At 38.2% G+C, this 72,089-nt stretch overlaps 2 protein-coding genes and 1 pseudogene across 2 annotated transcripts; 2 read left to right on the top strand and 1 right to left on the bottom strand.

Moving 5' to 3' along the window:
- Nucleotides 1-18,839: 18,839 nt before the first annotated feature.
- LOC145104137 (GDSL esterase/lipase At1g31550-like) lies at nucleotides 18,840-22,011 on the top strand. The gene is made up of 5 exons (XM_079041418.1): nucleotides 18,840-19,164; nucleotides 19,274-19,495; nucleotides 19,635-19,783; nucleotides 21,441-21,714; nucleotides 21,816-22,011. The coding sequence occupies exons 1-5, from the start codon at nucleotides 18,894-18,896 to the stop codon at nucleotides 21,869-21,871; spliced, it is 972 nt and encodes a 323-aa protein (XP_078897544.1). The 5' UTR covers nucleotides 18,840-18,893; the 3' UTR covers nucleotides 21,872-22,011.
- Nucleotides 22,012-55,981: 33,970 nt separating this feature from the next.
- Nucleotides 55,982-56,099, top strand: LOC145110627 (5S ribosomal RNA; annotated as a pseudogene).
- A 5,761-nt stretch (nucleotides 56,100-61,860) lies between these two features.
- Nucleotides 61,861-62,600, bottom strand: LOC145168782 (uncharacterized). Its single transcript, XM_079087481.1, has 2 exons — nucleotides 62,479-62,600; nucleotides 61,861-62,395 (listed from the first exon to the last, which is right to left on the bottom strand). The coding sequence occupies exons 1-2, from the start codon at nucleotides 62,585-62,587 to the stop codon at nucleotides 61,929-61,931; spliced, it is 576 nt and encodes a 191-aa protein (XP_078943607.1). The 5' UTR covers nucleotides 62,588-62,600; the 3' UTR covers nucleotides 61,861-61,928.
- Nucleotides 62,601-72,089: the final 9,489 nt, after the last annotated feature.

The following is a 72,089-nucleotide window of genomic DNA, read 5'->3' as shown; positions in this document are numbered from 1 at the left end:
ATGGGTTAAGTAAGAAACACTTAACCCTAATTGTCATTTTAGGTGAAACCCTAGATTCACTTGGGCTTTGTGTTGGGCTTTCTATTGGGCTTTGGCGTTTGGACTATTAATGGGCTTTCCAAGAATAAGTAAATGGACTAAATAATTATATGGGTTTTAGGATAAGGCCCATGTGAGAGTCTTGGGCCCAATTCGCAAAAATTGGGCCATAGATGGGCCATAATTGGGCCTTTATGATTATGTGGTATTGGGCGATGGAAATACAAAGAGTTTGGACTAGAATAATTGGACGGGCCTTAAGGAAAGACCATATAGAGGTCTGGGCCCAATTTGGAAAATTAGGCCATATGTTGGGATTTAGCCCATTGGTTGACTATTGGGCCTTTGGAGTGTGAGTGGACCTTGGGCTTGGAACCTAATTATTAATTAGGTGTTGTTTGTTGTTGATAGCTCGGGAATCTGTCAACCAGCAGCTAGAGTTTTGTCTGTGGGACTTCAGCAGTGCCAGGTGAGTTATCCTCACTATATCAACAGGGTCTAAGGCACCAAGACCGGCCCTTTCTCGGATTATATATTGGTATTTGTGTGATATGCTTATGCTTAGTGACCTGGTTATAGGATGTTGCTATGCCATTGGATCTGCTAGATCGGTTTGACTGTTATGATGCTAGCGTATGATATGTATGTGATATGCTTATGCTTAGTAACCTGGTTAGGTCGGTGTCCTGGTTATAGGATGCTGTTATGCTATTGGATCTATTAGATCGGTTTGACTGTTATGATGCTAGCGTGTACGTGATATGCTTATGCCTAGTGACCTGGTTAGGTCGGTGTCATGGTTATAGGATGTTGCTATGCTATATGATCTGTTAGATCGGTTGGATTGTTATATGTTTTATGCTAGCGTATGATAGTTATGTGCACATGTTTGTTTGATTGGGGGTGGGTTGAGGCGGTCCTGCTATGTGCTGAAGGCCAACATACCCAGGGCGGTCCGGATAGACTACAAACCCAGGAGGGTATGATAGTCAGACCGAAGGCCCGACGAGCGGTCCGGATAGGCTGAAGGACCTGCGAGGCGGTCCAGACGTGCCGAAGGCTCGGAGAGCGGTCCAGATAGACTGAAGGCCTGCGAGGCGGTCCAGTCAGGCTGAAGGCTCATTATGCATGTTCTGTATTTGTTATATGATACAGTTATATTTGTATGGCGTTGGTATTTTGGGGGTAACTCACTAATCCTTCGAGCTTACAGTTTCAGTTTATTGTTTCAGGTTCAACGGATGACCGCGGGAAGGAAAAGGCGTGACCATACACTTCCTCGATTGATGATTTTGGATTTCTGGGAACTCTGATGTTTAAACTATTTTGAAAACAAATCGTAATAACTGAATGGTTTTAAATGATTTAAAAAGTTTAAATTGGCTTGAATTTTTGGATGTTACAAGTTGGTATCAGAGCCTTGGTTTGAGTGAATTGGAGGAACACTCGTGTGAATCCAGTCTCAAATCAAGGAAAGATTTTCAAAATAAATTTAGAGTAAATTACACGAATGGTCCCTATGGTTTAGGGTAATTTGCGCGTTTGGTCCCTAACTTATTTTTTTAACTCGGAAGGTCCCTACTGTTTGTGTTTGTTACGCGTTTGGTCCCTGTCTTCCCTAAAAAGACTATTTTGCCCTAAATTTTTTAATCTATTTAAATAAACACACCTTCAATCCCACATTCCTCACGTTTTCTTACCTTACCCACAATTTTTTGCTATTTAAATAATAGTTTTTTTAGGTAAGATAGAGACCAAACATGTAACTAAAACAAACAGTAGGGACCAAGCATGTAACAAAAACAAACAATAGGGACCTTCCGAGTTAAAAAAATAAGTTAGGGACCAAACACGCAAATTATCCCAAACCATAGGGACCATTCATGTAATTTACTCATAAATTTAAATGGTTTTCAAAATAAGTAAAAGAGGATGCGAAGTGTACGATCAACCGGAGCCAGTAAGTAGACCTCAAAATATCATGTAGTTATTTGATTATGCGATATGTTAGAACAGCATGCTAGTACTAGGCTAGGGATCTTCAGGCATTGTATGATAGAATTGCCTGATTACATGATGCCTGCTAGCCTAGGGGTTTCCTTATATGAGATTGACATCATTATTGTAGTTGCTTGTGTATGCATCATGGCTGTATACAATTAAGATCTTATAGCCTGAGAATGTTTGACTTGGCCTTATGTTCTGTTCTTATTGATTAGGGCTTAGGGTAGGATTGGATATTCGAAAGTCTATAGGTTCGAGCGTTATGTATGGCTAGCATACATTAGTGCTACGGGGTTGGTGGAAATTTCATGGATGGGTGGGTTGTGAGAGGCCGGGAGGCCAATTATAAGATATTTATTCCTCTAGGGTGAGGATTGAGCGCTCGATATGATTATGTATATGGTTAGGGTGTTGTGGTGATACTTGAGACAAATATGGGTAGGTGTGGAAGGTAGTATGGGCCCGTACTACTGAAATCACAGGACCCATACGCGTAGCAAGGAAGTCACAACACCTAGGGTTTGGTTGGGAATTGGTTCTATGTCATTATATGGGTTATCAGAGATCCTTCTGGTGTATTATCAGAATGGTGGTTACGAGACGTCTTGAGACCCGATCCGGGTCAGGATCGGGAGCTGGCAGCCAGGATAGGCTAGTATTGTCAGAGGATCGTGTTAGGGAGATCATCCGGGAGGAGGTGATCGAGATCGCTCTGGGACAGATTCCGGAGATGATTGGGTCTTTCAAGACCGTCATGGTTGAGTATTTGTCGAGCGCCATGCAACCATTGCTGAGACGGCTGCCGCAGCAGCTTCAACAGCTGTAACGACAGCAGGGAGAGGAGCTGGTCGAGCTTTCCAGTACCGGGACTTATTATTGGTACATATTCTGATGAGCAGAGGGCTGCAGTTATCTGGGATCAGGAAGATGATCTGTAGTTGTTACATTCCGCTGGTAAGCGGGAGAGTTTATCACATGCGTTTCTAGATTTGAGGCTTCGGGGGGTTTTGCTCGAGGCCGAAATGTGAGTAGCGGGGACTCCAGAAAGGAGTGATGATTATGTTCAGCTGGGGTTTTGCAGCTGGAAGTAGAATGGTTAATTAGTGGATTGGAATGTCGTTTTATAGGGCAAGGATTGTGTCCTTTCAATTTTCGAGCTCGAAGGAGTGAGCAGACTTGGGACACCAGGATCAGGTTGTGTTACAGCTCGGGTCAGTTGTGTCGCAGGGATTGGCGACAATATTTCAGCGCCGGTGAGCGTAGGTTAGCGCAGGTGGGTCGACGTGGCATGAGTAATTATGAGGTCCGGTTTGCCTTGGATCTCTTGTATCAGGCGGTAAGGATTGATGGTGCGATCTATTTCACTTTTGGGATTGTAGACTATGTCTTGGGAGTAGTTTGTAGCCCGGTTTAGGGTAGAGGTTGCTTCAACTACTGCAGTTCAGTTGTGGACGTTTGAGCGGGTGAGTGAGTCAGGGTGCGAACCCTGAATGGAATGATTTCTAGAGCCCGAGAGCGGGAGACTTGTTTGGAGCACCTTTGGAAAAAGGGTATTATGAGGGAGCTCTGCGGACAGGGTCCCACAGGATGGTTATTCAGCATTGTCAGGATTCAGTGGTTTTAGTAACTGTTATTGATTGGCGGAGGAAAGCGCCAAGGGAAGTAGCTCGTTGTTGAGACACTAGTTGGAGCATCTATCTTTGGACTTCGAGATTTGGGTGTGGGATCATTCGAGCATAAGGGACTGTTGGTTTCCCTGGGATTTAGGAAGTGTTCATCTAGTTATTAGAAGCATGTGATCATTTGGGGTTGGCTAGTAAAGGAGTACTAGTTGGAAAGGTCTGGTTGTCATCAGATCGATCGTTGGAAAGTGAGAAGGATTGGGAATTCTCAAATTTTCATTTATTGTGAAGACTTAGTTGAATCTAAGTAGGGGAGAATCGTCCCGGAATGCAGAAGCAGGATCGGCTTTGAAACTGGGATATGTTTCGCATCGTTTTCAGGAAGGAAGACAACCCTAGTGGCTGTTTGGTTAGAGTGTTGTGTGAGTTGGGAGTTCGGTAAGACTCCCCAACATGGGAATCGCGTCTTCTCGGTGCTTGATAGCAGAATTTGGGGATCAGGTTGGGATTCTAGCCATGAATTAAGTTCAGTTGTGTGTTAGGTCGAGTGCGTGTTCGACCGGTATGGAAAGTGTTGTAAGACTGCGGGGGTAGCCGTAGCATTCACTAACGATCAGGTAGTATGGAAAGTGTTGTAAGACTACGGGGGTAGCCGTAGCATTCACTAGCGATCAGGTAGTATGGGAAGTGTTGTAAGTCTGCGGGTGTAGCCGTAGCATTCACCAGGTTGGCAGATAGTGTGATAAGTGGTGTAAGACTGCGGGTGTCGCCGTAGCATTCACCAGGTTAGCAGATAGTGGTAGAGTGATACAAGTCTGTGGGTGTAGCCGCAACATTCACTGGGTTTGTAGGTAGCATGAACGCGTTGTTAGGACGTGGAAGGGACAGTAGTAACCACTAGTTCGGGTGTAGTAGTGAGGATATGAAAATCCACGGATGGGTTTATGGGTTTTCCCAGAGGGATTAGACCTGATTAAGCCAGTGGTAAGACTGTAGGAACGTCACTACAATTATGAGATCAAGGAAGCAATGGATTGCTTAAGGTTGCTTGTGATGTAAGGCTACCATTGGTCATGTAGCAATTGCTTTTAGCTGTGGCATTTTAACTAGTGGCAACTAGTTCCATGGAAGGCTGAAGGCCCTGCGAGGCGGTCCAGACGTGCCGAAGGCTCGGAGAGCGGTCCAGATAGACTGAAGGCCTGCGAGGCGGTCCAGTCAGGCTGAAGGCTCATTGTGCATGTTATGTATTTGTTATATGATATGGTTATATTTGTATGACGTTGGTATTTTGGGGGTAACTCACTAAGCCTTCGAGCTTACAGTTTCAGTTTATTGTTTCAGGTTCAACGGATGACCGCGGGAAGGCGAAGGCGTGACCGTACACTTCCTCGATTGATGATTTTGGATTTCTGGGAACTCTGATGTTTAAACTATTTTGAAAACAAATCGTAATAATTGAATGGTTTTAAATGATTTAAAAAGTTTAAATTGGCTTGAATTTTTGGATGTTACACTATAATTAAGGGAGAGGAATTCATACTTCATTTCAAATCTAAAAGCTTAGATTGAGATTTTAATCAGTTTTAGTCAAATATATATATATATATATATATATATATATATATATATATATATATATATATATATATATATATATATATATATATATATATATATATATATATTTATATATGAATGTTATGTTGGAATGGTTCAACATAAGGAAATTCTATATATGGATGTATTAATTGCGTTCTCAAAATTCGACTATGATTACGGCATCCCTTTTCATAATTCGAATTATGAGAACATGGCAAATAGAAATAGAAATATTATAGCAAAAGACTGATCTAGTATCATGTCTTTATGTGAGACATCATGAATCGTGTCCCATATGCTTTGGATATAGGTTCGATTACATGTGCTATAATATTCATCCGTTCTATATTTTCCAAATGCCTAGGGCATTAAGAGGGAAATGGAATTGAACTGGATATGACTAAAATGATCAAGCAATTGTCGAGGACAATCTGAGGTTTACCAAAGATTGGTTGCTCATGCACAGTTGGAAGTATAGTGTTAAATTTTGGAAGAACCATATTGACATATTCTGAAAAGAGGCAACTCTTGTTCAGAAGTGATAGTCAAAATGGGAATATGGAAATGTTTCCGTAGGTGGAATTTGTTCTTCAAATCTGTGTAAGATTAGAAAACTTAATGCGGGAAGGATGTTCAAAGGAATGTACTTTGAATATGAGACTTCGTTTCCATGGAATTGCTCTCCATTGGAATACTTTGTAATGTCTGTTGCCGAGTCTTTGTGACTTTTGTGCATATTCATTGCAAGAGGATCAATGCATATAAGTTTAGAATCTAACAGATTTCAGTAAATAGCAAAGAATCTTGTATTCTTACATTTGCGATGAGGATTTGGAATTGTGAAATGAGTATCATTTGAAATGTTGTCAATTGATCAATTCCACAAACAAAGGACCATAGGTAAACATAGTGTGCATGCTTGGAGCATGGGACAACTATTGTTTTGATTCAAGTATAAAGTTGATTATTCGAAACATTATACAATGAATAATGAGTAATCAATATGGTGATTAAATAAAAGGTGTTTTATTTACTCTCAAAAGTTTTGGGGCCATATAGGATTAGTATTATTCTTGTGTTTCACTTTGCATGTTTTGACTTCCCGAATAACTAGGTTATTCAAAACCATCCACAGTCGATCATACTTTGGAAGTAGGTATTGAAGCAAGACTGTCATGAATGGGTCTGTAGTTTGTCTAGGTGGCCTAGACATAGCTGTAGTATTCATGAGTGCTCCTGGAATAAGATTCGAGTATTGGATTAAACCCACGCTCATTTGAATCACTTCATGGATTTTATCACGAGTGATCATGAGACGATAATATCTTATATTCTTCAAACCTAGAGATATGAGTTGTTGACTATGAGTTGGTTGTACATTGATTGTACGAAAACGCATCAGTAACTTGATGTTATAAAATGTGTCTTTGTGTATGATTCAACAAGTAGTTAGTACAAGCATATGAGTCGAAGTTTATCCATTCCTTTTACCCTTGGAGGGATAAAAGCGATATCTGTGGGCCCTCGATGATTTAGTGATGACAAACGTAAGTGCTCGGCCGGGCCTGGACTGATTTGATTTGTTCAATTAGTCGGTCGTCATAAATTGGAAATCGAGAAATAACAGATGGACAGAGAGTATGATTATAATCCATGTCTCAGTCCATATGGTATCTAGAATGGAGGAATATATGATCCCTTATCTAATGGACACGTCATTGACTAGGTCAGAGTTCGACAGCGGCTTTTAAGAGCTACGATTGCTAGTCGGGTTTTAGAGTCATACTTGCAATAATAGTTTTATACTTATCTAAGTGGGAGACTGTTGGATTAGATGTCTAAGCCCATAACTATTATTTGTATGTACTTGACCCGAGAGTAGCATGGTCCATTTGGGTTGCATATCAACAGGACAATTTGTTAGGATGGATTCTTGAGAGAAAGGTTATATATGATTTATTAATATATTATAAGTTCTAATATATTAATATGAAATCATATGGTTTAATTAGTATTGATCAAGAATTAATTTGGAATTAATTTAGTGATCAAAAGAGACTAATTAAATCTATTGGTACTAATTATGGTAATTAGTTATATTTATATGTGTTGGGCTTATGATCCATGTTGGACCAAGTTTATGTATGGATACATAATGGGTTGGGCCACATGAACCATGGATCATAACACCCATGGGTATGGATTTGGGTTATACCCATGACCCTTGGAATCCTACATATAAATAGGTGAGTACATAGCCAAAAACGTCACTCATGCATGTTCTTGGAGTTCATGGGTGTTTTTGGGTGCATGGAATTCTCTCTCAAGTTCCAATTTTGTCCATGATGTGTTGTGACTTCATTTGAGGCTTCCACACTATTGGGGCTAAGCTCTTAAGGCCAAATACATCAAGACTTCAAGCTACATAAAAGGTATGTTACCCTAACTAGTATCTTATATGGTTTATGTCAAATGCATGCTAGTTATAGATTTAATGCCTTGGAAACCATTTGCATGTATAGTTAGTGAAAACATAGATTCAATGTATTTCGGGTTGTATGTGCACCATAGGATGTTGTAGTATACAAAACCCATCAATGATATCAGAGCCAGATTGTTTTCATTTATACTTGATGCTACTTACTTTTCTCTTAATGGGTTAAGTCAAAATGTCCAACACCTAGATCTGGTCCCTAACCAAGGTCTTAACCAGTAAAGTTTCCAACTTTACTCACAAACACAACCTAATGGGACTCAACACTTAAAGAAGGGACTAAATAAGAGCTTAATACATGCATGGACCAAACCTTTCATAAAGTTTCCATTTTTATGAACAAGGGACCTTGGTGGAACTTAGATCTAACCTTTACTACTTCTGGAGTAGATCAAAAGCTCACCTTTTCATCAAAGGACTTAACAATGCCAAAGAACACCAAGAAATAGATCCAAACACAAATATCATCAAGGTTAAAGCTTTTTACCTTTAGAGGCTTGAAAATGGAAAGATACCCCTTGATCTAGAAGCTTAAACCATAACTCTACATGATTCTCTTCTTCTTCTCCTTCTCAAGGCACCCAACAAGCACATACCAAGCTCAAGAATCACTCAAATGAGGCTAAGGGTCGATTTATAGGGTTTAGAGGGATGTAGGCTGAAGATATTAGGGTTAGGTTATGATATAAGGAGCTTAAATAGGGCCCAAAGCCCTAAAATAGCGTTTGCATGATTTTGGAGTACGCCCCGCGTACTCCTAGTACGCTTAGCGTACTCTTCCCAACTTCCCGATCCTTCGCCTTCGTACGCCCAACGTACTCCGAGGAACGCCCAACGTACATAGCTTCGCACCAGTACGCCCCGCGTACTTCCCATGTACGCCCTACGTACAAAGGTTTTTGCCTTAAACATTGCAATCTTCCGAAGGCCATAACTCCTTCGTTATAAACCTGATTCTGACGATCCTTATATCCACGAAGAGGTATCGAGAAGACCTATACTATTATCAACTCATACTTGACTTAAAGCTCCCCGAAAAAAAAATCCAAATTCCATAAAGGCCCACTGCCAATTTACCAAAATACCATTGACTCCAACACTAACACCGAATGCCCGAATCATCCGCATCCCATTACCTACACTCAAATGGGTAACGATTCGGAAAAAGGGCGTTACAACTATAGGTGGTTTGCACCTGATCCCACATCGGCTTGGAAGGAGAACGAAGCACTTTCTTAAAAAGGGGTGTGGATACCTTCCTTGTCACAACACGTTTTAAATCCATAAGGGAAGAAGATCCCATAAGAACTCTGCAGTTAAGCGTGCCCGAGCGAGAACAATTTAGGGATGGGTGACCTACGGGGAAGTTTTCGCGCCGGGAGCCCAAAGTGGACAATATTATGATACGTTCTAGAGTGGGATGTTACAAATGGTATCAGAGTTGGGGCACGGGTCGATGTGTTCGACGAGGACGTCGAACCCTATAATGGGGGGGTGAAGGTGGGTTGCACCTTATCCCACATCGGCTTCGAAGGAGAATGAAGCACTTTATTATAAAAGGGTGTGGATACCTTCCTTGTCACAACGCGTTTTAAAGCCGTGAGGGCAGCAGATCCCAAAAGAACCCTGCAGTCAAGCATGCCCGGGCGAGAGCAATTCAGGGATGGGTGACCCCCATGGAAGTTTTCGCGTCGGGATCCCAAAGTTGACAATATTGTGATACGTGCTAGAGGGGGATGTTACACACCACCATTAAGGCCGCAGACCGTCCATACCGATGCATATCATCCCAGATTCTCAAGGTGCATAATACGGAAAAAATAGCCCTTCAAACAGCTAACCTTGTCCTAAAACCTTAGTTGAACATGAACAAACTAAAGGGCTAAGTCAACATTCCAAGCCCCTAAAACCCAATTCCATTCACCGCTACTTGATGATTCAAAAAAACCTTCTGGTTATTCAAATAATAACTTTACGATCCAAACATAACGTTAATACCCTATGCTAACAATCAAATGATCGATCCACACTTCTTGTCAATGAGTTCACACCAAACAGTTCATCATAAGCATTAAGAGAATACGAGAATATCATAATATAATCAAGAACATACCAGAAATAATAGTGTGATCGTTGGATTAAATATAACCCATCCTGTTCAACTTGGATAAACAATCTTGACATGAACCAACTGGTTACAAGGAAAACATGCCCTCTTCTTCTCCTGCTTACAATCCCGACTGAAGTGACCCTTTTGCCCACAACTAAAACACCCAGCTAAAACCGCTCGACAGGTACCCCAATACGCTCTTCCATACTTGTCGCAAAAAATATGACTCCCTTGATCACCTGAAAAAAATTCTTGAACCTCTTAGCTACCGGGTGGCGTCGGAACCTGCCCTTGATCGCTGTCCTCTCCTAGGCCTCCATACTGAACGTTGGAAACATACGCTTTCCCATAAATAGATACACCTAATCCTCCCTAAATTGAGTTATAAATTCCCCCATGACATGGTCTCTGCCTTGGCCACCATAATAGACTTGGCGATCAAATCCCATACATTCCTTGCTGCATGACGCAACAACTCTAAAGCGAACCAGACGTTTTACTCCTCGGGGAAAAAAATGGTGCGGAAGGCACCCTCCAACTCCTCTATCCATCGCATACTAAGAACCCAACACTTACTCCCCTCGGAGATGGAAGGTTGATGCACCACCATATCATATCCATTGATATTATTGATTCCTATCCGTACAGTTCTTACATTGGTTGCAATCCTCTCATCGATCACGATTATCTCATCCTTGAGATTTGTATCGATGGTCGGTACCACCTCGAACAAGGCCCTCAAGACCTCATACTCCACCATAACACGTAGGTTTACATCAACCAAACCTGATCCATACAGGCCATGTGGGCCGAAACGAGAACCATAACCACTCTCTCCCTGACTTGCCATCACTATATTGCATGTATAACCAAAAACAAATCAAAATGATTTCATAGCGCTACCACATACTATTTTCCCAACTATCAGCTCCTCAGAATCCTTGTTACTTTCCTTGATTCAAGTACAAATCATGTACTTCGGGTAGTATGGGACCATACTACCTTCCACACCTATCCACACCTGCACCAAGAATCATCCCAAAGCTCTTATGTGGCTTCCCTACAGCCACTAACAGGAGTCGTATCATACCAATATACCCGTACACTAAGATACTTCCTAGGCATTCCTATAATTTCCCTTCCCTACTTGCATGCCAGAAAAAGTTCTCTACTAACTTTGACAAATCACCTCATGAATGCAAGTGGTACATAACCAAAGATAAGATAGACATTCGAATAGAAGTCTCTACCCTAAGGCCTTCATTAAACAAGAACATGCAATAAGGTCGAATAAAAAATTCTAAGGCTGTCTAGTCCAAATCGTGTACAACTCTACGACATTCACTTGGAAATTCATCAATACTAGCATGAACCTTAAAAAACACATTACAGACACATAACAGGAACATAACAGGAATAAAAGGCATCTCTCTAAAGCAAGCATTCTAGCATGCAATCCTGAGAAAATCCCTAGTTTAACTTCTAGCATGCATATCATACTATTGCATAACAACATATCAAACATGTATGGGTATTCTGGGAATTACTTACTTGAGTTTCGGCTGATTGCACACATCACATCCTTTTCTTTCTTAAAAAATGTTTTTAGAAAAAAATTTTGTAAAAAGAATTACCCAGTCATGAGTTTTAGTTCAGACACACCCAGTGCTAGTCTGAATCCCTCAAACCAAGGCTCTGATACCAACTACGAACATCCCAAAATTTATGTCAAAATTTTCATTTTTAATATAAAGGAAACCATCCCAATTTCATTCCAAAGATAGATAAAGACAATGGTATAAGTTTGACATTTCAAAAACCAATATCAGAGTATCAAAATAAAGAATCATATAGTGCAGAAATCTCTTATGGATGCAATGCAATCAAGTTGCGCCCTTATCCTTGCTGCTAGAACAACCGAAAACATTTTAAACTTCAACTGTAAGCACAAAGGTTAGTGAGATTCCTACAATACTGTTGTATTAGGTGTCTAAGCCCATAACTATAATTGGTATGTACTTGACCTGAGAGTAGCATGGTCCATTTGGGTTGCATATCACCAGGACAATTTGATAGGATGGACTTTTGAGAAGAGGTTATATATGATTTATTAATATATTATAAGTTCTAATATATTAATATGAAATCATATTATTTAATTAGTATTGATCAAGAATTAATTTGGAATTAATTTTGTGATCAAAAGAGACTAATTAAATATATGGGGATTGATTGTGTAAATCATTCATTCTTATAAAGTGGGCTTATGATCCATAGTTCTTTATGTTGGTTTAAACCCATGTGGTGACCCATGGATACTCCATGGAGGTTAAAACCCATGGAGCCCAAGGAATGTGGAAAGTCATGCACATTAGTGTTTGCATGGTGTAACCCTAATTAAGCCACACTATATAAGAAGCCCCTTAACCTCCAAAATGGTGCACTAGTTCTTGAAAGATTATTGCGCCGATTTTGGTGTGAGGATACTCTCTCAAAAGTCATCCTTTGTCCAAAGGTGTGTTGTGATTCCATTCGAGGCATTCACATTATTGGTGCTAAGTTCTTAAAGGTCCAAGGTTTCCAGCTACAACAAAAGGTATGTCATCTAACTAGAATTTTGTAGTAAAGATACTCTATTGTATGCTAGTTAGGATGATGCTTTGGAAAATCAAAGTTTGCATGTATATTAGAGAAAACATATATCCAAAGCATCTAGGGTTGCATGTACACCATAGGAGTTTTAGAATGCTCAAAACCCATCAAATACCACATACATCACAAAAATAACGGGCCCAACCCAACGATATGTTTCAACCAAGTGGGCCTAGCCCAAAGGTCTATTCCAACCAAGCGGGCCCATCCTAACAAGCATATAAGCATACACACAGTAGTCATAAAAACAACACACATACCATGACACTTCGTGTCCTATGTAGTATAGTGACAAGACTCACCTAAATCTTAGAGCTGAAACCGACTTCCCAAAGTTCCAAAGAATCGGCTACATGAACTGTCTAAACCAATCACAAGCTAAACCTTAGTCTATAGCTCAAAACCTTCAAGTTTGACTCAAAAGTTAAACTGGTTAATAAGCCAAAAAGTCAACGGTCAAGGTTAAAGTCAACGGTCAACGTCAAAGACAATGGTCAACAACCTACACCTCGTGACCCTTGACCACTCGTGTCGCGAAAGACAAACCAAAAAAATTGTCGGGAAAATTCTAGAAATCATGTCGTGACCTCAGTCCCTCACGCCGTGAACCCTGGCCAGAAATATATTTTCTATTAAGCACTTAATCCCTTCAAATTAAATCTCACAACTTCCAAACTACTTCAAAATATGGACTTAATGGATAACATTTCCAATTTTATCCATTTGTATGCCTCTAACACATATTACTCTAATATAGGTCTAAAATGGAACCCAATAAGCTACTAATAGCATGCATGGACTGTGACATCCCTAATTTCATGGTTATTTTAAAACTTTTTATTTATGCTTATTTAATATAAAGGTTATTCATTAATGTGGAATTTGGTCCCGTAAAAGTAGTTCCGAATAAATGTTTCCATTGATTTATTAAGGCTAGGGATGCCATAACCGATACAAGAAACATAAGCATAAATGGAGACTTACAAAGTCTCTACATAGTGATGATAAGTATCTAATCGAATCTCTCAGCAGATACATAAATCATTACCCACGTATCTTTATTTAATTACCTGCGATTCAAGTAAACTGAGTGCGTCAGGTTGGGAAACCTGGTGAGTACATAGGGTTTTCAACCCCAATATTATAATTAATTTGTTATAATTCACACCAAACAAATAACCCAATTACCCATTTCCGTTATTCTCACTTCCTGGTCCTATCTGATAATCTCAAAGGATTTATCCTAAAGGATCTCTAAGTGAACGATATTGCCTCGATGATTCCTTAGCGACATGTGCTAATAAGAAGATCACGTGGCGAACAAAGTACCCACATGAATAATTCAATCATACCTACAATTTGTAGTTTGTATGGGGTTCCTTAACAACTACAGTTCGAGGAATTGCCCATGTATAGTTCAGTAACACCTACAGGTCATAGACTTGTCCGTGTACAACTCCCCAATTCCTATAGGTCGTAGACATATCCGCAAAACGATTTATTAACACCTACAAGTTGTAAGTCTGCCCGTGTATGATTTACAAACATCTATAGGTTGTGTACCTGCCCATGTTTGACCTGACTTGACTTAGAATAGTTTGTGGTCGTTATCAATACCCTACTAGGTAACTGCATTACTAATCCGGTAGTACTATAAAAGTCTCGGCCTCTCTTCATTATTTTCATTTTTCTTTACCCTTCGCTACTCCATACATTAAAAGTGTATATATATATATATATATATATATATATATATATATATATATATATATGTATATGGTTAAATAAATTTGGCTCATATAATTTCATCTAACACGGAAGATTCCAATCACAGATAATAGGCACACATAGTACTTAATTATCTAAATACGTTTTATCTATGTGTAAGATGAAAGTAAATATGCACTCACCTGAGTTAGGAGGGTGATTGGAGAATTAGGAAGCGCTCCGCCAAACTCCTAGACTTTTCTTCTGATGTTACCTAGATACGAATATCACTATGTCTTAGGTGTTGTTTGTTTTGGAAGTGGGTAAATGTCTTTTGTCTTTTTCCAAGTTTGCGGAAGAAGACGTGTACTTGCGAAACGTCTATCCGCCAGAAGGGAAAAGTGCTCAAAAAGTACTTTTGTAGAAAAACAAACGAGGCCTTAGTCTTATATTCCTGGAGACTAATGATAGTCTAGATTCCTTACTAATCCCAATGTCTACATCAAGATCTATAAAGTAAGGAACAACCAGGTAGGATCATATCGGAGGTAGGGTCCGTTTGCTATACAGAGTATACTATTTGGAAATCCCACTTTAAACACCTCACTAAATCCAGCCTAGATATCATCCCCGTAAGTAGATTAATCAGTATAATGACTTGTAATTACTGGTAAATCTTACTTATAGGTTCATAATAACGACTATGACTATAATTAAAAGTTACACTTGAATAAAATAAGTGTAGCTTAACTTACAGAGTAGATCGATGAAAATTGGGAATTAAGCGGGCAGAACTCTGACTTGAGAACTCCTAATTGTCGGCTATCTGATACCACAGGGCTTCGCTATAGGGTCGGGAACTCGAGAGTATCTGGACTAATGGGTGGAAAGAGCTCCAGAGGATTCAGGTGGAGTTGGGATGAGAAATGAGCTGAAACTCGAGGGTTTATATAGTCTTGAAAATGGTGTGTGTCACGCACCATGTCCCCTGTGCGCCGCACCTCTAGTCGAATTATGAGGGGAGTGACAGTGCGAGTCGTGCAAACTGTCTGTGCGTGTGGGTGCAAGCGGAAAAATCTAAATTCTTAGAAAATTCATAACTAATTCATACGAGCTCTGTTTTCAATGCGTTTTATATCCATGCGTAGCTATCGACAAGATCTATAACTTTCATTTAGACTCGTCAGCTAATTTTGACTTTATTTTTAAAGTTATATATTTAACAAGCTTAGACTATTAAAGTCCGTTAAAAATTCATAACTCTCTCATATGGTATTCGTTCTCGATTGTCTTCATATCAACGAATATGTAATGACGAGATCTTCAACTATCGTTCAGATTGTTTTTCCTAACAATCGACCGATTTTAATTTGGGTTTCTGAGCCGTATACTACTACGCTGAAATATTAGAAAAATCATAACTTTCTCTCACGAAGTCGGATTTGGGCATTCTTTGTATGTATGGAATCCTTGTCACATATATTATAACTTTGGTTAAGATTGTTTATCCTAAATAATCCTTCTATCACAAAGTCCTTTTTAAAGCTTATTATACCCTTAATTGACTAGCCCGAATATGCGGGTGTTACATAGACCAAATGGCAAGATAGAAACTTTTCCTTTTTACCAATAAGGGCTCAGAAGTTAACGAGATGCAACCTTTAATTTGGAGTATTTCCAAACTCTAACTCAATATCAACCAAGGGACCAAAAAAATCATAAAAGTCTAGATCTACAAAGAAGAACACATAAATCTTGGAACTTGAGGACTAACCAACATCCAAGAATATGTTGAGGATGATGGATCTAAGCTGAAACAAAGCTTCCTTGCACCAAGAGAGACTTCCTTCGCCTTCAAGCTTCACCAAAAGGGGTTCAAACAATCAAAACTCAAACATGGAGGCTAGGGTTAGGGTAAGGGGTGCTTGGAGAAGATGGAGGTTGACAAATGACCTAATTCTCAGAGATAATGCCTTTAAATATAGAATAAACCCTAAAAACATAGGCTTTGGCTAAATAGAAGTCACGTCGTGAGGCCTCTTCAGGTCGTGCTATGAATGGCCTGTTCCAGCAAGGCCCAAAACCAACTTAAGCCCAAACGGCCTTACAACCCAAAACTCAACCTCTTAACCAAAGTCATTTACTCTTAGCCCAAAATCCTTATTCCTTTAAGGTCTATACTTCGTCCCTTAAGACCTGAGACCTTCTCTTGATTAAATTAAAGTCCGATTGTTCAAATAAGGAAACATCCCCAAACCGGATGTTACATCGAAAAATAGGTAGTACTAGGGATGGAAACGGGTCGGGGATGAGGCAGTGTTTCACATCCCCATTCCTCGTCCCTGAGTCTCCTATCTCATCCCCGCCCCCATCCCCATCCCTAGCGGGTGTGGGGAATCGAATCCCGTCCCCTTTTAAAATTGTGCATATCCTCGGTCCATCCCCGACCCATCCCCGATCATATATGTTGACATTTTTCATATTACAAAAGCTATTTTTTCATACATTAAATCACAAACAATGTAGTAAATTCTTTATTAACGCAACTAGTGTATCGATGAAAAAACAAGAATTGATTAGTTTGTATATAGTTTAATAACTAAGAATTAGAATAACAATATTAATTTCTTACATTAACTTCTTAAATTGCATAATATATTAATATTAACTAGATAAAATGTAAGTATACCATTAATTGTTACATTGTTTAATAACCAGAAATTAGAATAAATAGAGAATAAATATCTTGATTACGTCGTTTAATAGCAAAAACTAGAAAACGATCGTCTTCCCAAGCATACGACCAATGCTAATCACTCAAAGTTGAGCTTAGGAAAACATTACTATTAACTAACTTTTCATTGTTTCCATACCATACCAAATTATAATACAGATTATAATAGATCATGGATGCAAAAAACTATAATTTAATCCTAAAAAATGGAAGTATATATTATCAGTGTCCTTTTTAAAAGATGCAAGAATATCTTCTTATTATTAAATACGAACATATTATCCATTTGTAATATGTGACAGGTGTATAATATGTAATGCATAACATACAACAAAAATAAAGCGGGGATGGAATGGGTTGGGGAATACAATACCCGGCCCCGACCCCTCCTCGATTTCTAGCTATACTGGGATCCCCGACTCCATATCCGAGGTCCGGTTTCATGGGGAATCCTCGGCCCCGATCGGGACGGGTCAACCGGGTTCCCCAACAGGCCGAGTCAAATTTTCATGCCTAAGTAGTACTAGAAGTCACTTAGGACTAAACCCGCTCTTTCGAGTTGGTAACCAACTGTGATTCCAAAAATGTTAGGAGAGTCTCGTTATTCATGTAACTATGTAAGATAATATATCGTATTATCGTTCTTTTTGATTTGCTTACTTTTATAACATTTATCTACTTATCCTACTATTAACGGATTTTGTTTATATATATAAAAAAATTTGTATTTAAGAGCCCATTTTTATTTTTCACACCGGACCCTCAAAATCAACGAGACGCCCCTATTTAGCCACATGGTAACACATAGCTTTCTCATGTAATTCATGTATATGTTTAAATAACCATCCCGGCCGAAACTAGGATACATGAAATATAATTCGATGGTATCATTTACATTTTCAACCATAAATTACCATAATAATCCGACCAAAATAACCCAGAACTCGGAAACATATACCCGATCAACAAGCTTAAAACTAACAATGGGGGATACCGTTGGTCATGGTGATTTTTTTTGTAAACTAGCTAGAAGGCAAAAATGGTAGAATAAGGGGGCTTTCATGTTGAATTGATTGTAAACTTATTGTTTAGTGTTTATAACATTTACTAGTATCGACATTAAGGAATTTATGTTTTTTGAATAAAGAAATGATTATTCTTGATTATAATTTTTTGTAAGTTTAAAATAACTAAATTATAGACAATCCGATATTTAAGTTTTAGTACTCATTGTATCATATGCTACCAATTCAAATTTAACTTACATTTAATTTAATGTGATAAGAAGAAATTTTAATAGTTCGAATAAATTCGATGAGTATCGATCCATTGATTTTCTTTGCCCTATGCGTGATTATAAAATAATGTTCATATATTTTTATCGTATAACAGACCAAACATATGTAAAAATAAAATAAACAAAAGTGCAATAAATTTTGTAGTTCAACAAAAATCCATATCACTACAAACAAAAAGTACACAAATCACCTAAAACAATACCTTTGTTCACGAAGAAAATCTGTTATTTAATAATTGTCAATACTAGGTTGAAATCGAAGCAAATACATATATTATTCAAGTAAAGAAGGATAAAACCTAAATTAAATATGCAGCAAAATCTGTGATTTGAAGAAAATACATATATTTATAAGTTTTTAAAATGTTATGGGTGGAATTGTTTGTTTAAACAAATATTTCTACAGGCATTAGCATTATATTGAGAAACATATGTTAAAATGGCCAAGAGATTTTACATGTTTTACAAATAAAATGAATAACATGTTATTTTCCTTTTTTATGCCGGCTATATAGTGATTTGAAGTTCTGAACGTACAAAGGGAACTCGAAATGGATATATAAGCCATGCCAAAACTTTGAAAAGAAAATTCGGAGCTTCTTCTTTCTTTTTGAACAACTCCGGAGCTTATTCTAATGGCGTTTTCTTCCATTTCTTGGTCCTTTACAATATTTTTCATAATTTTGCAGATGTTAATCATGTTATGGAGTGGTAGTTGGCATGCTAATGGATGCTATACCTCCATCTTCAGCTTCGGTGACTCCCTAGCAGACACCGGTAACTTAAAACAAGTGGCCTCCATAACCGACCAGTTCTTTCCTTTTCTTCAGCCGCCTTACGGTGAAACCTTCTTTCATAAACCCACTGGTCGTTGCTCAGATGGCCGACTCATCATTGATTTTCTAGGTAACTCCTCTATGTGTGTGTAAATAATATCTACTAAACGTTTCTAGGAAGAAAATAGTGCATGCACTTGTTGAATGACTATAGTTTTTTTTTTGGTTTAATTATGAAGCTGAGAGTCTCGGGTTGCCATTGGTACGACCATTTCTGCATGACAGTGACAGTGTCGTGGGGCCGGGACAAGGAGTTAACTATGCTATGGTGGGCGCGACAGCATTGAATTCATCGTTTCTTGAAGCAAGAGGAATTGTTAATGATTTGACAAATGCCTCTTTAGGAGTTCAGTTGGCATGGTTTAAACAATCATTAGCTTCTATTTGCAGCAACGTTTCAGGTAACCAATTAAGCAGTTGTAGTCTATACAAGGTTCTACAATATACCATATTGCAACCATATGGGTGCAAATATATCACTTGATATTAAATTAAGATTATGATGTTCAAACATCGTTCAGTGTTTTTAATTGTTGGCAGATTGTAGAAACTTAATTGGACGTTCTTTGATCTTAGTTGGAGAGATTGGTGGAAACGATTACAACTATCCGATAATTGATGGAAAACCCATTGATGAGGTCGAACCATTCGTTCCTCTAGTAACTGATACCATCGTCTCAGCTGTCGATGTAATTAGAAGCCACTCAACTCATACAAAACACATTTTAAAGACAAAACTGCAAATTTGGTCCTTATGGTTTGCAAAAATTTTTGAATGGGTCCAAAAAGTTTCCAGCTTGCACAAAATGTTCAAAATCAAGGTTTTTCTGGATTTTTGGTCCAAAAAATTTGAAATTACGGGTCCAAAAAATTTGAAATTACGGGTCCAAAAAATTTGAAATTACGGATCACCCTTTTAATTTCAGTTTTGTATTTTCTTTTCTTATTTATTTTAATACTTTATGAAATAAAAATAAAAAACAAAAAAGATAGACCCCCACTCCACTCCTACCAGTACTCTCTCTCTCTCTCTCTCTCTCTCTCTCTCTCTCTCTCTCTCTCATCCCAAGACCAAAAAACACAACTACTCCATCATCTTCTTCCTGTAGGTCCATCATCTTCTCACCATCTTCTCTCCATGGACACACCACCTGCAGCCTCATATTTGTTACAGTTCACCGATAAGCAAACACCCTTCACATCATAATCCCACGCTCGACCACCGCAATCAAAAACACGACCTACAAATCACAAAGAAAACACACACAAGTTCATTTTTCTTCAACCGGGTTTACACCATTTTTGTCTTTCTCGAGTGTGTGTGTGTGTGTGTTTTTTCAGTTCTTCAATGTATGTATTGAACACAGATGTCAAAACTTCGATTATTTATGGAAATATGCTTCGATTTATGTTGTTCATCAACCCTTCTTCTTAAGAGCCCTAATTTCTTTGATGGTGGTTGTCCTATGATAAACAACATATATGGAATCCCTTACGCAAGCCTGTGTTGAACCAAAGGTTAGGGTTCTTATTCAAATAAGTAGCAATGATGATGGCGAAACCGATGGAGCAAAAGAAAACTCTGACAACTGGAACTCAAAAAACGGTGCGTGCAGGTGAGAAAGAAGAAGAAGAGAAGGAATGGGGGAATTAGTGTGCATTCCTCATATTCTAGTTCATCATCTCATCATCGACGCCTGTGTTACCAGTTCATCATCTCATCATCGACTCATCAGTCGGGGTAATTTGGTGTTGTTGATGATTGTGTTTAGTTGGACTTTTTCACAACCTCAAAACAAAACCCAGATGGAACACAACTCTCTATTTTCTCACATATCTGGGTTTTTTGATATGAGCTTTTGGACAGAGACGATGGGTAATCTGGAATGTATGTGTACGTGTTTGGTTTATGTGGATTTGTTTTTATTTTCAGGCAAGAAAGAAGCACACAAGTCCAGCCATGGAGTTTTATTTTGAGAGAGAGAGAGAGAGAGAGAAGGGGGAGGGCTCCGGTGGGGTGGGTAGAGAGAGAGAGAGAGAGATATGGGGTGAGCCAACTTAATTCCTTTTTTTGCATTAATATTTATAAAATAAAAATACAAAAAAGAAATTTAAAGGGAAAAAAAGTGAATTCAAGTGCTCCATGGACCAAAACTACAAAAATTTCTTAAGTTTAGGACCAAAAACCCAGAAAAACCTTAACTTTGGATCTTTCGTGCAAGCTGAAAACTTTTTGGATCCCATCCAAAGATTTTTGCAAACCACAAGGACCAAATTTGCAATTTTGTCCATTTTAAATCATCAACATCAACACCACGCCCAAGTTAAAATGTCTTTCAAATATAGGAATTGATTCAGATTGGGGCACAAACACTGGTCGTTCCAGGAGAATTTCCACTTGGATGTTCTTCTCAATATTTAACAATACGTGGTTCTGAAAGTGAAGAGTATGATAACACAACAGGCTGCCTCATCAAGTTCAATAAATTTGCCGAATACCACAGTGAACTACTGCAAACGAAACTAAATCAGCTTCGAGAGCTTCATCCCAATGCCATCATCATCTACGCTGACTACTACAATGCTGCCATGCAATTTATCCGTTCTCCAGATAAATTTGGTGCATAATATATTTGTGTTCATAAACTAACTTGAATCATTTTATGCATCTCAAATATTAATGTGATTTCATGTCTATATTGTCCATTAATGGCATTGTAGGATTTACAAATGGTGCTCTGAAGACATGTTGTGGAGTTGGAGATCTGTATAACTAAAACAGATCATCTCAATGTGGATTGTCATATGTGCCTGTGTGTGATGATCCGAATACGTATGCTATGTGGGATGGAATACACTATACAGAAGCAGCATACAAAATAATTTCTGACAGTTTATTTCAAGGGCCATACACTTGGCCCCAGTTTAATTTGTTGTGCCCATTTCATTCGGTGGTGAGCTCATAGGAATACGTATGCTAATATGTAATCTAGATATTTGCTCAAATTCAGTATTAAAACATCAGTTAAAATATGATTGATAACAATACATAATAAGGTCTTAACATTTCGAATAACAGATCGATGAGTTTTGATATGATGTTTACATTAGTTAAAGATGATTGATATGCCTAAGTTTCATATATATATATATATATATATATATACGGTGATCAGGCGGATAAACTAACAAGCTTACTAGTGTTCGGTTCGAGTAAAATTAGACTTATAATAGATTGATCAAATTGGTTAATTGATTCAATTCAATATATGATAGGTCATCATATATTAGCTCCCACAATTATTTACCCACTTGTCTATTTAATCCTAGGTTTTAGTCAACACACTAGTCCTACAACTTTTGCAATCCACAAAGATCATAAGATTCAAGCTCAATTAAGAAAGATAGTCATACAAACTTAATCAAACTCGGCAATAAATAGATAAAATAGTTATCATAATCACAAGAGGTTATTTAATAAGCTAATTAAACAAATAACCAATAAGAACTTAATCCAACCATAAATGAAACCACATATAGTCAAGTAAATCTATGCCAAACGAAAGTCATGGGGTTTTAGCCCATGATTTCAGCAGCTAAAGTCAGAAAAACGAATTCTATATGCAAAGTCATGATTATACTAGAATATAAAATCGTAATTAAGAAGTATTTGCCTTATTACCCTTAATTCCAAAGCTTCAATCGATTTCTTCACTCCCAAGCTTCAATTCAGATTCTTGGCCTTCAAAAATCGTCCAAAGATCCCAGCAAAAGTTCCCAATTCGGAGAATAATGGCTTCTATTTATAATATCCTGAAAAACAGACCACCATGACATGGTAAGGCCACAACGTCGTGGTCTTCGTGATTATCCCGTATTCAACAAGTCTTCGAAGTCAATCGGGAAAGGTCAAAATACCACGTCGTGGTGATGTCACCACGACGTGTTTGGTATATTTTTCTTCATTTAATAATCTTTAATCAATTTCCTTAGCTTCCAGCTTCCAGCTTCCTTTCTGCTCCAAGCATATCTTTTACCCCTACAACACAATATATACAAATTAAGTACCTTTTGTTCTATAAAAGGTATAAAAGTAATTAAAAATATTAAGATATGATGTAGAATTATGTGTACAAATATGCACATATCAAAATACCCCACACTTATTCTTTGCTTGACCTCTAGCAAATTGATTTCTATTATCTCACCAATATCTCATAGAACAATCCATTTCAAGCCCAACCATTATCCCAAGACCGCAATGCATGTATTTGTGTCTGTGATTCCTAAAAACCTCCCATTCCTAAATACTCACAACCCATATGAACCTTCACCCCTTAACTTATATGACACTCATTTTTGCAACCCTCCGAATCCATCCCCAGAAATCTTTCTTAACCTCAAGGTATTTTGGGTTAAACTTCCGAGCATACATCATCTAGAAATCTGTCTCAAGGTCTCGAAAGCCAACTGTTGGTCCGGCCCCCAACGAAATGTCACATTCTTCTTAGTCAAACGAGTCAAAGGTATGACGATCTTGGAGAAATCCTGGATGAATCTCCGATAGTACCCCGCTAGACCCAAGAAGCTATGGATCTCAGATGCATTCTTCGGTACTTCCCACCATATCACTGCCTCAATCTTGGCTGGATCAACCAAAATACCCTCTTGGTTGATGATGTGCCCCAAAAACTGCACCTCTCGCAACCAGAAATCACACTTTGAGAACTTGGCATAAAGCCTTTCCGTCCTCAGTGTCTCCAACACCTCCCTCAGATGCTGCTCATGTTGCTCCTTGGTCTTAGAATAAACCAGAATATCATCGATAAAAACGATCACAGACCGATCCAACATCGGCCTACACACCTTGTTCATGAGATCTATGAACGCTGCTGGAGCATTGGTGAGCCCGAATGGCATCACCACAAACTCATAGTGACCGTACCGAGTCCTGAAAGTTGTCTTCGGTATATCCTCATCCCTAATCCTCATCTGATGGTACCCCGACCGAAGATCAATCTTGGAAAATCAAGATGCACCCTGCAGCTGATCGAACAAATCATCGATCCTTGGGAGCGGATAACGGTTTTTCACTGTTATCTTGTTCAGCTCTCGATAATCAATACACATCCTGTGTGACCCGTCCTTCTTCTTCACGAACAGGATCAGTGTTCCCCATGAGGAACTGCTCGGACGAATAAAACCTCGGTCTAGCAGCTCCTGAAGCTGCGTAGACAGCTCCTGCATCTCGAGCGGAGCTAGCCAGTATGGTGCCTTAGCTATCGGAGCGGTACCCGTCACCAAATCAATGTGAAACTCTACTTGCCTCTCCGGAGGCACTCCAGGCAACTCTTCGGGAAAGACATCCCGAAAATCTCGTACAACCGCTACACTATCCAAATCTGTCGGGGTCTCAACCCTCGTATCCGAGATATATGCCAAAAATCCCGAACAACCCTGATGGAGAAGTCTCCTCGCTCTCGCAGCCGAACAGGGGGTTGGCCACTGCGAGGCCCACTTTCCATGAATAACCAGTTCTCCCCCACTTGGGGTTCGAACTCTCACCAGCTGGCGCTCGCAATCTATCATGGCCCCATTGGCCCCCAACCTGTCCATCCCAATGATCACCTTCAGTCCTTGCAACGGTATCGGTACCAGATCAACCTGAAACCTCCCCCCAAACACATTCAGGACACAATCCTGATATAACCTCGTAGCACTCACAGTGCGGTCGTCCGCAATCTCAACCTCAAGTGGGGAATCCAAAGTTCCCGGAGCATCCCAGAACTTCTTGCTAAGCGCAAGAGATACAAACTATCGGGTAGCTCCCGAATCGAAAAGAACATGAGCCGACATACCATTGACCAAAAAGGTCCCTATACACATAAGCAACACAAATCAATATCAAGCATGAAAAATAAAATACGTACCAGCCACGACGTTTGGCGCTGCCCGAGCCTCCTCGGTAGTCAACTGAAAGACGCAACTCTTCACCGCAGGAACATCCGCCTTGGCAGGGCGGCCATCAGTGATCCTCATTGTGGCGGGCTCAGGCGCCGCCACTGCTCCTCCTCCTCCCCTCAACCTCGGACAATCGGCATTTTTATGGCCAATCTGGTTGCAGTGGAAACAAATCAAGCCCTTCTTGGGGAAATCCCTGCTCATGTGGCCCGACTGGCCACACGCGTAACATCCCAAGCCCGCTGCTCGACAAGCCATACTGTGCGGCTTACCGCACTTGGCACACCAGCCACGGCCCTGTTGGCCTCTACTGGAGGAATCAGAGGTCTTAGGCTTTTTAGCCTGACCTACAGTTGTCTAAACCTACTCTGGATTCCGCTTGGTGCGAAGCTCTAACTCCATTTCCCGCTCTCAGGCCTTCTCCACCATCTCATTCAGGGTTTTGCACCATGTAAATCTCACGAACTCACGGATATCATCCCTCAGCATGGAATGATACCTCGTCCTCCTCATATCCTCATCCGCAGCATACTGCGGGATCAACAGTGCTCGTTCCCGAAACTTAGCGATCTCCGCCATAGTCTCGGTGGTCTGTTGGAGCTCCTGAAACTCCTTCACTAACCGTTGCACCTCAATAGATGGTGCAAACTCCAGATCAAATCATCTGACAAACTCCGCCCATGTCATCTCAGCCACACCGGCTGCTCTCACCTGGCTAGTCACCTCCTCCCACCCAATCCCTGGCTCGGTCCATCAACATATACGAGGCAAACCCCACCTTTGCTGCATCGGGGCAAAAGCTCGTGCACTGGTCATTCTCCATGTCTGCCACCCAGCTTCGACTAGCTATGGGGTCCCTGACCCCGAAGAACTCAGGCGCTCCGCACGCCTTGAACTCCCTGAACGAGGGAGTTTGGGCCCTGACCTAGCCCGCAGCAATCTCGACTCTGAAAGACCTGAGCCGCTCCTCCATGATCTCCATCATCCCTTCCTTGACAATCCCAAAAATCACTGGGGTAGCATCAAGGATGCCCCTCGTAACCTCAGCTGCAATAAGCTCGCGCAGCCTCTCGTCAATGGGCTCGGTTTCGTCGCCCGACCCAGATCCGGATCCTGATCCTGATCCTAATCCCCCTGCTCCATGTCGTGTCACCACCATTCTGATCTGAAATACCATAATATAGAATGATCAAATATCCAAAAAGGAGATCCCTCCACACCGGTTCTCCTTAGAGCTTCCAGATCTAACATTAGTTCGGGTACAGGTCCTGTGCTTTCAATAGTACGGGCCCAATACTACCTTCCACACCTACCTGTACCATCCCCAAGGCTTTATCTGATAACTCTAACTCGTCCCAGAAACAAACATATCTCACAGGCTACTGCATAACTCAAATCCTAGGCTTTCCTAAGATTTGCTCAAACCATAATCACAACAGACATAACAAGCTGCCCTATGCATGCAAATTATACACAGAACAGGATCAAATAGACTTTCGAATAATAGACTCTACGCTAGGACCACAACCAGACAAGGAACAGGAAATAAGGCCAAATCAATCATTCTAATGCTATAAGATCCTAACCGTATACAATTTTTAAAGCATACACATAGCAAAATCCATCCGACTATCATAATCCAAATATCAGTATAACATGGCTAACATATTAGGGAACTACTTACTTGATCTTGGCCGATTACGTGCATTGCACTCTCCCCTCTTTCCATTTTAAGAAGTTTTTAACTTTTGATTTTTGAAAACAATTTTACCATTTCCTTAGTTTGAGTCCTGACACACCCAAGAGTGTGCCCGAATCCCTCAAACCAAGGCTATGATACCAACTTGTAACAACCCAATTTTTCCAATAAAAATTTTCATTTTTAAATAACAAAATCATTTCCAATGAACATGAATTACCGACCACAATTGTTTTCAAAATCCATAACATCGAACGTTTTATTTATAATATCAGAGTGTCCCCAAATAAAACACTGGAGAGTGCATGTTGTGCCATCAAGCCGTGCCCTTACCCTTAGCCTCTGAAGTACCTGAAACAACCAACAAACTGTAAGCTAACGCTTAGTGAGTTCCCCAGAGCATACCCCACACAATCCACATAATCTATATTAGCTATATAAGCTACATAAACCACATAAGCCATGCATACAAACATATACGGATGTCGTGGACTCCTTCCAGGGTCTTATTCCAGGATGTCGTGGGCTCCCCCCAGGGTCTTATACCTACATTCCATGGGCTCCCCCCATGGTCTTTACATGGGATGCCATTGGCTCCCCTACATGGTCTGATGTCCGACTGCCACGGGCTCCCCCCGGGGTCTTCCATGCAAATAACACAAAGTCAACTAGCATACCATATATCACACAAATAACTATCATACTACATAACACATATATAAACATATAGGGATGTTGAGGACTCCCTCCAGGGTCTTACTCCAGGATGTCGTGGGCTCCCCCCCCCCCCATGGTCTTAGACCTATGTGCCATTGGCTCCCCCACATGGTCTTAAATACTTGCCATGGGCTCCCCCACATGGTCTTAACTACTTGCCATGGGCTCCCCCACATGTTCTTTACCTGCAATGTCATGGGCTCCCCCACATGATCTTGTATCCAACTGTCACGGGCTCCCCCCAGGGTCTTCACATATCTACTCAATAGAGTACTAGCACATTCACATATACATGCATACCAGACATATCAGTAGTGAACCCACAATAACACTACAACTAACTAAATGGGCCGACCTTGGTGCCTTAGACCCATTGGTATGGTGAGGAGACTCACCTCTCAAGAAGTGTTGAACTGGTAAAAGTCAAACCCAATCCACAGCTCCAACTCAACTGCCTACAAACACCATGTGACTAACTTTGTCAGAATCCCGAAATACCAAAGATACCCTTAAGGTCACTCTTGGTCAACCATGGTAAAATTCAAGGTCAAATGTCCATGTTGACCCAACTCGTCGAGTGCATCTAGCAACTCGTCGAGTTCCTTCAGTGTTCAGCAAACCAGGAAAACCCTCGCCAACTCGCTGAGTTATCTTATCAACTCGTCGAGTTCGCTCTGTATCCTGAAGTCGGGGAAAACCTTATCCAACTCGTCGAGTTTTTCATGTCTTAACGTATTCAGCCCCTTCCAGTCGAATCTAAAGCCCCAAACTACATATCCATTCCCCTAAGGTTAAGATACCACGTAAAGTTGCTAACTTTACATCCATGCAAGGCATCAAAGGGCTAAAACACTCAAACAAAGCTTATCAAGGGACTTAGAGCATGAAGGAGGGCCAAGACTTGATAAAGTTGGCAACTTTAAGTCTATAAAGGCCCTGAGATGTCCATATCTGAAGCCATATCTTCATAACATGCTCAAATCCAAGAATGGTCCCAAACTAGGCTAATAATGGCCATAAACTTTCATAGAAGAAGATTTAAGCAATAAAAGGCCAAGGTATCAACTTTATACCTTAAAATGGTTGCCTCGTCAGAGTAAACCCCGGATCCCAAGCTTCTCCCTTCAACCAAGCAACACCAAGCTTCAAGCTCCTTCAAGAAAGCACCAAAGAAGACACTCTTTACAGTCACTGTAACATCCCGAATTTCCGGTATAAGTTTAAATTTTTTAGTCACATCTTAAGGGCAACTTAACGAGTGGAAGGCCCAACTCGTCGAGTAGAGACCAAATCAGTCGCGTGTGTTTTAGACCCTACTTGACGATTTGGATGACCCAACTCGACGAGTAGGAGCTGGAAAGTGAAAACCCTAATTTTTAGGGTTTGCACCCTCTTTAAAGGTCCTTAACTTTCCTCCTCAGCCTCCTTTGTCACTTTCACATCCATAGGCACCCTAATAGTGAACTAGCCTCCATTCTTGAGAGTGTGAGACTAAAAGAGAGTGTATTGGAGCATTTCTTGAGGAGTTAAGAGCTTGGAACAAGGAAAAACTTATAGATCCAGCCTTTCCAGTGTTGTGGCAACAAGATTGAGGTATTAAGCTACCACCTTTACATTGCATTGCTTAGATCTCCCTTTTTGCAAAAATAAATGGTCATTTCTAGGGCAAGATGGGGTCACATTCGGGTTTGAGCTTGTCACAAGGGCATAGTTTCAGATCTTGACTTCCTAAGGCCTCATGGACATAAAGCCTCAAGCTTTATGAAGCTTTAGCCCTCCTTCATGTCCAAAACCTTCTCCTAATGCTAGTTATGAGTGTTTTAGCTTCATAGAATCTTGCATACACGTAAAGTTAGCAACTTTACGTGATAACAACGCCCTAGGAGTCTAGATCTAATGTTTGGAGCTTTGGAACAGCTTATAATCGTCTGAAGGAGACATGGATCGAATGAACTTGACGAGTTGGATGGCCAACTCGACAAGTTGAAGAGGGTTTTCCCGTTTTCTGAGTTCTGCATGAACTCGACGAGTCAATGGGGTGACTCGACGAGTGGTTAGGGTTTTCCCCGATATTTTGGACATTTCATAAACTCGACGAGTTGCCTTGCAACTCGGCGAGTTGACTCAGGGTTTTCGTGGTTTCTGAGTTTTTGGAGGAACTCGACGAGCCAGTAGTTGGACTCGACGAGTTGGGTGAACATGGACTGTTGACCTTGACCATTGACTTGGACTTTACTAGGGTTGGCCATGTTTGGCTTCTGAGGATATTCTGGTAATTTGGGAATATATAGACTTGGTTCCATGATGGTTATAGGTGGTGGAGTTCGTGGCTGTGATTCGGGGATTTGATCTTATCACTGCGGTTCGGCATTGCAAGGTGAGTTATCCTCACTATATCCAAGGGTTTAAGGCACCAAGTCCGGCCCTTTGAATTATTACTCGGATTGTTGCTGTTATGATTGATTAGATCGATATCCTGGTAGATAGGATGGTTATGCTTAGTGACCTGTAGTTTGGTCTGTCTGTTTGTATGCTGTTAGGTGATTACATGTTATATGTGCACATGTTTGTTATGGTAGTTGAGGGTATTCCATCCCGAGGATGAGTGGACCCTAGTATGTTGTCTTTATAGACCGTTATATGATTATCTGATATAGGTGCACATATTTGATTGGTTGTCAGCATTCCAACCCGATGGTTGTGGGCCGAGAGTATTCCATCCCGATGGATGATTGGACTCGTAGTATGTGGGCATTCCAACCCAATGGTTGTGGGTCGAGAGTATTCCATCCCGATAGATGATTGGACTCGTAGTATGTGGGTATTCCAACCCGATGGTTGTGGGCCGAGAGTATTCCATCCCGATGGATGATTGGACTCGTAGTATGTGGGCATTCCAGCCCGATGGTTATGGGCCGAGAGTATTCCATCCCGATGGATGATTGGACTCGTAGTATGTGGGCATTCCAACCCGATGGTTGTGGGCCGAGAGTATTCCATCTCGATGGATGATTGGACTCGTAGTATGTGGGCATTCCAACTCGATGGATGATTGGACTCGTAGTATGTGGGCATTCCAACCCGATGGTTGTGGGCCGAGAGTATTCCATCCTGATGGATGATTGGACTCGTAGTATGTGGGCATTCCAACCCGATGGTTGTGCGCCTGGGGTATTCCATCCCGAGGATGATTGGACCCATGGTATCTTGGCATTCCAACCCGATGGTTGAGGGCCTGGGGTATTCCAACCCGATGGTTGATTGGACCCATAGTATGTTGTTTGTTATTATATGTGTATTGTTGTGTGTATGGGTATTTTGGGGGTAACTCACTAAGCCTTCGAGCTTACATTTATCGATTATTGTTTCAGGTACAGCGGATGACCGCGGGAAGGCGAATGCGTGACCGTAAACTTCCTCGATTTATGATTGTGATTTCTGGGAACTCTGATATGAAACTATTTTGAAAACAAATTGTAATAACTTATTGGTTTTGAATGTTTTAAAAAGTTTTAAATTGGCTTGAATTTTTATGGGTGTTACAATCACACACACTCTAAATGATAGAAAGCACGAATTAGGGTTTCTCTGGACAAAGGGGGAGGTAAGGGAGGCTAACAATGAGGCTTAAGGCCTTTAAATAGGGTGCAAACCCTAAAAATTAGGGTTTTCCTTTCCAGCATCAACTCGTCGAGTTGGTGCCTTCCAACTCGTCGAGTAGGCCGTTAATCCCGCGTCCAAAATAATCCCTACACGACGAGTTGGAGCTCCCCAACTCATCGAGTTCCAGTCAAAAACCCTAAAATGCTTAAAATTGAATAATACCTGAACCAAGTGTTACAAGAATTTTTTATCTTTGAATTATACTTTGACAACTCCACAATTCTTCAACTTTTCGGTAATTTCTCTTTTTTTTACATGTCTCACTTTTTTTTCACTCAAAGTCCTACATGGTTAAGTAAGGAGGTTAACTTCTACCTTTATTGGGTAGAGGCATTAGTCTAGGTGCAATGACTACTTAAGTTCTCCTGGATGGATTTCAGGTACATGCTACAGAACTTGTTACATCATATAAGCTACCAGATTACCTTTCATACGTTATGATTGTCACAACTAGTATTTAAGGCTAGGAAATTATGTCCATGTGTAATTACTTTTGGTGGATTCTTGTAACCCTAAGTACTATGTTATACATGTTATTCATTCAACAACAACAATTCGAATCAAAACTCACACGTGAAGCCCTAAACCTAATTCAATACACTACATTCACTCAACTTTGGGTTTGAAACCCTAACTTCCCGGTTCAAACTTTAATTGGACCAGGATCCTCTTATTGGGCCTAATGGACCAATAAACCCTCAACTTGATTCTTTTGGGCTAAGAAACCTCATTTGGGCCCTAGTTGGACCCACATTCAATAAGCAATAGCATTTTGGGCCATAAGACTCATCATGGGCCTTATTGGGCCGAAAACCAATCAATCAACCATATTGGACCGAAAACCCATTTATTTAACCATTTTGGGCCGTAAACACATATGTAGGCCCAATAGGCCAAAAACCTCTATTGAGCCAATGTGTTTTTGGTTGCATCTTAAGCCCAAGCCCAATACTTCTTTTTCTTTCCATTCCCTCTCCTATTCTCGAATATATATATATATATATATATATATATATATATATATATATATATATATATATATATATATATATATATATAAACTTAATTTGGGTAATATTGGTGACACCTCACCATTAACCTACATATAACTATGTAATTTATCCATCAAGTATCTAGGCTTAAGTAGTTAACCACTAAGTAATGACCTCTCTCTCTTCTCCCTTTTTTTAAGATCGGCCAAAGCCACCTCCCCACCACCATCTTCACTTCAAACTCCTTCAAACACTCTCCCTCTCAAACACAAGAAGATTTCCTTCATCCATACTTTCAAATTTCGAAGATTTGTGGGTGTGTTCAAGAGTTTTTCATTAAAGATCACAACTAGGTAAGAAATTAACACTCTCCAAAATAATTTGTCTCCATTTTAAGCTAAGATTTCCACTCATAAACAATTCATTTTGTGTTCAAGCTTCCTAGAACTCCATAGATCCGAAAACTCTCTTCAAGAAGCAAACTAGGACCGAAATCACCTTCATTCTCTTTCATTTCTTCATCAAAACCGATCCATCACCAAAGGTGAGCTTCATACCCCCTTGTTTACGGTTTTACTATGTTTTGGGGGAGAATACAAGTTGGTTTTGTGTTAGATCTAAGTATTTATGCATGTATGTGTGTATTTTCATGTTATATGGTGTGAATATGTCATGAAAGCTTGCTAAACACTCACAAAATTCGAAATATCTTCCAAATATTGGTGATATTTGTATACAAACTCTTAGAAGTAACTTTGTATTATGTTGAAAAGATTAAACATGTAAAGGTTACTAGAAATCCAAGGAATGTACATAAAGGGACCATTTTTGACACTAAAGATAAACAAAATGGAGTTTTCGAGTCATTTTCGGTTTTATTGGGCCTTAATTGTCAATATACGGTTTTATGGGCCTTATTTGAAAATATACAGTTTTATGGGCCCAAAAGTGTTATTTTTCATAAAAGAGGGCTTTAAATGAAAAATACGGTTAAAATGGGCCTAAAGTGTAAATTCTCGGCTAAATGGGCCAAAGATGTCATTTTTCAAAAAAATGGGCCTTATTTGGAAATTCACGGTTTCAAGGGCTTAAAATGTAAATTTTTGGCCTTAATGGACTTAAGATGTCATTTTTATCAAAAATGGGCCTTACTTACAAACTATCGGTTTTATGGGGCCTAAAATGTCATGTGAAATGAAAATGGGCATTTATTGTAAATTTTTGGCTTTAGTGGGCCAATTTATTAAATTTTGACAAAAGTGGGCCTTTATTGAAAATTTTTGATTTCTTGGGCCAAAAAGGTCATTTCTAAGAAAAGTGGGCCGTTTATGTCATTTTTAGCACAAATCGGACTAAAACGATCATTTTCATAATAAATGGGCTCTTTACGACATTTTTACTCGAATTGGGCTTGTCACACCCATAACATACTTATTGGGCTTGTTATACTCATTACATGCTTATTTGGCCTCTTATACTCAAATACATGTTTATTAGGCTTCGTTTACTCATTTCATGTTTATTGGGCCTTATAGGCCCATTGATTTTCTTATTGGGTCTCACGACACATTTTATGTTAATCGGGCTAATAACAAACAATACTTGACACTTTGATAAAAACAAATGGTATTTTCATCACCAATGTTTTGTAATCAAATGCATACTCGAAACATTATTTAAAAGCGGTAAATAATGTGATACACTGTTCGCGTAAACTTAGTTAAGGTTCTTGTGAGACACGCCTTCATTCGTACCTACCTAGTGTACAACCTTAAGTCCTGTAGTTATAACCAGAGTCTCCTGGAGGGAGAGCGAGAGTTTGTGTATAGATCTATACGGGGTTGACAACCCCACACCTGAGCTGTTCGCTACAGCTAGACTAGGACAGTCTAGGGTGACAAATGTCTTACCTTAAACAAGTGACGCCTGAAAAACGTCACGACAGGCATATCAGTCACATCAAGCATGGTTATAACGACTCACATAGATATTAACAAACATAATAAGTTTATGGAATACATATACTATACTTTTGATACATGTACGAACTATTCATTTCTACAACACTCGGGCCTTATGGTTTTAAGACTGCAACTCTTTTACAAGCATAAGATATCGGATTTTCTGGGAAATACATTATACACAACCATTTACTTAGCACATAAAATATAGGATTTTCTGGAACTCACTCTTTATACATTTTCAAAAACATGAACACACATGCTTTAATACAAGATTTGAAACAAAACTCTCAAACCAATTTTACAGAAAATATCGGATTTTCTGGTGTTTACAAATGATACAAACTTTTCATACTAACATGCTTATGAACTCACCAACATTATATATGTTGACGTTTTTTTTTCAAAATAACTTGTATTCTCAGGGAATCGTTAAGCAGGTTGGTCATCAAGAACACGTGGATTTTTGTGTATTTTTGTTATCATCATACATTTGACATTTGGAATGTAATTTGTAAACCAACACACTGATGTAAACTATGATGGTTGTTATATTTCATGTGTGATGATGATGTTGTCTTTGATTCAATTATATACACTGTGATGATATCACAAGATGAAGTCACCCACCCCCGGACGTTTCCGCCGTCCGGTTCGGGGGTGTGACAATGACTTTTCACTAGGAAACGGGAAACCACAAATACACTATAACATGTGTTGGCTCGGGTAAACATTTAGGTTCTCTTCGGATCATCCCATCCAATACTAGCAAAGATTTTAATTAGCTAGGTTTTCTTAACTTAAACTATTGCTTCAAGTTTATATATATGCAAATTTGAAAACTAGCAATGCAAATTTTGAAAAATCAAATGTTTTTTTTCTAATGCAATATACCCCCTACCCCACACTTAATTCATGTAATTTCTGATGGGTTTTGAGCACTACAACATTCCTATGGTGTACATGCACACCCTAAAGCTTTGGATCTAGTTTGTCTAATGAACATGCAATAATCATCCAAAGCCATAAACCCTAGATCTAGCATGTGATAATTGATATTAACACAAGAATAGGGTTTAGATCTTACCTTGATTGTTATATAGCAATAACAATCTATTCCTTGTAGTAATTGGCTTCTGAAAAGCTTAGAGTCACAAATGTCACTCCTCTAATGGCTCACAAACACCAAGAGCAAGAGGATGAAGAAGGAGAAGAGGAGAGGCACTCAAAAAAACGTCTAGAAACCCTAAGGAAACTCTTAGCCGCGTTTTTGGTGCCCTAGGGGTGCTTAAATAGTGAGGCTATTAGGGTTATCTAACAAGGAAACCCTAATTTGACTGCTTAGGCCCTAAGCAACCCATGGACTTCTCCTTTAGAAGCCTTGGACGATTTCTAATGGGTTTCCCCATAGAATTCGTCCACTCCTCTAATATGGAGTCCATTAGCCCAATATTCAACTATCACACAATTGACAGTTCTAGTCCCCTTTATTTAATTAATGTCTTTTAGCCACAAAATTAATTCTGATTAATTCTTGACTAATATTAACTAAACAATATGATTTCTCCTTTAATATATTATTCTCATAATATATTAATAAATCATAATTAATCCTATCAAGTTGCTTTGGTGAAGGCAACCCAAAACGACCATGCACCATTGGGTCAAGTACATACCAAAATAGTTATGGACTTAGACACTAATCCAACAGTCTCCCACTTGGATAAGTCTAATAACTATTATGCGTATGACTTCAGATCCAGATCTGCAATCGTAGCTTTCAAAAGCCGCTGTTAACTCTGATCTTATCAGATACGCGTCCTTTAGATAAGGAATCATATATTCCTCCATTCTAGATATCGTATAGACGTGAGACATGGATTGAAATCATTCTCTCCGTCTATGTGTCGTTTCCCGATTTCCGATTTATGACAACTGACTAATTGAACAAATCAAATCAGTCCTGGCCCGGCCGAACACTTTCCTTTGTCATCACTAAATCATCGAGGGGCCCACAGATATCGCTTTTATCCTACATTGGGTAAAAGGAACGGATAAACTTCGACTCAATGCTCGCTTGTACTTACTCACCGAATCACACACAACAATATGTTTTATAACACCAAGTTACTGGTGCGTTTACATATTATCAATGTGCAACCGATTTGCAAGATACAACTCACACATCTTGGTTTCAAGAATATAAGATATTATCGTCTCACCAATCACTCGTGATAAAATCCATGAAGCGATCCAAGTGAGCATGGGTTTAATCTAATGCTCAAATGATATTCATAAGCACTCATGAACGTTGTAGCAAACTTTTGCTATGTCTAATACACTTTAGACAATCTACACACCAATTCATGACAATCTTCTTTCATACCTACTCCCAAATTATGAGCGACTGTGGAACGTTCAAATAATTCGATTATTCTCAAATAACTCAATTATTTAGGAAGTCAAAACATGCAAATTGAAACACAAGAATAATACTAATCTTATATGGCCCCAAAATTTTGAGTATAAATAAAACAATTTTATTTAATCACCATATTGATTACTCATTATTTGTTGTTTCGGGTAATCAACTTCTTACTTGAATTATAACGACAATTGTCTCATGCTCTTAGCATGCACACTATTTTTACTTATGATCCTTACTTTGTGAAATAGTATAATTGAATAACATTTTCAATCACACTTATTTTACAATTCCCAATCCTTACCACAAGTGTAAGAATACCAAATTCTTGCCACTTATAGAATATGTTAGATTCTAACACTTTATGCAATGGTCCTTTCGTAATGTTATGGCACAAAAGTCACCAAGACTCGGCCAATGAATTTACAAAATGCTCTATTGGAGATTGTTGCAAGACAATTCCATAGACATGAAGTCTCACATTCAAAGTACATTCCTTTGAACATCCTTCTTGCATAAAAGTTTTTCTAATCTACACATAAACTCTTAACGTCCAACTCCCAATAAGGAAACATTTCCATATTTTCCATATGACAACTCATTATTAATAGAATCATATCTAATAATAATAATGTCAATATGGTCCTTCCATTACTATACTTCCAACTGTTCACAAGCGACCAATCATTGTCGAACTTTAGATTATCCTTGACACTTGTTTAACTAATTTAGTCAAATCTGATTCTAGTCCTTTTCCCTCTTAATGCCCTAGGCATTTGGAAAATTTTAGAACGGTCGAATATTACAATGACATGATACTTTACCAGTCTTTTGCTATAATATTTCTATTTGCCATGTTCTCACTATTCGAACTATGAAGAGGGATGCCGTAATCATAATTGAGTGTGAGAACGCAACAATTATTTCCATATATAGAATTCTCTTACGTTGAATCCTTTCAACATAACATTCATATATCTTTTTACTAAATTTTATAAAAATTTATCGATCTAAACCTTTAGATATAAACGAAGTATAATATTCTCTCCCTTAATTATAGAAAAACAGCTATTCAACCTATGCAACTTTGCAAAGTGAAACTTTTGTTTTCTATAATTAATATTGCTAACTTGCAATAATAATCATGCTCCCACTAACATGATGATTATATCCATACCAGCATAACATTTATGCTCCCACTAGCTTTGACACGTATTCAGAAAACAGCTGAACTTCTAGAAAACAATGTTTATTGAATTTCTTAAGTTCATATTTCCAATACGATGTGCTTCGATAAGCCTTTATCTAAGCTTCTCAAATTCACACACCTTCCTTAGATAGCTCACATGTGTGTCTAAACTAATTCAGAACTTATATCACTAAGTCCCAAATGTTCAGACTAATTGCCAAATCTCACAATTCGAACTATGAAAAGGGATGTTGTAATCATAATCGAATTTGAGAATGCAATTTACATAATCGCTATCTCCTTAAAATCTTTCTTAGTGAAAGCGTTTCCTCACAATCATTTTCATGAAGGAGAGAAACCTTATGACACTTAGATTTTATGGTGCATGTGTTCCTATCCATGCAAATTTGTCATAAGCATAATCGTAAGATAATGTTTGTGACAAATTCAACCTCTTATGGACAGAACTAGTTCATTCTTAATTTCTTGCCATCAAGGGTCCCACCATTGCTTCCAAGTTATTTAGCAGCTCACCTATGCCATTCAATGTACTTTCATTGATTAAGATGTTTGCCCTTATGCATTTATTTGAGAACTCGTAGAACTCATATGCATAATCACTCAACTGGATTGGCACAAAAATAAAATTTTGTCAACACGATAGGTTACAATCCTCAAGTCGTGTGCTAGTGTTTAATAGGTTTACTTCTTGATTTGTTCTTGAAACTTTTTCAAGATCTTTTAGACTCCCGCTGACCTCTTGACATATAAAATTCTTTTTGTCGAGAAACATTTCTTGACAAAACAAATATTCAAGAGTCAGTGTATGTCTTTATCAAGACAAACCTACACACAATTTGGTATTAGCTGGTCTTTATCTTATCCAAGACATCACAACTTATCAAAATGTGCAAATGTAAGAACATTCCTACTTAAGATTATGTCACTCAATTTACAATCTTGGAGTATGAATCTAAGAATTGATTTTGGTACGAAGTACGATTCATCTTATTGACTTAACCATTTCAACAATTCTTTACTCCTCTTCTTAGCCATACTAGTGCACTAAGGTGTCCTTAGAGGATGAATTGTAATATGGTTCTTATAATCTTTAAGAGAATCATAAAACATGATACAAAAGTACTCTCCCTTCTTCTTAGATTGGAGAAACTTTTATCTTTCTTGCCTAATTTATTCTTCTTATTCGTTTTGCCATTCATTGAAACTTTTCAATGATTCAGAATTACACTTAATCTTGTAAGCATAATCACGTTTACTAGACTTTTAGTAAATCATGACGAATAATCTTATCGTTCTTTGTGGTGGACTTGACCAGTGCACAACATTGTGTACCAGATCTCATTATCCTTCACTTGACTCACATACTTATGTGAACAAGGAATTAGTCTCAATTTTCCAAATACGAAGGTTCTCATTCGTCACACAATACCAGTTGCATGATTCCAAGTTTCTGTCCAATTGAAACTTGGGTGATGAGAATCTTTCCTCATTTGGTAAATTTCTGACATTACCACAAATATCATAACTAAGAATCAAATCCATTCACAATATTGCTAACAATAGAACCATTCAAACACCAATTTTTCATAAAATCCATCGCAAGGAAACATAAATAAGATAAATCAAAATTTATTTTATTGCGGAAAAATATTGTCCTTACTATGCGATTACAAATGAAAACTATGTAAATATTACTTAGCAATTTATCCTAACTCTAAAGTAGTAGCTTAAATATCTGATCCTTGAATCATGCGATCAAAATCCATTTCTTCGCGATCAGACTCAGCTTGCTCCTTCCTTTAAGCTTCATTTCCTTTCTTCGATCCTTCAAAACATCGAAATGTAATCTTATCACATCATGTATTAAGAATCTCCAAATAGGAACTTAATAGAGTTAGATAGTGGATTTTTACCTGAAGCAGAGTCATACATCTTGACTCTCCCATCTCTTAGATCTCTCAGGTAGTCAGGGCAGCTTCATAACCAATGCCCCTTCTTTTGGCAGTAGAAACACATGGATTCTTATGGAATGGTACACGGGACTATCTCAGACTCAGACTTTCTCTTGCGTAGAGAAAACTTTTCTGGACTTCCAATGTTACCATTGCCCATAGAGGGTTGGGATATTGATTTACCAGACAAATTTGCTGACCAGTGCGCCAAATCATTTCTGATTCAGCAGCAATAAGCAAATAAGTCAAATCAATAAGAGTCATGTCGTGGTCCATCATATAGTACTCTCTAACGAGCTTACCATATGATTCGGGAAGTGACTGAAGAACCAAGTCAACTGCCAACTTCCTTTAAACATCGACACCTAACAATCCCAATCTATCAATATGTAACCTTGTATCCAAGACATGAGCACATATAGACTTTCCATTTTCATGTCTTTTGCCAATAGGGCTTGAGTGACCTTGAACTTTTCAAGTCTTCGAACACGTGGGTCAGGGAGAATTATTGGAGGAGGTGGAGGAAATGAAGCATGATTTCCATTTCCACAATACAATCGTTGAACATCATCTTCACGTGGAAAACCTTTTCCAACGGATTTAGGAAGACCATAGTTGTCAGACTTTGACATCTATAAAACGGGAGAAAATTCAAGTTTAGTTGATTGAGTCCTTAATAAAACACCCAAATGAGATATTAAGGCTAGGACCCAACACAATATCCTACAAATTGGAAGAGGGATGTCGTAATCCAACTTGCAGAACATTTGAAGGTAGGTAAATGACGATTTACCAATTTCCACCATGAAAAACGAAAAGAAGGTTAAGTTTTAAATGAATTGAAACTCCTAGATCTTTTGAGATTCATTGAATTTTTCAATGTCATGTTTAATCTCGATTATGCCCTTCATTTGTAACTGGGATGCCCAGGATCACAAATAAGGTGTGAATAACCATACGAATGTACGTGGTGCCCTCAATGTTACAGTCACCTAATCGACGTGCCGGTTAACCACACACGCTCCATCGATCTATGACAAACATCGAGTCACCCTTCTCTACCAATGCCAAACCCAACTTAGTGTGCCGGTTAACCACACACGCTCCACTAATTGTCTCGACAAGGGTACAAAGTGTAATTCCATGGAATTGCATCGATTTCACTATTTCCTAAAGTAACTAAGATTTGGGAATTTAGTAAAAACATTTAGTTACTTTATTCATTATACTTTTAATGAGGAGAGGGTTTGCCCTATCCTACCCGTTCAGCTAACGGCCCTCCACTAGTCAAGAGTGCGGTGGGTAAGAGTGGATACCCATTCAATCGCCATTTTATAGGCAATTTCCTTAAACACTGTGACAACCCGAAAAATTTTAAATTTTGCCTGGTAAAGCTCCGCCAGCCAACTCGACTGAGTGTCAAACTCATTTCTGCTATCATTTAGCCTTGTTTAGAGTCCAGTTAAAGGTCCAAAGGTCAGTACATTCGAGCATTGAACATAGGAATGGATCGCGTACACTTCTAGGGTCAAAACCGGGCCTTACACTCCAACACAAGGAGTGTACGGCCGCACACATGGGTGTGCGGCCGCACACCCCTCTCCTGGCAGCACACTCACGTGTACAAGGGGTAGACTCAGCCTCCTTTCATCACTTTTCACCCTCCCAAGCTTAGAACTCGATTTTGCTCTCAACTACCATCCGATTTTAACCTTAGATCTTCGAGTTGGTAAGTGTTCTTCTCCCGAAGTGTTGTTAATCTTCATAAACTAGTTACATCCCTTCCTTTCATCCATTTGAAATCATGTTTTGACTAGATCTTCAAGTTACACCAAGAACACCAAGAACACACACTTGTTCTTGGTGATTTTGGACCTTCTCGAGCTTCCGGATCGTAAGTACCCTTTCGTTAAGCTTAGATCTTGTTAAGAACACTTGATTAAGGCCTTGAAACTGCCCAGAACTCAAGAACATATGAGTGTGCAGCCGCACACACTCATGTGGCCGTACACCCTCCAAACACCCTCAAAACACCATCAAAACACCCCTAAAGGCTTGTATACTTTAATACCATTCCCCAAGCTTGTTGCTTACTAGATATGAGCCTTAGAAAACGTCCAAAACATGTTCATTAAGGAGTGTGCGGCCGCACACACTCATGTGGCCGTACACCCCTTTGTTTGGTGCTTTAGGGCTTCCAAAGTGCCTTTCTAGCTTCAACACTTGATGAGCATCAGTCCTACAAGCCTCCCCACCATTTGGAAAACGTTTTGTGCACTCTTTACCATGAGTGTGTGGCCGCACACTCCCCTGGCCGCACACCCATCAATATGGCCGTACACTCTTATTTAGTGAATCACATGTGATTCCAACACTTGGACAAAGTGTTTCCTAGTCCCGTAAGGTGTTTCCTTTCATATAGTTGCTTATAAACACTATATTCATGCCAATATATGTCATTTAGGACTTATTGTGTCTCGGGACTTCATTCGTGGAACTTCTCATCCTTTCACGCATACCCGTTTGAATCACCCACATCAGGTGAGTTCATACCCCGTAATGAATCTTTTAACTGTTTTAAATGTTTTAAGGGGGGGAATACAAGTTGAACACAATGATAATTGTGTAAATTGTTTGTTATAAACATCTTTCAAAATGTTACTTATGTCATTTATAAGTTGTCAAAACATTTCAAAAACTCTTTTAAAGTTATGTTACTTTATAGTTATACAAAACTCCGTTTTTAAAGTACAAGCATAACTTAGTAGATAAACGAGTCTTTTCAATAACAGTGCAAGTAAAACTTTAGTAAACTATAACAGGTATAGTTTAGGAGGATGCTATTCATTACTCCTAGTATAATGAAGCATAGTAAGAAACAATAACATACAGAGAGAATATTATGATGAGAATCAAACAATACCATACAAAACAAACAAATTAAGTTGCTATAGCATGGAACTACTACAGGATCTAATTATACCAATGAATCACTAACTCATTGTTCTAAACAAAAAGTGATAGTTATATTGGGTATACATGATCATAAAACTTTAATGTGAATTACACGGCGTAGCAACTGGTTTGCTAAACATTCGCGTTTGGTTCCCTTAATCTCCAGACATGGAGATCGTATAGTAGGGGTACTAGCCTTCACATTATGACCTTAATTCCCATTACTTTCATAAAGTCACAGTTCCACTTGAAAGTCAAATGCAAACTATTTTCGAGTTAAGATAGTTATAAACTAGGGAAAACTTACATTTTACAAACGACAACAGAACAGTCGAGTCTAGTACATTCAGTAGAAAGGGACCATAATGCTAACCTTATGATTCCTTAATGTATACATCAAAGGATATATATATATATATATATATATATATATATATATATATAACAATAGGATCCGACAGATAATAGGATGTGTGCTCTCCGCTTCACTTCCTCTTCCTTGTTTGGTTGTGGGCTTGAAACGGATTCACCCAATCTATTATCTATTCGATTCTAGATATATATATGCTCTGTATACATTAAGTCATCCTAAGGGTACCAGGTATGGGTCAAGTCATAGAACACAGAGTCAATGCACAGTTTTCTATTACAAAACATACTTTCCAAATCAGAACTTTTGGTATACAAAACTAGAAACTTCCCAGTAAAGGGTTTAATCCATTTTATTAAACTAGTATAAACTTAAAGGACTTTAGGTGATTAACTCTATAATACCTTAGTTTATCCATCATGGTTATATATCATTAATACCCAACAGATAGTTGGATGGGTGCTTTCCGCCTTACTTCCTGTTCCTTGTTTGGTTGTGGGCTTAGGGCAGATTCACCCAATTAACTATCTATTTGATATTAGATCATATATAGCCAGTATAACTAAGTTATTATAGAAGTAATCACTGTGGTCACCATTTTATTATAAGAAATAAGGGTTTTCTTAAAGAATCTTTTCATTAAATATAAAGGAACTATTACAGTTAACTCCATGAGTACCAAGTGAATACGCCAGGGTTATATACAACGATGATCAAACAACCAATGGACTGTGTGCTTTCCGCCTTACTTCCTGTTCCTTGTTTGGTTGTGGGCTTAAGGCAGATACGCACAACCCATTATTTGTTTACTCTGGGTTTTATATAACTTGTATCCATTTAATACTCATAGAAAGGACTGTAGAATCATTTTTACTTATCTTTCATCAAAGCAGGAAATATAGGATTTTCTGGATGAGCAGGCAAACTTTTCTAAACAGAACTTACTACAACTTACTACATTTTTCAACAACTTTCTACAACTCACTTACATCACTAAAATCTTATGAACTCACCAGCTTAATTGCTGATCAACTCTTTCAAATAACTTGTATTCTCAGGAGACTAATAGACAGGTACTCGTGCTGGGAATTCAGAAGATGGAGCATAATAGCTTCAAGTCTTGTTTTGTTATTTGCTTATGAATTCTACGTTTTGTGAACACACACATTGTAAACACTTTCTTTCTAATGAAATGGTTGTTCATTACTTGTTTACTATAATGCATATCTTGTGATACTAAACATGACGTCCTCCACCCCCGAACGATTCCGCCGTTCCGGTTTTGGGGTGTGACAGATTGGTATAAGAGCATTGTTTATAGTGAACTAAGTATATCAACTGATAAAAGATATACAACTATAAATACAATGGGGCTTAAGTGCTCTGGATAATGATATATTTTAAGAGTATAACGATAAGTTATAAAAATATACCTAATTGCTTATACATGTACATACTAGAACAAGTATCACAAGAAGAATAGAACTAAAGTATTTAAAGGTTGAACACTGTCGTCAAACCTGAACAGTTATGTAATCATAGCTAGGATCAATATAGACTGATCAACTATATTCATTCGAGATGTGACCGACATGTGTTTGGGAGTGATGTGGTGTTGCAACAGTCTTAAAACTTACCAAATACTAAGCCAAGAGAACACTAGAACAAGTACATCAGATTTAGAATACTATAGGAGTATTCTATGATACTATAACGCAATAACAAGTTTAAAACATACCAAGTACATTACGTTAAAATACTATAGGAGTATTTTAGGCACCATATGAATAACTTATGTGATAACTTATAAGACCCTTACGGATAGGTCTATAATCTTGCAGTGTATACTCCCAAGGTTATATATAACCGGGATTTTATAGACTTAGAATTTGTGATCTACGCTTCACTACCTGTTCCTTGTTTGGTTATGGTTTTGAAGTAGGATCACTTATTCGAAGGTCTATTTAGTCTTAAGTTATATACAACTTGTATACCTTGTACAATTATAGAAGGACTCTGTAAGGATCACCCCATAAAGTTACCTTAAATCTCATAGATTCTTTAATCACTTCCATTCTCGCACGACAAACCCAGATAGACGTAACCACTTCCTCATAGTAGACAACAGAAGAGTCAAGAGGAAACAAGATCAAGTTCATGAGAAGCTTTCAAAGAAGGATCCACGGAAGTAACCCAAAATGTCTTACACGTCACACTAATAAATAATAATCTTGTTAACTTAATGAGCGAGTGGAAACGCTGCTCACATTATATGTTAAGATTATTTTCTTACATACAGCTGGTAACAGTTATTCAGGAAACAGATATTCATTCGAGGATAATCATTCCAAAAAAATTCATAAAGTTTATTCGGTATAGACTCTTTTATGAATTATTTCTAGAACCCTGTGGAAGTCAGGACCCGATACACCCAGAACTAGGATAACCTTGTCTTTTTAGCTTTCGGCTTGTATCCATTGCTTTAGACTTATTCCGTCTCATCTTTGTATTGTTTTAGCAAAGATTCCTCCTCGCAGATCAAATAGACGCACTACTCCGATAACTCCAACGCCACCTCCTTCGCAAATCGATATGGCAGCTATAAACGCTGCAGTGGTTGCGGCTGTGGCAACAGCCATGGCTCAATATCACTCCACCAGTACCAACGGAGGTGGAACACCTACTGATTCTGCTCAAGGTGAGGTCCCCGTGCGCTCGAGAGAGTTCTCCTACAAGGACTTCACCAAATGCCAGCCATTGTCCATTAATGGGACTGGCGGAGTCATCGCTCTGATGCGATGGTTCTAGAAAACAGAGTCGATCTTCGAAATCTGTTTGTGCCCAGTAGAGAGGAAAGTGAAGTTTGCTGCCTGCACCTTCTCTGGCAAGGCCCTAACATGGTGGAACAGCCATGTTAAGTCACTGAACCTATCAGTGGCTAACTCAATAGGTTGGGAAAACCTAAAAGAGTTAATGCGGGAGGAATACTGCCCGTTAGGAGAAATTCAAAAGCTGGAATAAGAGCTGTGGGAGCTCACTATGGTCGGCTCAGACATAGTGACCTACACTGACCGGTTCAGTGACCTAGCGGCTCTATGTCCCGGGATGGTTACCCCGGAGAGCAAGAAGATAGAAAGATACATTTGGGGTCTGACTGCTCCGACCCAAGGAAATGTGTTGTCTTCTAACCCAGCCACATTCGATAGTGCTAAGCGCCTGGCTCAGCGAATCATCGACCACAGAGTCCGCCATGGTGTAAAAGTCCCTATTCCCGAGCCATCAAGGGAAGAGGACTATAATCAGAAGTTGGGGAACAAGAGGAAGAAGAAGCGAACAACACAGGACACCCCGCAAGAGCAACAAGCGAGTACTATGTACGCCGCTACAATGCCTACTGCTCCAGCACCTGCCAGTCGATATGTTGGAACCCTCCCGAAGTGTGGAAAATGCAACTATCACCACACCGGAGTATGCCGGGAGATGCAGTGTCTGAACTGCCACAGAAAGGGACATACAGTCCGTTTCTGCAGGGCACCGGCTCAACCGATCTCCCAAGTCCTCGGAGCTGAAGAAAACCAAGCTTGTTATGGCTGTGGTGAGACTGGACACAAACAGAGGGACTGCCCTATAGCAAAGAACTCAGGAGCGGATGCACACATTCTGATGATCACCGCAGGAGAATCTACCCCGGAGTCGTCGACGAGCAGCGGTACGTTTTCGAAATAGTAATTACTTTGAAAAATTAATTTATATTCATATAAGATTAAAACTTGGGGAAAACACTTAAAAAGTAATTATAAAAACCCACATATTAAAATAGGTCACAGTATTCAAGAGAACTAAAAGATCCGTTTAGAGAAGCTATGATGGCTTAGCATATACATCAGAGTTGTGCATATCTAAGATATTGCAGACTTAGAGTGAGTGATTCCGCCTTAATTCCTGTTCTTGTTTGGTTGTGGATTTGAGGCAGAGTTACTCAGTCGACTGTCCTATTTATCTTAAATACTCATAACTTGTATATGACAGGCGATCGTAGTGGTACCAAGGAGGACCATGATATAAAGTATCATCACCAATTATCAAAGCACTTTCATTTGTATGTATGCGCACATAGCGGTACGATACGTAGAAGTGTTAACAATCAAAAGGAAAACAGAAAGCACTGGAACATTTACAAAGAGTACATTGTCGAACACGCTAGGAGTACATTATCGAACATACTAGGGATACATCATCGTATAACAGACGTTCCTTTCAAAATTGGCCAAAAACTTTGTTCAGTAAAGAGTCTGTTACTATCATTCGTCATGAATTGGCGTGGTCCTCACCATACTAAGTTCATATGTTTCTATCGCCTCGATTGGCAAGTTCTGGAAACTTTCGTCATTTGTATCGACAGTCCGACCTAAACCTCAGTTTTTATCTTTCGTATTCTAAACCCCGAAGTACTCATGCGAAGAGTTTTTTGTCCTCCGGAACCTTATCGTCTGATGTTCGCAGACCGTCACGAAATACCACTATTTTAACAGACCAAGTTCGAGCACAGAGGCTATGGACGAATACAGCCCACCTATCACTATTCAGTATATGCTCGAGGGTGGTATATGATTATGATTATGTAGATTTAGTATGTGTGTTTCCTCCCTATCTCCTCTTCCTTGTTTGGTTGTGGACCTGGGGCAGAGTCGCACATCCAACCGTCTAACTACATCTAATTATATACGACTTGTATACACAAGATAATGATAGATGGACCAAGTAGGAATTCTACCATTAACGATAGGGCAAAGTTGCCAGGTCTACGAGTGGGTATTCTGCCAATCAGAGGAGCGAAACCCCAGTAGTATGGCTAAGAAAGCTAAGTTCGGGACGAAATTCCATCTAATGGGGGGATGATTTGACAACCCGAAAAATTTTAAATTTTTCCTGGTAAAGCTCCGTCAGCCAACTCGACTGAGTGTCAAACTCATTTCTGCTATCATTTAGCCTTGTTTAGAGTCCAGTTAAAGGTCCAAAGGTCAGTACATTCGAGCATTGAACATAGGAATGGATCGCGTACAATTCTAGCGTCAAAACCGGGCGTTACACTCCAACACAAGGAGTATACGGCCGCACACATGGGTGTGCGGCCGCACACCCCTCTCCTGGCAGCACACTCACGTGTACAAGGGGTAGACTCGGCCTCCTTTCATCACTTTTCACCCTCTAGAACTCGATTTTGCTCTCAACTACCATCTGATTTTAAGCTTAGATCTTCGAGTTGGTAAGTGTTCTTCTCCCGAAGTGTTGTTAATCTTCATAAACTAGTTACATCCCTTCCTTTCATCCATTTGAAATCATGTTTTGACTAGATCTTCAAGTTACACCAAGAACACCAAGAACACACACTTGTTCTTGGTGATTTTGGACCTTCTCGAGCTTCCGGATCGTAAGTACCCTTTCGTTAAGCTTAGATCTTGTTAAGAACACTTGATTAAGGCCTTGAAACTGCCCAGAACTCAAGAACATATGAGTGTGCGGCCGCACACACTCATGTGGCCGTACACCCTCCAAGCACCCTCAAAACACCATCAAAACACCCCTAAAGGCTTGTATACTGTAAATACCATTCCCCAAGCTTGTTGCTTACTAGATATGAGCCTTAGAAAACGTCCAAAACATGTTCATCAAGGAGTGTGCGGCCGCACACACTCATGTGGCCGTACACCCCTTTGTTTGGTGCTTTAGGGCTTCCAAAGTGCCTTTCTAGCTTCAACACTTGATGAGCATCAGTCCTACAAGCCTCCCCACCATTTGGAAAACGTTTTGTGCACTCTTTACCATGAGTGTGCGGCCGCACACTCCCCTGGCCGCACACCCATCAATATGGCCGTACACTCCCATTTAGTGAATCACATGTGATTCCAACACTTGGACAAAGTGTTTCCTAGTCTCGTAAGGTGTTTCCTTTCATATAGTTGCTTATAAACACTATATTCATGCCAATATATGTCATTTAGGACTTGTTGTGTCTCGGGAATTCATTCGTGGAACTTCTCATCCTTTCACGCATACCCGTTTGAATCACCCACATCAGGTGAGTTCATACCCCGTAATGAATCTTTTAACTGTTTTAAATGTTTTAAGGGGGGGAATACAAGTTGAACACAATGATAATTGTGTAAATTGTTTGTTATAAACATCTTTCAAAATGTTACTTATGTCATTTATAAGTTGTCAAAACATTTCAAAAACTCTTTTAAAGTTATGTTACTTTATATTTATACAAAACTCCGTTTTTAAAGTACAAGCATAACTTAGTAGATAAACGAGTCTTTTCAATAACAGTGCAAGTAAAACTTTAGTAAACTATAACAGGTATAATTTAGGAGGATGCTATTCATTACTCCTAGTACAATGAAGCATAGTAAGAAACAATAACATACAGAGAGAATAATATGATGAGAATCAAACAATACCATACAGAACAAACAAATTAAGTTGCTATAGCATGGAACTACTATAGGATCTAATTATATCAATGAATCACTAACTCATTGTTCTAAACAAAAGGTGATAGTTATATTGGGTATACATGATCATAAAACTTTAATGTGAATTACACGGCGTAGCAACTGGTTTGCTAAACAGTCGCGTTTGGTTCCCTTAATCTCCAGACATGGAGAGCGTACAATGAAGCATAGTAAGAAACAATAACATACAGAGAGAATAATATGATGAGAATCAAACAATACCATACAGAACAAACAAATTAAGTTGCTATAGCATGGAACTACTATAGGATCTAATTATACCAATGAATCACTAACTCATTGTTCTAAACAAAAGGTGATAGTTATATTGGGTATACATGATCATAAAACTTTAATGTGAATTACACGGCGTAGCAACTGGTTTGCTAAACAGTCGCGTTTGGTTCCCTTAATCTCCAGACATGGAGAGCGTATAGTAGGGGTACTAGCCTTCACATTATGACCTTAATTCCCATTACTTTCATAAAGTGACAGTTCCACTTGAAAGTCAAATGCAAACTATTTTCGAGTTAAGATAGTTATAAACTAGCGAAAACTTACATTTTACAAACGACAACAGAACAGTCGAGTCTAGTACATTCAGTAGAAAGGGACCATAATGCTAACCTTATGATTCCTTAATGTATACATCAAAGGATATATATATATATATATATATATATATATATATATATATATATATATATATATATATATATAACAATAGGATCCGACAGATAATAGGATGTGTGCTCTCCGCTTCACTTCTTGTTCCTTGTTTGGTTGTGGGCTTGAAACAGATTCACCCAATCTATTATCTATTCGATTCTAGATATATATATGCTCTGTATACATTAAGTCATCATAAGGGTACCAGGTATGGGTCAAATCATATAACACAGAGTCAATGCACAGTTTTCTATTACAAAACATACTCTCCAAATCAAAACTTTTGGTATACAAAACTAGAAACTTCCCAGTAAAGGGTTTAATCCATTTTATTAAACCAGTATAAACTTAAAGGACTTTAGGTGATTAACTCTATAATACCTTAGTTTATCCATCATGGTTATATATCATTAATACCCAACAGATAGTTGGATGGGTGCTTTCCGCCTTACTTCCTGTTCCTTGTTTGGTTGTGGGCTTAGGGCAGATTCACCCAATTAACTATCTATTCGATATTAGATCATATATAGCCAGTATAACTAAGTTATTATAGAAGTAATCACTGTGGTCACCATTTTATTATAAGAAATAAGGGTTTTCTTAAAGAATCTTTTCATTAAATATAAAGGAACTATTACAGTTAACTCCATGAGTACCAAGTGAATACGCCAGGGTTATATACAACGATGATCAAACAACCAATGGACTGTGTGCTTTCCGCCTTACTTCCTGTTCCTTGTTTGGTTGTGGGCTTAAGGCAGATACGCACAACCCATTATTTGTTTACTCTGGGTTTTATATAACTTGTATCCATTTAATACTCATAGAAAGGACTGTAGAGTCATTTTTACTTATCTTTCATCAAAGCAGGAAATATAGGATTTTCTGGAGGAGCAGGCAAACTTTTCTAAACAGAACTTACTACAACTTACTACATTTTTCAACAACTTTCTACAACTCACTTACATCACTAAAATCTTATGAACTCACCAGCTTAATTGCTGATCAACTCTTTCAAATAACTTGTATTCTCAGGAGACTAATAGACAGGTACTCGTGCTGGGAATTCAAAAGATGGAGCATAATAGCTTCAAGTCTTGTTTTGTTATTTGCTTATGAATTCTACGTTTTGTGAACACACACATTGTAAACACTTTCTTTCTAATGAAATGGTTGTTCATTACTTGTTTACTATAATGCATATCTTGTGATACTAAACATGACGTCCTCCACCCCCGAACGATTCCGTCGTTCCGGTTTTGGGGTGTGACAAACACCCCTTATAGACCATCTTCGTGAATGAGGCCTACTAACGGTAAGGCTAGCAGTTTAAGTTATACATATATAATATTAGACTTTTAATGTTATAGATATAGTATTGGGTGTATTTTACACTTTTAAAATACTAGGTGGTTTAATTTTATAAGTTATACTTTTAATTTAAATTAAATATAAACCATATCATTATGGATTTATTAACTTTCTTTTGATTATACCTTTAATTAACTTAATAAAACCATAAGGGTGTAATTTGAACTTTTTCAAAACTAGGGTTTTAGAATTTAAAATTTCAAAAATTAAACTTTTAATCAAAAATTTAAATTCCAAAACTTGAGGGCAAGTTTTGAAACCTCTCAAAATATTAAGGTTCAACTATTTAAATTTCAAAACAAAAGCTTTTAAAGTTCAAATTTAAACTATAAAACCTAAAGGGTGAAAATTGAAACTTTTCCAAACTTTATCAAGAACATTCTAGATCAACAATTCAAATAAGGCAATTAACAATTAATTATGGTTATCCCAAGCCAAAACAGCAAGAAAATCGCGAAAAAACGCTGCCAGACCCTTTGACTCGTCGAGTCCAGGCCTGGACTCGTCGAGTACAGCAGACTCGGCGAGTTCACCAAGTGACTCGGCGAGTCAAGCAGTCAGAACCAAAAAAAATTCAATTTTTAAGCAATTTTCGATCAAATAAGCATCAAATTCATAAACAAACAGCCCTAGGCTCTGATACCACTGATGGGTTTTGAGCAATACAACATTCCTATGGTGTACATGCAAACCCTAAAGCTTTGGATCTAGTTTGTCTAATGAACATGCAATAATCATCCAAAGCCATAAACCCTAGATCTAGCATGTGATAATCGATATTAACACAATAATAGGGTTTAGATCTTACCTTGATTGTTATATAGCAATAACAATCTATTCCTTGTAGTAATTGGCTTCTGAAAAGCTTAGAGTCACAAATGTCACTCCTCTAATGGCTCACAAAAACCAAGAGCAAGAGGATGAAGAAGGATTAGAGGAGAGGCACTCAAAAAACGTCTAGAAACCCTAAGGAAACTCTTAGCCACATTTTTGGTGCCCTAGGGGTGCTTAAATAGTGATGCTATTAGCGTTATCTAACAAGGAAACCCTAATTTGACTGCTTAGGCCCTAAGCAACCCATGGACTCCTCCTTTAGAAGCCTTGAACGATTTCTAATGGGTTTTCCCATAGAATTCGTCCACTCCTCTAATATGGAGTCCATTAGCCCAATATTCAACTATCACACAATTGACAGTTCTAGTCCTCTTTATTTAATTAGTGTCTTTTAGCCACAAAATTAATTCTTGACTAATATTAATTAAACAATATGATTTCTCCTTTAATATATTATTCTCATAATATATTAATAAATCATAATTAATCCTCTCTCTCCATAATTCATCCTATCAAGTTGCTTTGGTGAAGGCAACCCAAAAGAACCATGCACCATCGGGTCAAGTACATACCAAAATAGTTATGGACTTAGACACTAATCCAACAATGTCCTCATTGCATGCTATGCAAAACATAAAATTAAAAAGGGAGAAAAGGGAACAGACTCCCCTAGGATAGAAGATGCATCTTGGATCGTGTGGATGATGTGTGAAAACGAACTCGTGTGCTTCGTAACGTGACTCAAATACTTGGACACATGTGCTTCATAATGTATAAGATAAGACTCGAAAAATCAGACCCGAGAAGGCACCACCTCGTGGTGAAAAGGAACTCGTCGTGGTGGGCTTGGTGCATGAATTTATTTGTTTTCTGACTGCGACACCACGTCGTGGTGTAGGATACCACGATGTGTTGATTGAAAATTGGCACAAATAAGTGTTGAAAATAGCAGAATTCTGGAATATTCTATAGCACTAACAAAAATAAACACTTCTTGGACATGAGTCTTCACTCGTTTGCTCAAAATAACACTCGAAATGATCCACTCTCGCTTCTCTCGCCATTTTCTAATCCTTCTCTATAATGTATCACTCTTTTGCCAAAACTACCCCTCACTTGGACTCTAAAAATTCTTGGGAATCTAAAACAAATACAAGTGATAAAACTAGGAAACAAATTCAAACAACCAAATAAAAGATAAATATCCAAACAAAACACACCAAACAAATGAAAATAAATAAACAAAATAAAAGAAGCATGTCTTAAATCCACTTCAAGAAAAGGATAAAACTCTCTCATTCCTCATCATCATAATCATCACCAACTCCACCACTGCCACCGGCTCCTCCCTGCTGCTCTCTCCAAAGCTCCTCCCAACTTGGCGCATAAGGATATGAAGCTGGAAAATGATCGGGTCAAGCGAAGTGCATTTGCTGCATCATTTAATCCAAACGCATATTGGTATAATTGGAACTCCGTGCCAAATTATCTTGAAAACTCCTCATTGCTACATTGTAGGGATCCATCGGGAGCTCGTCCTTAGTCGGGATTACTGGAGGCTCATCTTCTTCGGCTTCACCACTCCTTTTTCGGACCCTTCGACCGAGTCGGTTGCGGGGCGTATCATTGGGAATGGAAAATTTTCCAAGCCCATTCAACCACAATATTTTCCCGCTTATATAAAAGAGGAGAAAAAGCTTTTTGTGGCTCAATGGACAATAACATTGCTTCACGTTTGTCCAAAATACCAAAAGATCGTGCAATACGTGTTATCAACATCCCACCATACAAAGGAGAACTGCGCTTATCTTTGCCCGCCCGAACGGATAGAAATTCAGCCAACAAGTAAGGAAGGTCCACATGGATGTTCGGTGTCATAAGGGCCCAAAGGAAAAACACATCCAATGTCGGGACTCAAGGTGGGTATCAAGGAATATGTGTTCTGGAAGTCAAATTGAGAACATATCTAAATTGTTGTGTGCTCAAACGGCGCACTTCAAATAAATAGAATCTTCGTACCTTCTGCATAACAAACTTCTCTTATTGTGGATAAAGATTTTGGGATCGAAGAGGCTGTCCAGAAGAAGACCCAGAGAATCCCCTTTCTTCCACATGTTTATTCCAGGTATATCCATAAAACCCAACCCAAACTCTCAATTCTTACTTTCGAATTGAAATTTAGGTCTATTTAAATTGGATTTTCTTATGGAAAAGAGTCTGTTTCTGCAACTCTTGAGTTGTTTCATGAGAAATGCCCAAGTTTGCTTACATTCTATCAGTGTTTTTTTTCATATTAACTAAAATATTATTTTAGATATGTGATAAAATATGTGATTCAATTCTCTCTTCTTGAGTTAATGATTATTCTGTTTTATGTAGTTGAGTGAATCAGAGCATGAGTGTTTATTGATATCAGGTATGACCCTTTTTAATTATAAAGAATAATTTTACAATATTTGGTTACTATTTGTTTTCAGAGCACTCATCTCTTGCAGGAAATGTTAATAACGAGCTTGACTTTGAGCTAAAAGATGTTGCTAGTGATGGTTATCAGAAATGTGTCTAAATTTTTCATATCAATGAAAAAACTTATGTTGGTGCCATCACCCTCTGCATCACCCAAGATTTTGGATCAAAGCTTCGTTTGGTATGATCACTTAACCTTTGAAAGCTTTTGAGCTTTAATTTTCCATGAATGCTAACTTTTGGTTTTTAAATTGATTAATTAATTGTCTGTAACATATAGAAAAAACGATTTCATTTAAAATGATACTCATGTTCCTTGTATTGTGTCAAGATTGCAGACTGACAAAATTTTCTCATTTTTGAGCTGATGTTGAAGACAAGAAATGGCGAAGGTTTGTGTAACATCCACCTCTGGCACGTATCATAATATTGTCCGCTTTGGGATCCTGGCACGAAAACTTCCCATGGGGTCACCCATCCCTGGATTGCTCTCGCCCAAGCACGCTTAACTGCAGAGTTCTTATGGGATCTGCTGCCCGCACGACTTTAAAACGCATTGTGTCGGGGAAGATATCCACACCCCTTAAAAGGAAATGTTTCATTCTCCTTCCAAACTGATATGGGATTAGGTGCAACCCACCTAATCCCATATCATAGCTGGGACACGGGTTGATGTGTTCGACGGGCACGTCGAAACGTATAATGTGGGGTTGAAGGTGGGTTGCATGACTGCATCTAATCCCATATCGGCTTGGAAGGAGAACGAAACATTTCCTTATAAGGGATGTGGATACCTTCCTTGTCACAACGCGTTTTAAAGTCGTGAGGACAGCATATCCCATAAGAACTCTACAGTTAAGCGTACCCGGGCGAGAGCAATCCAGGGATGGGTGACCCCCTGTGAAATTTTCGTGTCGGGAGCCCAAAGCGGACAATATTGTGATACGTGCTGGAGGGGGACGTTACAAATGGCATCAGAGCCAGGGCACGGGTCGATGTGTTCAACGGAGACGTCAAAACCTATAATGGGAGGTGAAGGCGGGCAGGTTAGCTGCACCTGATCCCACATCGGCTAGGAAGGAGAACAAAACATTTCCTTATGAGGGATGTGGATACCTTCCTTGTCACAACGCGTTTTAAAGCTGTGAGGGCAGCAGATCCCATAAGAACTCTGCAGTTAAGCGTGCTTGGGCGGGAGTAGTACTGGGATGGGTGACCCCCTGGGAAGTCCTCGTGCCGAGTGGCCCAAAGCGGACAATCCTATAATGGGGGTGAAAGTCGGTTGCACCTAATGTAACGCCCGTGTTTCTAGGCTAAGCATTAATATTGACGTAATAGTCTAGGTTAACCTTTGTAACTCATTTTGAAGAAATGAAAAGGAATTATGTGAATTATGTGTTTTATGCTTAATTATTAGGATTTAATTAATTAAGAATAAAAAATGAGCGTCGAAAATAAATATTAGATAAAGCCGATATCTATTAAGAAAGTTGTAGTGGTCTTGACAAGGATTCCGGATATATAAAGAATACCGAAATCCGAGTTATAACGAAGAAGTTATGACCTGTCGAAGTTTCGCGACAAAACCGGCACGGTGCCGAATGACGTAAAAAGTGAGTTTTTGATAAACTACTTTTTAGCCTTAGTGATCTAAATGAAATTCGTAGTGTTCGTTAAACCGAGAGTATGCATAAAAAGAACGCCCAAATCTGACTTCGTATGAGGAAGTTATGATTTTTCTAAGTTTCAGCTTAGCAGTAGACAGCTAAAAACTCGAATTTTAGATCGAGTGATTTTTAGCCGACACAACCTAAACGAGAATTGAAGGTCTCGTCAATAGTAGTACAACGGTAAAAAAGACAGACGAAAACGGACGTCGGATGAAGAAGTTATGAATTTTTAACGGATTTCCTGTCCCGGTCTGTTAAAAATAATAATATTAAAATTAAAGTCAAAATTAGCCGACGAAGTCTAAACGAAAGTTGTAGAGCGTAATTTTACCTACGCGTGCATATAAAGAACGTCAAAAACGGAGCCCGTATGCGAAAGTTATGGATTTTAGAAGTTTTGGCACAAAAATCAAGAAAAAACATGAAATCCGAGGAATTTCGCATGGACAGACTTCGGCCACGTCACCCGGATTCTCGCATGCATGCCACGTGCTCGTTGCTGATTCGACCGAAGGGAGGCCCAACCGAAGCAGGGCGCGTGCCCCGTGGCTCCTTGCATCCGAAGCCTCCTCGCCTCCGTCCAACGCGTGCCCTCCTGACGTGTCCGAGCTTCGCAGGCGCGCCACCTTGCACCCCTCGGACCTAGACGTCGGTCCAATCAGAAGCCAACAGCTGGAGCCTCGCACGTGCGTGCCACCTGCCCCTCGCATCTGCTGACACCTGTTCGCTTCTCAGCCCTCGGATCAGAAGCCTCGCCCCTATAAATAGAAGGGTGCGAGACCTCCCGGGTATATTTTGGAAAAGTGTCATTTTTCACCCCTTAAACAAAATTTCTTCCATTCCAACTTCCCCCAAAGCCCCGGTATTATACCAAACACCCAAAATACATCCCGAAGTGCCCGAAGACCCGGAAAAATTTATCTTTACGGTTTTGAAGCCCAACCCTCGCAGAGCCCGGTTTCTCAATAAAACTCTCGGTTTTATTAGAAACGATCGTTTTTGGAAACGAAGTGCTGCCCGATTATCGTTAAATCAAGTGAGTGTATAGTCACTTTCATCTTACACATAGATATGAAGTATTTTATATAAAATACGTGCTATGTGAATATATATTGTTTGTTTATTTGAGATGGATGTTGAAGGAATGATTTATACAGGTTTTTAAATCATTTAAACTGTATATGTATTTTTTTTATCTACAAAAATGTTGGGTAAAACATGGGTAGATGAAATAGTTGATATGAGATGAAAGATGAGTTGGATAAATGAGATGATTGGTGATATAGCTCATGAGATGAGGGTGAGTGGTGAAATATGAGAGAAGCACTTACCCAAACGTTGGCCCCCGTCATTCAACAGAGTATGGATGACAACCATGGACTATTCTAGATGATCTGTGGAACACTAGCAGGCTCGCAACCTGTAAGTGTGTGAACTATATGTTCATCAGTTGTACTCTAAAAACCCATTGACATGTATTGCAGGGAGATTCCTTTGAATAATATTGTCGATAAATAAGAGCTATGGACTTAGCACATGTTGTATAAACCCTGGCAGCTATGGACTTAGTGCCTGCTGTATAAACCCTGGCGGCGATGTGACTTCGTGCCTATTCCTTAGGATGAATCCTTAGGAATGAGTGATAGTTAATTCTTAGGGTAAATCCTTAAGAAATAAATAAGATAATGGGGTTGGGTAATTGGTTGATTGTTTGATGTTTAAGCATAAGAAATTTATTTATTGTGGGTTGAAAACCCTATATGCTCACCAGGCTCCCAAACCTGACCCACTCAGTTTGTTTGTATCACAGGTATCGATACGAAGTTACTTTACACTGAGAGATTAAAAGAGATGTAGATCACTAGTGTAAGTGAATGTAAGTTCTGTTTATGCTTATGTTTTTGTATTGACGATGACTTCCCAATGGTTTAAATGAATAAAATACATTTCTTTGGAAACGATTTGATAATATAATTATCATATTTTTATGGGAACAAATTCCGCAACATCTTTTAAAAGGATTACTCTGATTTTATTTTAAAAGCATAAATTAAATCGGTCTTTTCTGACCGAGAAATTAGGGGATGTCACACCTAATCCCATATCGGCTTGGAAGGAGAACAAAACATTTCCTTATAAGTGGTGTGGATACCTTCCTTGTCACAATGCGTTTTAAAGCCGTGAGGGCAGCAGATCCCTTCCTTATAAGGGGTGTGGATACCTTCTTTGTCACAACGCGTTTTAAAGTCGTGAGGGCAGCAGATCCCATAAGAACTCTGCAGTTAAGCGTGCCCGAGCGAGAGCAATTCACGGATGGGTGACCCCCTGTGAAGTTTTCGTGTCGAGAGCCCAAAACGGACAATATTGTGATACGTGCCAGAGGGGGATGTTACAGTTTTTGCTCATTAAAATTGTTCTTATCAATGTTTATCAGTAAATAATGTCCTGAAACAAGTTTTTTGAGTTATTCATAGATGATGTAGTAATTGATACCGTACAATTTTGCATTACGGCATTTGAATTCGTTTTGGATTCAATTATTTGTTATTGATGGATTGAACATAATACACATACATATTTTCCCAATTTCCTTTATATGTTTCCGGTTTTCATTAAATTTTACTGTTTTTTTGTTCATTAATGTGTTAAGGCGCTTTGAGAATGATAACAATTCGGTTTCTGTTACAGGGGGAATCAGTGAGCTCTAATGATCGGGAGGTTGTTAATTGCTTAAAATCTTCAAGGATATGGAAACTATTTTTTTTGTTGTTATATTACAAAAAGTGTTATGATTTAAACAACATACAAACTGTATAAAAAAATAATTAAAAAAAAACTTTGAAAAATTGAAAATTTTGACATTTACATTTCTTTTTACAGGTGTATAGTTTTGGCACAATACTCTCCTAAAATGGCCTTGACAAAGGAAACATTGACAGGTCGTTACAATTGACCCTCCTCTTTTCATTTTTTTTTTGTTTTAATACGTTTGTGGTGTTTGTATATGTATATGTGTATTTGTGTGTATGTATGGGATAAAAGTATGACAATTGATATTTGATAGAATGTCTATTTATCTACACTTACAGTTTTATAAAGTAATTCATTTTATACATTGATTGTTCTTAATATCCATATGCACAAATTTGAATATCCAGATACTGTGGAGCTATTGCGATGAGGGAAGTAGGGGTTTTCCTTGTCCCTGGTTGAGATACTTGGGTTTGGATTTTCACTCTTCTGATAATATATTTTTTTTGCTTCATGACAACTTACATTGTTATTTATAGCCCAAAAAGAAAATGCAAGAACTGATCTGAATAAAATAGATTGAAAATTGAAATAAAATGTTAATAGAGTAGCTTTGTCTTCGATTTAAAGAAGCACATGAAGAGGCTCAATGCCCTTAGTTAGTGGATGCTTGAAATGGCAATCTGTTTTCATATGTTTTATCTAATATCTTTCTTATCAAGGGATTGTGTTTTTGATAAATATGCTCACTTAAATATTTTAAGTAGATTTTTTTAAGTACAGTGATGTAATAGGAAAAAAACATACCAAAACAAGTGCATTGCTATTTTGCTCATTAATTCCTTTGTGATAATAATATTTACTTCAACAAAGTCTTACATGAATTTTATAGGTATTGGCTCGTGATAACTGTTTTGTTCATCCACCAAGATCACTTAATCCCACCCAAGCTAAGAAATATGAGGCTCTTTGACCTTTCATAGATAATTTACCCATTATTCTAGGTGGGTCAGTAGAATAACTTTTTTCCCCATTAACTACAATTTGTAGATTTTGTGTATGCCTTTCTGTTTGTTAAAATCAAAGTAAATGATGGTTTTTTTTATTATCAAAGTTTAAAGTCAATTTGTGCTCTTAAGTTGAAATCCAAACTAAAAGAATGGATTACGGCTTAAACACATATTTAAAGTATATTTTTATTATTTATAATTGTTGAAACAAGTGGGGCATAAAAGGCATGGTAAACTACTGTTTAAATTTAAAATATAATGTTTTAACATTTTAACTTTAATTACTTATGCATGATTAGTTTATTAATCACATTTTCATCATTTTTTGTCCTTAATTAAACTTAATCTTTAATCTTTTGTGAAATAACATTTGCTACTTTGTTGGGAGTATTGACTTGAGTGGCCAAGAAACCAAAAGTGAATGTGTTGGAAAAGCTGTTGTTGGATCCAAATTTTGGTTCTGTTTTCTCCATTAAAAATTCAGAATTTTAACAATCTGTGATAGAGTTCTTTTTGCACGTTATGAGCAATTCAATTTTGGGGGAGTGGGGCAGGTAATCCTATTTGATTAATATATCATCATTTTCATTTTGTTAATCAACACACTGAATTTTATTATTATTATTATTATTATTATTGCTTTTTTAAGGTGTTGAATGGTTTGACTTGAGGGTTGTTCATGATGTTAATTAAGGGTGTGTTAGGGTTAGCCTTTTTCTCACAAAAGTGATTTTTAATAAAAGTGTTTATTAGCTTATGGCTTTTAGGAAAAACTGTTTTTAAAAAGTGTTTGGATAAGAAAAACTGTTTTTTATGAGTAAAATGGCTAAAAAGCTAAAAAGTTAGAATTTTCCAGCTTTTTGAAAGCTTTATTTTTTCCTATCCAAAAAACTATTTTAAAAAGCGTTTTTTAAGTACACAAACACTTTTTTAGCTTATTAGTTTTTTGAAAAGCTAAAAAACTAATAAGATATTTTCAAAAGTTATTCCAAACATCCACTAAAAACGGAACTATATTTTATGTTATCAGCAGGATGAACCTCAACTCAATAGACAGAATAGGAATCAGTCTAATCGAGAGTCGACCAGGAGATCAAGATTGCACAAATAGGTATCAAAATCTCATTTTATTTTTATAAATATTTTTTAACTGGTAAATAATTTGTTTTATTTTGATTGCACAAGCATGTATCAAGATTACACAAGTAGGTATTAAAATCTTATTTCATTAATTCAAGTGATTCGTTTTTATTTTCTAGGTCGAGTAGCTTATATATTTTGTAGATATGATCATATGAAACTATTGGTTTTTTAAATTGGGACTAAGGCCCCGTTTGATAGTTGCTGACTGAGAAAGTGCTAACTGGGAAAGGTCTGTCTGGGTAAGAAATCCTGACTGAGTAAGAAATCATGTTGTTTGATTGTACATCTGACTGAATGTGCTGAGTGATGAAAAATGACCATTTTACCCTTCTGTTATATATAGTGATGTATTAAGTTGCTGAATAATTATAAAAACATACATATTGTCATACAAAATGTAAATTACACACAAATAAAAAATGTCATACAAAATGTAAATTAAACATAAATCATTTAATATCCAAATAAAAACATAATGAAATTTAAAATAACATAATAATTTAATGTAAAGTAGGTGAAAGTAGTCGATTTGCAATCTGATCACGCAAAGCACGCATATATTCAACGGCTTCTGGACCCCATTCTATGTCTTGTATGTTTTCTCTATCAATTCCCCCACCTTGGACGTCAGGAGTAACCATAGTGTCCTCCTCAAAATTTCTAAACAAGTCATCTTCTATATTGTATTTCCTTATAAAATTATGGACCGCGACACAAGCAATGACTATGTCTCTTTGCACTGTAAAAGGATAAGGAGCCATTTGTTTTAAGATTGGGAATCTCGCCTTCAATACACCATAAGCACGCTCAATAACATTTCTAAGTTGTGCATGAGCATAATTGAACCTTTCTTCTCTAGTTAAAGGTCTGCCTCTTCGAAAATCGGCTAACCAATACCTAGTATTGCGGTATGGAGCCATAAACCCACGAGTGTTTGTATATGCGGCATCACAAAGGTAATATTTATCTGCAAACGAATGTGACATATTATATAATGACACATATTATATAAAGAAGATAGATAATAAAAATTATATAAAGATTACAAACCTGGTGGAGGAAATGGAAATCCAGAAGTCGAATTGAATGCAACTTCTTTCAAAACTCTTGAATCATGTGCTATACCCTCCCATCCAGCCCAAACAAAGGTGAATATCATATCAAAATCACAAATTCCTATTACATTTTGAAAACATTCTCCTTTTCCTCTTCCTCTATAACGAGTTTGTTGATCAACGGGTACAACCGCATGTACAAGAGTTCCATCTAATGCACATATTGCTCCGGAAAAAATATTTTTTAACCGTCTATGCCGTTCCGAGTTATGTCTTGTTGGATTAGGAGTTGTTGGTACTATAATTTCTTTTGCAAAACACATCATTGCTGTTAGGACCTCATGAAAACATTGATGAATCGTTTGTGTGGAGTGATGAAATCTTCCCTTAACCGCGCGAAAACGTTCATTATGTCCTATAACATGTAAGAAGATAGCCATCTTATCTTCAATGCTTATTGTCCTACTAGCTTGCAACCAATTTTTTTCGGTAAGAAGATAGCCATCTTCTCTTCAATGCTTATTGTCCTCATTTGCTTCTGATCAACCTCTTTACCGTGTTCGTTCATCAATTTTTCGCGTACTATCTTCCATGAACTAGCCTTAAGCCCAGAACCCTCACGACCATTAGTGGTTAGTTCATGGATACATGCATCAAGAAAAGTTTTGTCCTCACTTTCGTTCCAAACCAACATCCTAAAACATTAAAATAATTTTCTACCAATGAATCAACAACATAGCTTATAAAAAAAATCACAACATTGTCAACAAAGCCTATACAAAAAAAGATTCCAGATTTTATAGCTTATAAAAAAAAGAAAAAAATTTCACAACATTGCCAATAGCTTTTAGATTTCACAGCTTATAAACAAAAAAAAAATTCACAGCATTGCCAATGGCTTTCAAATTTCACAGCTTATAAGAAAAAAATCACAGCCTATACACAAAAAAAAATTCACAGCCTATACACAAAAAATTTCACAGCCTATAAACATAAAATTTCACAGCCTATACACACAAAAAAAAATCACAGCATGTTTATAAGATTTGACAGATTATAAACAAAAAAAATCACAGCATTGTCAATACACACATGATTTCACAAGAAAAAATTTCAAATTTTGCTCCAAACCAATCATCATAACTTTAAGATTTCACAGCCTAATAACAAAAAAAAACACAACAAACCAATCATCATAACTTTAAGATTTCACAGCCTAATAACAAAAAAAAACACAGCATTGGCAATAAACGCATGATTTCACAGCTTACATAACCAATTAAGGTCAATTGTATTCACATATACCCAAACAATTTCACAAAGAACTACAAAAAAGAACTTCCAACTCACATACAAATTCAGAATTTGTAATATTAGAACAAAAAAGTATTTTGATTTCATATCTTATACACAGAAAACTTCAAATTTCATAACATCATTAACAGAAGAATAGAAGAATAGAAGAATTGATTCTGATTTCATATCTTATACATACATATTTTCTGATTTCAAAAATCATTAACAAAACAACAGAAGAAAAATAAGATGGAAGAGAAATAATGATGAGGCAGTAGAAGAAAAAAAGTTACCTATTTGATGATTCCGACAGGAAAGATGCGGCTTGATGTGGAGATGTCGATGTGGGGTATGTTGTTGTGTAGGTCACGATGGAAGAAGAATGAAGAGGGAGGGGTAGCAGCGTCTTGCGTTGGTGCTGATCGCTGTTGCCGTTGAAAGAGGAGGAAGGAGTTTTTTTTTTTGGAGGCGCTGAAAGGAATTTAGGGCAAGGGCATAGTTGGAACGATTATGAGTCAACTGTAATTCCCCAGCTTTTTCACTCAGATACATCTTACCGAGTCAGCCATCTAGATTTGGTTTATCAAACACAAAACAGCTGACCGAGTCAGCAAAATACGTCTGACCCGACTCGATCAGACGTTTATCAAACAGCCCCTAAGAATTCATCTTTGTTAATTTTTCCCTTCTTTATGATACAGGTCTTAGCTTCTATAATCTCTCTCTCTCTCTCTCTCTCTCTCTCTCTCTCTCTCTCTCTCTCTTCCTCCTAGGTATTCTTCATTTTTGGACCATTTTTCTTGAGATTCTTTAGTTAAACCTTCTGTAATGAACATCCACTATTTGAACTCTAAACATCATTTTACAAGAAACTAAAATCTCACTTTATACATCGGTTCCTCTTTTTGTCGGTATTCTTTATTTCCTGACCAACGTTTTTAAGTTTCTTGCAATTACACCCTTCTGCAATGAAATTGTTGATTTTCAGTTGTAAAACCACAAAGAATGAAGAATCAATTGAAGATGTATTTGAACTCCAAGGTCCAGGTAAAATGGAAGAGAAAACGTGGGTTAGAATTTAGATCACAGATCTACAATTGGTTTTTTTTTTTTTTTTTGCTCTCTGTCACGTTCTTAGAGCACCTCGCTCTTAACCAGTTTTTTTTTTTTTTGTTGACTTTGTGCAAGTTAAATAAATCAAAAAATTTATTAGAGGAACAAAAAACAAAGTAATACGAACTTTTTTGGTTTTCCTGATCCTCTCTCCCTCTCTCTGGTTTCATTTCCATTTTTTTTTGTAGATATGAATTTGTCTTGAATTTTTTATTTTTAAATTTCATAGGATGATGGATACAGTGACTATAGATAAGTATATATGTATGTTTGTGATGAACTAAGTTTGAGTTGGTTTTCTTTAGTTAATTTGTGACATTTATGACTAATCAGATGAAAATTTGGGTATCTCAGTATCTACAAATTGGGTAATTGGTAAAATTGTTCCATTTTTACTCCTAATATATATATTTAATGTTTAGCCAACAGTAATGGTTTCAAGCGGCTAATGTTGGGATTTCAGTTCAAGTTGACAAGGGCTTTTTTAAGACATTCTATTTTCATTTCTACTGACCATTCAAACTCGTGTCAATAACGATGACGACCTTCATCTTGTTAATATAAATAATCATTATATATTCTATTTTGTAGAGCATATGAAAACAAAACCTAAATTCTAAGTTGTCTTACGATAACTTTTAAAAAAAACCTAAAAATATAAGGTATTATCAAACTTCTTTTCCCCTGCATTTCTTTTTCGCTTTCCAAACACACCTAAATTTGCCAATCTTGAATCTTCATTTATCACGTTTTCATTCTAAAGTTCTTTAATAAACGTTAAATACGACTCTTACCGACACGTGTCGTCCTAATATGATTGTTCCGATAACAAATGGTCCAAATTAATATTTTTGGGCAATGGGTTCATTTAGAACCACCGATAACATACATTAAAGACAAAACTTCAAAAATGGTCCCTGTGGTTCTCGAAAATCTGAAGTTTAGTCCCTAATATTTAAAAACCTCACAGATGGTCCCTGTGGTTTCAAAACTTTTAACAAATGGTCATTTTCGCTAACTCTGTTAGCTTTTTGTCATTAAGTTAAGGGCATTTCTGTCATTTCACAATCACAGCGACCATTTATGAATTTTTGTCTTATTTTAAAAAAAAAAGAAAAAAAATAATTATTTAATATTAAAGGTCCCTCTCTCTCTCTCCCTCTCTCTCCTTATAATCGCTGTTCTAAACCAGCTTCCACAGCTTGCGGTTTTTGGGCGTTTTACCTTCATCTTGTAACACCCATAAAATCATGCCAAATTTGAACTTTTAAAAACATTTCAAAACCATTAAATCATTACAATCTTGTTTTCAAAATGTATAATATCAGAGTTTTCCAGAAACATAAACAAAACATGAGGAGCTGTACGATCACGCCTTTGCCTTGCCGCGATCCCCTGATGTACCTTAAACAATAAACTGAAACTATAAACCCGAAAGCTTAGTGAGTTCCCCCAAAATACCCATACCCACAACAATACACATAATAATCATAAACAGCATACTATGAGTCCAGTCAACCATCGAGTTGGAATACCCCATGCCCTCAACTATCCGGTTGGAATGCCAACATACTATGGGTCCAATCATCCTCAGGATGGGATACCCCAGGCCCACAACCAACAGGTTGGAATGTCCACATACTACGAGTCCAATCATCCTCGGGATGGAATATTCACGGCTCACAACCTACAGGTTGGAATGCCCAGGTCTATTGGCCTCCGCACAAAGCAGATAAACCTCAACCGCTAAACGAACATGTGCACATATAACAGATAATCACATAACAGTCTATAGACAATATTTAATCTAACGGATCATACCACATAGCACATGACACCATCCTATCTACCAGGATGCCGATCTAACAGATCATACCACATATCATATAATATTATCCTACTCTCTAGGATACCGGTCTAACAGGTCATACCACATACCATATAATATTATCCTACCCTCTAGGATACCGTTCTAACATATCATACTAGCATAACATAACCAGATAACAATCCAAAGGGCCGGCCTTGGTGCCTTAGACCCTTGAGTATAGTGAGGATAACTCACCTTTCAAGTAGCTCGGAAGGTAGTGTCAAACTCCTCCAGATGTAGCTCCAACTCCAACACCTAAATTCACCAATGTCCTTTTCTATCAATATTCAACTTACCAAAATACCCTCAGAAGTCAACTAGTCAACCCTTGGTCAAAGTCAAAGTCAACTGTCACGGTCAACAGTCCATGTTGACCTCAACTCGTCGAGTACCCTTATCTACTCGCCGAGTTCCTTGCATAACTTACCAACTCACCGAGTCACTCGTCTGACACGCCGAGCCTAAGGCAATCTTCATCGGACTCGCCGAGTCGTTCATACGACTCGCCGATTCCCTTCAGTCCTTCATCTATACAGATGCTTTTTAAGCCAGGCTAAGGCTCCATACTGCAGATCCAAGCTCCTAGGGCATGTTTATCACGTAAAGTTGCAACTTTACGTGCATGCAAGGTGCTAATGACTTAAATCAAGCTAAAGAAGAGGTTCTAGGCAAAAGAGCTTCACTAACATGCTAAAGACTGAGACTTTATGTCACACCCCAAAACCGGAACGACGGAAACGTTCGGGGGCGGAGGACGTCATGTTTAGTATCACAAGACATGCATCATAGTAATCAAAGTAATAAACAACCATTTCATTAGAAAGAAAGTGTTTACAAAGTATGTGGTTTACATAAGATAGACTACAAAAGTAAATAACAAAACAATACATGAAGCTATTATGCTCCATCTTCTGAATCCCAGTGCGTGTACGTGTCTACTGGTTTCCTGAGAATACAAGTTATTTTGAAAGCGTAGATCAGCATTTAAGCTGGTGAGTTCATAAGATTTTAGTGATGTAGGTAAGTTGTAAGAAAGTTGTAAGTAAGTGGTAAGTTCTTTTAGAAAAGTTCGCCTGTTCCTCCAGAAAATCCTATATTTCCTGCTTTGATGAAAGGTAAGTAAAAATGACTCTACAATCCTTTCTATGAGTACTAAATGGATACAAGTTATATACAACCCAGAGTAAACAAACAATCGATTGTGTGTATCTGCCCTAAGCCCACAACCAAACAAGGAACAGGAAATGAGGCGGAAGGCACACATCTCATTGTTTGTTAGATCATCGTTGTATATAACCCTAGCGTATTCACTTGGTACTCACGGAGTTAACTGTAATAGTTCCTTTATATTTGATGAAAACGTTCTTTAAGAAAACCCTTATTTCTTTTAGTAAAAATGGTAAACACAATGGTTCCTTCTATAATCACTTAGTTTATACTAGCTATATATAATCTAATATCGAACGGATAGTTAATTGTGTGAATCTGCCCTAAGCCCACAACTAAACAAGGAACAGGAAATGAGGAGGAAAGCACACATCCAACTACCTGTCGGGTATTAATTATATATAACCCTGATGTATAAACTAAGGTATTATAGAATTAACCACCTAAGGTCCTTTAAGTTATACTTGTTTAATAAAATGGATTAAACCCTTTACTAGTAAGTTTCTAGTTTTGTCTAACGGGGGGATGATGTGACAACCCGGAACTTTTATCCTGTACAATTGATCTTTATATCAACATGTAACTTGATTTCCGTCACCTTTTAACGCCATTTAAGGGTTTAATCAAGCGTTCTAAGCCTCGTACAATCAAAGTTTGGGTCCTAGGTCGAGTAATACCAAGTCATAGTACAACATTCAGGCCATACACCCTCTCGGGAGGAGTGTACGGCCGCACACCCATCCTCCAGCCGCACACTCATCCATATATATATAGGGTGACCCCCTTCACTCATTCCTTTCTTTTGGCTGCACTCTACTTGCTCTCTCTACTTTCTCTCTCTAGAAACTTCATCCAAGAACACTCTAAGGACCTCAAAAACGTGAATTACTCCATCATTCAGCTTGTTATACTGGTAAGACACCTTGATCTAAGCCTAAAACTCTTCATGTTCTTCGTGTTCTTCATCACTTGAAGGTGTACGGCCGCACACCTTCATAAGGTGGTCGTACACACCTTAAGGACTCTCCAAGATGAGAGTTTGGCCTTCATTTGCTAGTTGGACTTGGTATTGGCCTTGAAACACCCGAAAATTGACATTTTGGGCATGAATGAAGAGTGTACGGCCGCACACCCCTATGTACGGCTGCACACTCCCTTGTACGACTGCACACACCCACTGTACGGCCGCACACTCCTGTGTGCAACCGCACGCACATGCTGACCGCACACCTTGGCCGCACACACGCTCTTTTGGCCGTACACCTCCCTCGTTTGATCATATAGGGTCCCGACAAGCATTTCCAAGTCTTTAGGGTGGTTTGCCGTCATGTGGGGTCATGAAACACCCTAATTCTAACACACATATGCGTTATCACATGTTAATAGGATCCACTTGCGTACGAAACACCGGTTGACACTCAGCATTCGTAACCGATTATACACCCAGATCCTACGTCAAACAGTGAGTTCATACCCCTACGCTTTTTCCGAGTTTTTCATGTTTTCAGGGGGGAATACAAGCAAAAGTACAAGGAAACTTGTGCTCAAGTATTTCATTATATGTGCAGTATGCTTTTAACACAGAAAACAGTTTTACCAAACGATTAAGAAATCAACTCGTAGAAACAGTTTTCAAAACTAAAGCAAGGAACTTGTGAATCTAGTCATAAAATGTGATATTTTACAAAGGATTCATACAAAGACATAAACAGGATTTTCTATATTATTACTTGTAAATTTGTTATTTTAAGTTGGAGACACGTCCTTGGTAACACTCCACCGGATTCGTGAGTGTAGGACTAACCCTTGTAACCAGAATCTCTTGGAGGGAGAGCGTGACTATTGTGTATAGATCTATACGGGACTGACTATCCCGCACCTAAACTGCTAGCTATAGTTAGGCAGCCATGCCTGGGGTGACAAAGTCATAAAAGGATACTGGCCCCGTTACGTGCCATATCAAGTTTAATGTATGGTTATAAAACTCACAACCTAGATAACAAAGATTTACTTTTGTAATAATGAAACAAGTGAACTAACCTCAAAGTAATAACCGATTTGATTACTAGAGGGTATTAATAATACCCTTAAGATCTAGTTCACTACTTATTTATTAGTTTTATTTATGTAATAAGGCTAATACATCTCACAGAGAGCAAACAGGGTTTTCAAGGAAACTACATCTAACGATACAAGTATGGTAGATATTTGTACACCTCAGACAAGAACAGATAACCAACTATCAACTTTTAAGGAAAATATAGGATTTTCCTGGGAGAACATAACCTTTCATAAATGAACTGTTTAACATACAACTAATGGTTAATCAAACATCTTTCATAAGAAAATATAGGATTTTCTTGGGAAACACTTTTCAAAGGATCAAAGAAACATTTCTTTTGCCAGAACTAAACGCTTATGAACTCACCAGCTTTATGTTGATATTTTAAAACTGCTTGTATTCTCAGGGCAACAATAGACAGGTACTCTTGCCAACTTTTGGAGAAGCCGGAGCATTTTGGAGTCACGTCTTTTACTTTTGTTATATACTGTTATGAACAAACAATGTTTTCCAACAATGTAAATATTCATATTATAATGTAATGGTTGTGTTTACTTCGCTTACTATGATACAACTGTTGTGATACTACGCATGACGTCACCCCGCCCCCGGACGTTTCCGCCGTCCGTTCCGACGGTTCGGGGGTGTGACACTATACCTATTATAGTTTACTAGTATCTATACTTTGAACTGTTTCTGACTTGAAGAAAAGACTCATTTATCTACTAAGTTATGATTGTACTTTAAAAACGGAGTTTTATAAACTGTAAAGTAACAAAACTTAAAAAGAGTTTTTGAAATGTTTTGATCACTTATAAATACATAAGCAATATGTTAAAATGATGTTTATAGAAAAACATTTACACAATTATCATTGTGTTTAACTTGTATTCCCCCCTTAAAAGCATTTAAAACAGTTAAAATATTGATTATAGGGGTATGAACTCACCTTATGTGGGTGATTCAATCGAATATGCGCGTAAGGATGAGAAGTTCCATGAATGAAGTCTCGAGACACAAACGAGTCCTAATGACATATAATGGCATATATTGGCATGAATTTAGTGTTTAAAGCAACTAACATGCAAGGAAACACCCTCCAGGACTAGGAAACACTTGGACTAAGTGTTAGAATCACATGTGATTCATCAAAGGAGTGTGTACGGCCACAATATGGTGTGTACGGCCATGGGTGTACGGCCATGGAGTGTACGGCCGTACACTCATGGTAAAACATGCACAAAAAGGTGTTTGAACCATGGGGAAGCTTGAGGGACTGATGCTCAACAAGAATATGAACTAGATTCTCACTTTGGAGGCCCTTTTGGGGTGTTTTGAGGGGTGTACGGCCATGCAAGGGTGTATGGCCGTACACTCCTTTTTTTCTTGTAAAATGGTCATTTCTAAGGTGTTTAGCAAGAGTTCCTAATGTATTCTATGCATAAGGAAAGGATACTTATGATTTGGAGGCTCAAAAGGGTGTTCACGGCCACCAAGAACAAGTGTGTGTTCTTGGTGTTCTTGGTGAAAGATGAAGATCTTGAAGATCTACCCAAAAAGATGATTTCCATGGATGAAATCAAAGGGTGATACATGATTAAGAAGGATAACAACTCAAAGATGGAAGAAACACTTACGTTTCTGAAGATCTAGGATGAAGAACTCGATGATAGTTGAGAGAGAATCGATTTTATGGACTTGGGAATGTGAGAAATGACTAGAAATGAAAGGATATCACACCTATGGAGGTGGGTGTACGGTCATGATGGGTGTACGGTCGTACACCCATGTGTACGGCCGTACACTCCCTTGAATGGAGTGTTCGGCTTGATTTTAACGCGAAGAAATTTAACTACTCAATCCTACACTCAATGCTTGAATGTACTGAGCTTTGAACCCTTAAATAGACTCTAAACAAGGCTAAAAGATAGCAGAAACGAGTCTGGCACATGGTTGAATTGAATGGCTGGACTTACAAGGAAAAAAAATTCGGGTTGTCACATCATCCCCCCGTTAGATGGAATTTCGTCCCGAAATTAGCTTTATTAGCAGTACTACTGGGGTTGTGCTCCTCTGATTGGCAGAATACCCACTCGTA

This window comes from Lactuca virosa, chromosome 4, assembly GCF_052849685.1.
Source record: "Lactuca virosa cultivar CGN04683 chromosome 4, Lactuca_virosa_CGN04683_v6, whole genome shotgun sequence".
Taxonomy (NCBI): domain Eukaryota; kingdom Viridiplantae; phylum Streptophyta; class Magnoliopsida; order Asterales; family Asteraceae; genus Lactuca; species Lactuca virosa.
The sequence above is the reverse complement of the archived record's forward strand: the minus strand, read 5'-3'. Positions and strand labels throughout refer to the sequence as shown.

What these genes read in the sequence shown, in the direction of transcription:
- LOC145168782 (XM_079087481.1), bottom strand. Translation starts at nt 62,587, where the DNA reads ATGATATTCACCTTTGTTTGGGCTGGATGGGAGGGTATAGCACATGAT. An exon ending in ATTTCCATTTCCTCCACCAG is followed by an intron (nt 62,396 to 62,478) that starts GTTTGTAATCTT and finishes ATTCGTTTGCAG; the next exon opens with ATAAATATTACCTTTGTGAT.
- LOC145104137 (XM_079041418.1), top strand. Translation starts at nt 18,894, where the DNA reads ATGGCGTTTTCTTCCATTTCTTGGTCCTTTACAATATTTTTCATAATT. An exon ending in ACTCATCATTGATTTTCTAG is followed by an intron (nt 19,165 to 19,273) that starts GTAACTCCTCTA and finishes TTAATTATGAAG; the next exon opens with CTGAGAGTCTCGGGTTGCCA. An exon ending in CCATCGTCTCAGCTGTCGAT is followed by an intron (nt 19,784 to 21,440) that starts GTAATTAGAAGC and finishes TTTCAAATATAG; the next exon opens with GAATTGATTCAGATTGGGGC.